The sequence below is a fragment of the Silurus meridionalis genome, chromosome 7, assembly GCF_014805685.1.
Source record: "Silurus meridionalis isolate SWU-2019-XX chromosome 7, ASM1480568v1, whole genome shotgun sequence".
Classification (NCBI taxonomy): Eukaryota; Metazoa; Chordata; class Actinopteri; order Siluriformes; family Siluridae; genus Silurus; species Silurus meridionalis.
In genome coordinates, this window is record NC_060890.1 from 2,105,672 (window position 1) to 2,177,760 (window position 72,089).

The window sequence follows — 72,089 nt, forward strand, 5'->3', positions numbered from 1 at the left end:
CGGATGTCGATTTGGATTTGAGTCCTGGTTTATACTGCACTTGCTAAACAGGCTCAATAGAAGAAATTCAATTGTAGTCTGTTTAATACTAATAACGATCAACTATACTGGTTTTAAAAGTAAATAATTGGTATCAAAGTTTCCCACTGAAGATGCTCATGATCATGTGTCTTTCCCATGAGTTCATATTCACCGTGACTAATATGTCTTCAAGTACTTCTTTCTTTTTTTTGCTCTTGGGTCCTGATAATGGATTTTACTTTGCAGGATGTGTGTTCAAAAACAGTTTTTTTGTTGTTGTACCTCACCAAAGACACCAAAGATGGTCAAATGTAAAGTCATTGATGTGATTTCCTGCTGGGAAACAGACAGTTGTGCGATGTTACAAGTATTTATTTTGTTTGCAGTTGACTAATGAGGTACTTGATGTAATCATTTGAGGTACATTATAGCATACCATGTTAAATATATTTTTTTTAATCTCCAGTGAGATTGGTTGGGCTGGGCTACTTACCTAATAGCCTGCATGTATGTGTTCCTGAATTCTTCAGAATAAGTATATTCACTTTGTCATGGCAAAAAAAAAATTAAGTAATTGTAAGATATCCTTGATCACTAGTCCTAGATGAGGTTGACCCAGAACACTCAGTTCTCGTCTATATCCGCTCTTTATACGCTTATGCTGTGAGAACACCTTTTGGTATGGCTAATCCTCGCTTTGTTGCTTCTGCTAAATGAATAACATGACCAGATGTGGAGTTATTATCGTTAACCATTTTTATGTTCTCACAGTATGGTAATATGTATCTTGTTGCCATTAGTAATTATAGTAATTCTGCTGTATGCTTCTAGAATAAACTTTTTGTGTATGTTTCTGTTGACCATACCCTGAACTATCCTTTTGTGGCATGATGTGTTACTTCGCTCCTACACACAAAGTGGTTCCTTTATTTCTGTTTTAGGCTTATCTTTTGCAGGCCCAACATGACCTTGTGGGATTGTCTCACACACACACACACACACACACACACACACACCTGGCAGCCCTCCCTTTTTCTCTCCATCTCTTTGGAAGTATATCTTCATGTGTGAAACAATAAACTTCGGAACTTCTCTCTGAAAGCTGACTCGTGTGTTTCATTGAGACTTCCCCGTGCACGTAGGAGAGCAAAGATCGAGAGGAAAGGCTGAATTCAGGGGTATCCTGTCCAGGGGACAGAAGGCAATCCTGCCCAAGCGGCAGAGGATAAAACATTCCTTACAGTTCTTGGGGGCTCGTCCGGGATATCAGTGTTCCAGTAAGTGCTGATTTGGTATCTTGTCATACTGTTCAATGTGTAGGCACTTACCTCGTATGCTGATATTCGTGTTGTGCTGATTTGGTATCTTGTCATACCGTTCAATGTGTAGGCACGCACCTTGTATTCGTAAGCGAACTTGTTGTCGACGTTGTACCGTCGTGTAGCGCGCGCTGAACCGTCTCTGCAGTCACAGTAACTTGAGACATCGAAAATTTTATTAAACCGCCTTATCTCTCTCAATCTCTGGCCTCCAACCTTTGTGTCCAACCTTTGTGTCTAACATTGTCAGACAGTTGTACCTATATTGGGTCATGGGTAATTCTGGAACTAAATATCCTAAACCAGATCCTGAGGAAGCCCCTGGGGACTGGATGAATCCCCAACCTCAATTTCTGACTTATCCTCGTGGTGGTACCTTTAAGTCTGAATACCTGAATCTGCACATTCCCAAATTTATAAAGGTTTGGCGATCCTAACTGAGGTTATTCTTACATGGGTGATAGTTATCAAAAATGGGTAGAAATGAAACCAATCTGGGATGACTATCACTCCATACCAAACTCAAAAAGAGAGCTTAAGTCTCTGCACAAAATCGAAGCCAAGACAAAACCATCTTTAGTGCCAAATGCTCCACCCCCACCCTATCGGGATGGTGGGTTAGTGTCTCCTTCGGTCCCAGAGATCGATCCTCCTCCCTGGCCCAAAACCCACACTAACGCGGTATGCGTATGGTCAAAATCGGCCCGTGGCCTCAAATTACATTCCGACACAAATATTTTTCTGCAACATCGTTTTGTTTTTATGCCTGATTGTCCATTTAATCTCTTGGGCCGAGATCTTATGAGCAGGCTGCACATTTCTCTCACCTTCTCCGGCTCTAAACTCAGTGTTTCAGTTCCTGATCCTGCTCCTCTGTCATATCTTTCTAACATGAACATTAACGACTGTTTTCTATCTACCACACAGAAATTACCACTCCCTTCTTCACTGGAAGGATTCCCATCTCTCCTCTGGGCGGAGCATAAGGACGATGTGGGCTTGGTTCATTGTCCTCCTTATGAAGCTAAACTAAAACATTTGCATCCTGTGTTTTTCAAACAGTATTCTCTCTCTGAGTCGAAGTTGCAGGGAATTGACAAAATCCTGACCTCTCTGTTACAACAGGGTGAGATCAAGCCGTGTGTGAGTTCATACAACACACCCGTTAATCCGGTTCCTAAGCCAGACGGCAGTTGGCACTTTACTCAGGATTTGAGAAAAATAAATGATGTTGTGGTTCCTGTTGCACCTGTTGTGCCCGATGTGGCCTCTATTATCGCTTCAATTCCATGCAATCATACACACTTCTTGGTGATTGACTTGTGTTCCGCTTTTTTCAGCGTTCCTGTAGAAGTGCAGAAGCAGCCTCTTTTCGGCTTTATGCACAGGGGGCGCCAATATACTTGGACACGTCTGCCACAAGGATTCAGTGACTCCCCGGCAGTCTTTTCCGCTGTGGTAAGGGATGCACTCTGTGATCTTGCCCTCCCCTCTGACTCTGTTGTCTTACAGTATGCAGATGATCTCCTGATCTCCGCAGTCTCTGAGGACCTCTGTGAACAAACCTCCCTGTGCCTCCTGCATCATCTGGCAAGAAAAGAATTCAAGGTATTCAAAACCAAACTACAGTTTTGTAGAACCACTGTGAAATACCTAGGGTTCGAACTCTCTCAAGGCAGCAAACGGCTCTCTAAAGATCGTATACAGGTCGTTCTTAACACAAGGCGTCCCTCCACAAAGCATGCCCTCATGGCTTTCCTGGGCCTGATTAATTACTGCCGTCCATGGATACCTGACTGCTCTATCCACGACAAACATCTCCGCTCTGCGATCTCACACAACGATCCTTTGCAGCACCTGCTAACGTGGACACCTGAGATGTATGAGGCGTATGAGGCTTTGAGGCATGAGACCATGTGTGTTCCTGTCCAAAACACTTGACACCGTGGCTCAGGGTTTATCTGCATGTCTCCGTACGGTGGCCGCCTGTGCTGTGATGGTTCAAGATGCTGAAAAATTAGTGTTGTCTCATCCTATGATCTTGCATTCTCCACATCAGGTGAAACAGGTCCTTCAGGACCTACACATACAACACATGACAGCACAGAGAAGATCCGGCTATGAAACTATCCTTTGCTCGACCAGTAATCTGGAAATCAAGGCCACCTCCTCTTTCGACACTTTAGGTCATGCCCTTGCTCATTTGATTAATGCACAACATGACACTCTGTCCAAAACCACACATGATTGCTGCTCCGCGGTCATTCACTCTACTAGTATACGCCCTGATTTGTCTTCCACTCCTTTACACAGGGGTGAATCACGCTCATGTTCAAAGCCGTATGACGGTAAATTTCTGTGTGGTTACTCTGTCTGTTCCTTACCTGATGTCACTGTTGAAGCTTACTCTTTGCCTTTTTCTGCACAGGCCACTGAACTCTTTGCCTTGACTCGTGCATGTGTCCTCTGAGAAGGAAAAGATGTCACCATCTACACTGATTCCCGATACGCCTTTGGTATTGCGCATGATTTTGGCCGCATCTGCCAATCCCGTGGTTACCGCTCGGCTGAAGGGAAATTCATTTCTCATTCGTCCTTAGTTTAGGACCTTATCACTGCTTGCTGTCTTCCTCGCACACTGGCCATCATCAAAACAAAAGCCCATTCTTATGACAACAATGTGGAGGCCAAAGGCAATTCCTTGGCTGACAGAGTGGCAAAAAGTGCAGCTCAAGCTCAGGTATTCTTCCCCTATCTTAGCACTCCTATTAATACCTGTCTTCTTTCCTCCACTCTCATTTCTGATTTACATTTGCCATCTGTCCAATCCTCAGCCACCCCGAATGATTCTGCCTTTTGGCAATCACACAATGCCTACGTGGCCTCCGATGGCCTTTGGTACAGTGCAGATGGTTGCCTATGTTTTCCATCTCACTGTGTTCCTTTCCTCGTGCATGAGTTTCACGGAGTTACACATCGCACACGAAGGGGGGGTGAGGGAGGATATGAACCGATTTTTTTGTATAGCTAACTTAAACTGCATGATAGACTCGATTTTATCCAGATGTCTGATCTGTGCCCAGAATAACATCACTAAGAGCGCAGCGAAATAAAATGCCTCCCACTACCCACTGCTCCATTTTCTGAATGGCAGATTGACTTCAATCACATGCCTCCCTGTGGTCCATTCAAGTATCTCCTGGTGATGGTAGACAAATTCTCAAAGTGGGTTGAGGCTTTCCCTTGTCAACGAGAAAATGCTACAGTCGTTACACGTATATTAGCCAAAGAGATTTTACCACGATATGGTGTTCCTCACGCGGTTGATTCAGACAAAGGAACACCATTCACGGCGAAGGTAACGCAGGACTTATGTAAATACCTATCCCTGTCATGGCGTTTCCATATTCCCTATCACCCTCAGTCCTCCGGTATCGTAGAGAGAACTAACCGGACGCTTAAGGACAAACTGACTAAGGCCATGCAAGCTACAGGTAACAAAAAATGGGTAGACTTACTACCTGCAGTCGAAATGAGAATGACTCCGCGAAAAGACGTCCACCTATCACCACACAAAATTATTTTTGGGCGACCATTTCCAACACCCTGGAAAAAAGGTAAACCAGCGATAGGTACAGCTGATCTGGATGTGCACATCGCCGAGTATTCTGCTGCCCTGATTGATACACTGTCAAAACATTATGAACTGGTCTCTAAATCTATACCTGTCATCCCTCTGACACCAACCAATCCCTTTCAGGTGGGGGATGCTGTTCTGGTTAAATCTCTAAAACCCAGGCGATTGGGTGAATGCAAATATGAGGGGCCAGCAGAAATAGTCGTGATCACAGGCACAGGTGTATTAATTTACTTTTTTCCACAGTGGATCCTTGCTACCAGAATCAAGAAATGTCCCACTGGAGGTGATCCCTCTTAAATATTGTGTGTACATGCTCCCTGTGTATTACTATTTTCCTTTATGTTACAGAAGCATAGCCTCTTGACCTCCCTATGAGTTCTCTAGGAGACGTGTATCGGTTCCTGTCATCATCTATCGAGGTTCGGTGACAACTCCTCAGACCCTTCTGTGCCAACTCTTCGGGCAGCCTCACAACTGCAGGACGTGTCAAGGAAAGCGGAACGAAAATCTCTCATCAATCCAGGGAGGTAACACAACCAGTGACCAGTATGGTTGTCCTTTTTCTCCTAATCGTCAGTCTTGGGGCTGGGATTCCCGCACAGTGAACAAAGATTTTACAATATAATACAAAAGAAATATACAGGGAGTGCAGAATTATTAGGCAAATGAGTATTTTGACCACATCATCCTCGTTATGCATGTTGTCTTACTCCAAGCTGTATAGGCTGGAAAGCCTACTACCAATTAAGCATATTAGGTGATGTGCATCTCTGTAATGAGAAGGGGTGTGGTCTAATGACATCAACACCCTATATCAGGTGTGCATAATTATTAGGCAACTTCCTTTCCTTTGGCAAAATGGGTCAAAAGAAGGACTTGACAGGCTCAGAAAAGTCAAAAATAGTGAGATATATTGCAGAGGATGCAGCAGTCTTAAAATAGCCAAGCTTCTGAAGCGTGATCATCGAACAATCAAGCGTTTCATTCAAAATAGTCGACAGGGTCGCAAGAAGCGTGTGGAAAAACCAAGGCGCAAAATAACTGCCCGTGAACTGAGAAAAGTCAAGCGTGCAGCTGCCAAGATGCCACTTGCCACCAGTTTGGCCATATTTCAGAGCTGCAACATCACTGGGTGCCCAAAAGCACAAGGTGTGCAATACTCAGAGACATGGCCAAGGTAAGAAAGGCAGAAAGTCGACCACCACTGAACAAGACACACAAGCTGAAACGTCAAGACTGGGCCAAGAAATATCTCAAGACTGATTTTCTAAGGTTTTATGGACTGATGAAATGAGAGTGAGTCTTGATGGGCCAGATGGATGGGCCCGTGGCTGGATTGGTAAAGGGCAGAGAGCTCCAGTCCGACTCAGGCGCCAGCAAGGTGGAGGTGGAGTACTGGTTTGGGCTGGTATCATCAAAGATGAGCTTGTGGGGCCTTTTCGGGTTGAGGATGGAGTCAAGCTGAACTCCCAGTCCTACTGCCAGTTTCTGGAAGACACCTTCTTCAAGCAGTGGTACAGGAAGAAGTCTGCATCCTTCAAGAAAAACATGATTTTCATGCAGGACAATGCTCCATCACACACGTCCAAGTACTCCACAGCGTGGCTGGCAAGAAAGGGTATAAAGAAGAAAATCTAATGATATGGCCTCCTTGTTCACCTGATCTGAACCCCATTGAGAACCTGTGGTCCATCATCAAATGTGCGATTTACAAGGAGGAAAACAGTACACCTCTCTGAACAGTGTCTGGGAGGCTGTGGTTGCTGCTGCACGCAATGTTGATGGTGAACAGATCAAAACACTGACAGAATCCATGGATGGCAGGCTTTTGAGTGTCCTTGCAAAGAAAGGTGGCTATATTGGTCACTGATTTGTTTTGTTTGGTTTTGAATGTCAGAAATGTATATTTGTGAATGTTGAGATGTTATATTGGTTTCACTGGTAAAAATAAATAATTAAAATGGGTATGAATTTGTTTTTTGTTAAGTTGCCTAATAATTATGCACAGTAATAGTCACCTGCACACACAGATATCCCCTAAAATAGCTAAAACTAAAACTACTTCCAAAAATATTCAGCTTTGATATTAATGAGTTTTTGTGTTCATTGAGAACATGGTTGTTGTTCAAATTAAATCCTCAAATAAAATTAATCCTCAAAAATACAACTTGCCTAATAATTCTGCACTCCCTGTATACAACCAACAGTAGTAAGGGAGGTGGTAGCTCAGTGGTTAAGGCATTGGGCTTTGGATCAGAAGATCACAGGTTCAAATCCCACCACCACCAAGCTGCCACTGCTGGGCCCTTGAGCAAAGCCCTAAAAAAAAAACCCTCCCCTGCTCAGTTGTAAGTCGCTCTGGATAAGGGCGTCTGCCAAATGCCGCAAATGTAAATGTAAATGTAGTCCAAGGGCTAAACAGGCTCAAGGTCAGTAAACAGACAGAGGTCAAAATCACGATCAACAACAACCAAGCTATATCCCGAACACCAAAACAAACAGTCAAAACGCCACTACAACAACTCTCCTCGATTGCTTCCTCCTCAGTCAGTCCTGTGACAAGGATGTCATCTGCGTATTGAAGAATGCAGGTTGTTTCTGGAAGGTGTATATCAGCCAAAGTTCTGTGCACTACAGTGGAGAATACGGCTGGCGAGTCAACAAAACCCTGAGGAAGACGGGTCCAGGTGAATTGACGTCCCCTATAGGTAAATGCGAAAAGTGGCTGCGTCTCTGAGGCCAAAGGGACACTGAAAAAAGCAGAACAAAGATCAATCACAGTAAAAAAATCTGTGAGTCGCTGGGATAGAGTTAACAACGGTAGCTATATCGGGCACCAAAGGAGCTAACGGAATAACTAATTTATTAATCTCACGTAAAAACTTGTGTAAGCCTCCAGCATTTTTTATCTGCCTTCAAGACGGGATTAATCGGTGTGTTATACGGTGAATGTGTCTCGATCAAAACACCTTGTGACAATAAATTGTCAATAACTGGAGCAATGCCAACATTCTTCTCTTTCGACAATGGATATTGTTTAACAAAAATCGGATGGTGTGTTTTCATGAGTGCATGATACGGTTTTACCTGGATTAAACCTGCCTCATCTTTGTGAGAGGCCCATAATTTAGGGTTAACTTCACCTAAATTTGGTTCATCAGGCAGGACCTCTGTACTACCTTGGAAAAAATCTTCCGGATGTGGCTGTGGCTCGGTTGAGAGCATGAGGACAGAAGGAAAAGACAGTGAGACATTGCTTTCGAAAAACAGAATCTCCATTCCCATTTTATGCATCATATCTCTTCCTAAAAGGTTTAAAGGCGAGTTTGGAATTATCGTAAAGCTATGATAAAAATTAGTACCAGTCGGTGTCACTACAGGCAAAAGGTGAGTTACAGGACATGAAATTGGAACCCCATCTATTCCCACGGAGCGGATACTTTTTCCTGAAATGGGACCAGAATATTCACCCCCAGCAATTGAAGAACAGGTAGCGCCAGTATCAACAAGAAAACAATAGTCTTTATTGTCTATGCAACGTGACAATAGGCAAGGTCGAAGGGTGATTACTGTAGGATAAAGTTATCATCGAAAATCATGGGGTTCATCGCTCCGTAGGCTGCCCTATGCAGAAGTCCACTGGGTAGGATATTGCTGCTGTGTGGGCCTCTGCACGACTGCATGCTGGTCTGTATTCTCTACTCGCTGAGTGGGTACGCCTTCTCTCATCTTCCATTCTCTGTCTACAAGTTTTAACCCAATGACCAGACTTCCCACAATAATTGCACCTCCCCTTTTTCCTAAAACCTCCTCCTTGAGTTTTGTACTGTGGCTGGGATGCACCACTTCCTGTTGCAGCAAAGAACATAGTGGGTTCAGACTTAACTAAACCAGAAGCAGACTGAAAACCTCCAGCGGCATCTAAATCTCTAATTCGAGCACAGAACTGATCTACCGACTTCTCGAGCAATCTGTCTGTCGTGATGCGAATCAGTTGAGCCTGAGAAGCTTTCATGTTATTCAAACAAGTATTTATAAACAACACATTGTGTGTATCATCAGTTGGCAGTTTAGAATCATTCTCCCATGCTGCTTTAAAACGCACCACAAAGGCAGACGGCGTTTCCTTAAAACCTTGCTTAGTGTTAGCTGCATGTGAAATGTCACGCTTGGATGCTATTCTGTTATCCAGAAAATCCTTTAGCTCATTATACATTTGCATTACATTGGCATCGTTTTCCCAAAAAATCTGGTGACGGTTCGCGGCCGTGCCCTCGCCTGTAATGGCATCATTAACTTGCGCGAGGGTCGGACATTTTTTAATGATCAACTCCTCTGTAACATCGTCTCCCAAAGTACGCAAAAGAATAGTTCTAAAATCAGGGCCCGTTAACTGTGCATACCGAGTGTGGCTTTTCAAGATCTGTACATATTTTGTGGGGTTAGTTGGAATAGGAAGACTCCTACATATAGCATCAATATCACTAGCTTTCGCTGGTTTAACATGAATTTCATTTCGCTCTCGTACAAATGCAAAAGCGGGTTGTAAAGACGCAGCAACAGGCAGCGCAGGATCAAGACCAGGGCTAGTAGACGGTGTCGAATTGTATGGCGGAGGCGATTGTTTCTTATTCAAAGAGCATTTAGAAGCATTGACTCTTTCTGGACCTTTGTCCCAGTACTTCTTCATATTTACCCATTTATCATAGGACTCACGCATATAAGTGTAGTCCCAATTCGGATCGCCCATCCACCATTCACCATGGAATACGCTTTTCCATATCGCGGGTCTTAAATGACCCATGTCTAGGAAAATCATCTACCTGCGACATACATTCACTCCATCCTGCCAAATTATCTAAATAAGGATTAGTCCAGTAACCGGCACTATTCCTATACATCCAATCTTTGGGATTTTCTTCCGGCAATGGGCGAGAAACGTTATGACCCATCTTCTTAACACAGAACAAAGAACAGACACACAACACTTAATACACAGACAATACACACAACACTAGGCACCAGGGGGATCGCAGTCATCAAACAAAAAAAATAATCCAATCTCTCCAATTGAATCACAAATTTTGTTAGGTAGGAGAAAAAAATAGACTATAAAGCCAAAACAAGATTGAAGTCTTTTGAAAAATTTTAAAGTCTTTTCAAAATGTCCGTTTTTCTTTAGTTCCTTTTCTATTTTCTCTCACTTTTTTTTATTTATTTATTTATTTATTTATTTTCTTCTTAAAAACAATTCATTTTCATTCATCTATTTTTTTCGGGCATATAAATTATCGTGGATTCTTTTGGATACTTCAGACAATATCGCCTATATTAGACAGACCGTAAAAAACGTCTTCTAATCTTGCATCTTACATCTAAGGTGAGGAAACCAATGTCGCGACGAAATCATCCCACCAAAGGAAATTATCATTAAACAATTAATGCATAACCAAGACACGAAAACATATGCAGCCCTATTGGCTGGCATACGGGACAATCCCCGCCAACAAGGAAGTACATTAAACTCACCTTGATGCGTGATTTCCCTTTTTGGATATTGCTGAAAGTATCTCGCTTCTGACACCAAAACTGTTAGATTTTTATCATGCCCAAACGAAACTTAATTCGTGGAGAGGTTTTCCATACGATCTGCGATACCCGTAGGCCTTTCTGATCAGGGAAGAATCACACCGCACACAGCAAATGCTTCCTCTTCAGTTTATTGCAGGCGGCAGAACGTTTATATACACATACAAAGAAAAGAAACCTGACCTAGTTGTTTCCTGTTTAGACAAGAGGATATACTAGCTGGCGATGTGTGAGTCCAGATAAGGACTCCCTGTTTACCTTAAAGACTAACATCGTAAATATTCTATAGACACTGAGCAGACAAAGGAATGTGTGTGAAACAGTGTGAAAACCATCCTAACACTAACACTTAAGTAATTAAATGAGTGTGCGTGTGTGTGCATCTGGGTGTGGATATGGGTGTAAGTCGCTCCAATTAAGTTTGAGGAAGCTTTCCATGAAAAACAAAATTTTGGATTTCTATTATGCTTTATTAATGAGCTACAGCTCCAATGAATGAGTTTAAGTTTACTAATGGGTGAACGTGGAATACATGTCAGTGTCTCTCATTAGGATTCGGGTGCAGATAGGGGTGGTCAAACTTGTTTTAAATGCTCAGCTGCAGAATATGAACAGCTTCATTACATAGATCTTTTTTGTCCAAAAATAATGTCAGGATCAGGGTCAAGGTGACCCGTAATCATATCGGTAAGCATGGCGATTATTTCTTCGGTATTACATTAATAAAGGTTGTTTCGAAGCAAGAATTAATTAATTTCATAAAGAGGTGTGTCTGGTATTGAGACACCACCATTACAGAGGCCTTCACACATACACTTTGTGTTCTTTTTGTCCACGAAGCCAAAGGGGGATATTTCAGCATAGTTTTACTTAGATTTTCTAATAGCCTCATTATAAGACCAGGTTTCTCCACAGGTGCACTTCAGCATTCCTCATTGTTTTTTGCTCAGGATGCTAATGATGATTTTAAAGATATTCACCTCGTGCATTTGCTTATTTAGCCAGCCAACAATGGTATTCAATGCCTAGCTGTAGTTAGCAAATTAACTTCTCTAGGTTACGGATGTAAACCTAGTTCCCTGCGGAAACCCTAGTTCTGCCTCGAAATGCTTTGAAAATCAAATGTAAAATCTGGCCAATATGCAAGTGGGGACATTATCAGCAGGTGATGATGCTCGAACCAGAAAGCTACAAAACAGCGGAGCGATGGAAGCAGCATTAGCTTCTAAGAAAGGTGAAGGTTAGCGCTTACAGGGATGCAGGGAGTATGGCCTGAGATGCAGCATCTTGTTCCCTCAGGAACTAGGGTTACATCCTTGACCTAGACATGTTCCCTTTCAGGAACTCAAGCTGCATCAAAATGCTTTGGGAACGAGTATACCATTGCACCATACTGACCATTCCCTAGAGTAAGCCTAGAGTGTCTAGGCAACACCAGCGTGCAGGACAGAGGAGCCAGGAGTGGCTCTGATGTCAAGGTCGTAAAACCTGTCAAAGGTCAATGGGGTGGACCAACCCGCAGCGTCTCATATGTCCTGCATGGGCACCCCTGCGAACAAGGCTGTAGAAGCCGCCATACTCCAGGTCAAATGAGCCTTGACCAGAGGATTCGTAACAAACCAAAATCGCACCCACAATCCATCTACGGAGAGTCTGCTAATTGGCAGGAAGATTTTCCTATGAGGGCCATAGCAAACAGTTGCTCCAACCTCCTTTAAGGAGGACTGTAGGTCCCCAATCCTTTCAAGGGAGGATATTGCCAAAAGGAAGGCAGTCTTATATGTTACGAGAGGGTGTTGCTCTAGGGTACAATAAGTCGTGATAGCGGACACATAAAAATTCAAGGTGGACGTGGCCAAACCTTTTGCAAACTCTTCGTGTAAGAACTCCAGAACTGACCGAACCGCAGAGTTGACTGGGTCCAAATCATGGTGCTTACACCACGTGGAAAACAGCTGCCATCTAGCGGAATACGACCTCCTTGTGGAAGAAGCATCGCCTAGGCTCCTTGGGCCCTCTCATCAGGTGGCTACGCTCCATTTTTGTGCTTTGAGCTGCCTGGCCATGCCAGGTTGGGGCTGCACCACCAAGGAGCCCCAAAAGCGAGGGAGGAACCGCTTAAAAGCTGTCGACTGTTTTGCCGACTTCTGAAACCTGTCCACGGCCGCGTCCACTGGGTCGACAATAAGGCCAGAAGTAGCTCTCGGGGCATGCAGCAGAAAAGCCCTGTCCCAGTTGGGGATATCCAGGAAGGTGAGCTACAGATGCCTTTTTGTTGCCACTAAAGCTGCCATTGGCCAACCCATAGCTCATGCCCACACTAAGGTTTAAGTACGCCGCGTAACGTAACTCCTTGACATCGTCAGCCCCAGAGCTAAAACCCTCCAACTCTTGCAGCAGGTCGGCCTGGTAATCCTGTAACACACTTATCGTGTGGAGGCAGCCTGGCCTGCTGCCACGTAAGCCTTACCTACTAAGGCCAAAGTGGCATTCAATGGCCTAGTAGGCAATACCGGATCCTTCAGTGACGCAACACCTGGGGAGAGATAGCTAGCTAGAGTATCTGGGCATCTCTCCATAGCCACAAACCTCAAACCCAATTATATCCCTGTACAGCGAACCCTGCAGGGAGAAAGAACTCCTGCATTTTGGGGTCTCCCAAGACATATTTTAGGTCTGAACACCTCGGTGTGGAGGTTGGGGAAAAACGGTAGGCCCCGGCACGGAGGGTGTGATTGGGAATGCGCTGCTTCTGCTTCTCACCTGGCCAAGCTATCTCCAGCTTGGACACCGCTCACGTCACTACCTCCAGCAGCTCCTCAAACAGCATCGTGGGCCCGCTAGCATCCGATAAACTCCCCCTCCTTGGAGGAAGAGAATCGGAGCTCCTCGCCATTTGCACCGGGAAAAAGACCCGCCTCAGCGAAAGCTCTCCCCAGGGTGCGAGAGCTCCACACTGTGATCCCAGCTGCGAGGAAAAGCACTCTCGAATCAAGTCAAGTCAAGAAGTTTAGGTAACACAGTACACAGTATGTGTTAAATGAAACAACATTCCTCCAGAACCCTGATGCTCCATACAATAATCACAGAAACAGAAAACACAGGGCTAAGGACTAGTAAGTGTCCATGCCACATAAAGTGCATGTGTGCAACATGGTGAAAATAGTGCAAAGACAACACAGGACAGTGCAGGACAAAACACAAAATAGCTCTGCCAGTAAACCTGTTGTGACAAAACAAAGTGAACAAAATCTAACAGTAGCCAAAATGTAAACAGAAAATGTTGTACAAAAAAGCAATATAGCAGCAGTTCAGAAAAGATGTGCAAAAAAAGCATTTAAAAAGTTTATGGTAATGAAGTGATGTAATGTGAGTGTTTCTGAAGTCATGGGTGTGCAAAGTGAGTACGGGTGTATGTTGAATCCAGGTTGTACAGATCAGTCACACAGTTGTGTGTGTGTGTGTGTGTGTATATATATATATATATATATATATATATATATATATATATATATATATATATATATATATATATATATTGTGTGTTTATTTCGGTTCTTCGTTACCAGCAACAACTATAACTGTTGTCTCTTTTTTTTGTTTGTTTTTAAGTTAATAATATCAAAAATACTCCTTTTCATTTCACTCAGAACCTGCTTAAGGCACACACTACTTAAGATGACGCCTAGTACCCGTTAAATTCTGGTTCAGAACCCTGATACTAAAAACTCATACTGATACTGTAAAAATAACAATCAAACAAATCAACTATTGTTTATTTATTAAAGTAATTACCTTCACAGGCTTGCAGCAATTACAGCCTTTAGTTGTTGAACAGGAAAACCACACCTGACAACTGCATATTTTTGGTTTGCTTCCTGTTGGGTTGCATATATATATATATATATATATATATATATATATATATATATATGGGCACGTTGATTCTCTCCCTATGTAGACAGTAGCATTAACATTCTGCAAACATTATTAACATACAGGGAGTGCAGAATTATTAGGCAAGTTGTATTTTTGAGGATTAATTTTATTTGAGGATTTAATTTGAACAACAACCATGTTCTCAATGAACACAAAAAACTCATTAATATCAAAGCTGAATATTTTTGGAAGTAGTTTTTAGTTTTAGCTATTTTAGGGGGATATCTGTGTGTGCAGGTGACTATTACTGTGCATAATTATTAGGCAACAACAAAAACAAATTCATACCCATTTCAATTATTTATTTTTACCAGTGAAACCAATATAACATCTCAACATTCACAAATATACATTTCTGACATTCAAAACCAAACAAAAACAAATCAGTGACCAATATAGCCACCTTTCTTTGCAAGGACACTCAAAAGCCTGCCATCCATGGATTCTGTCAGTGTTTTGATCTGTTCACCATCAACATTGCGTGCAGCAGCAACCACAGCCTCCCAGACACTGTTCAGAGAGGTGTACTGTTTTCCCTCCTTGTAAATCGCACATTTGATGATGGACCACAGGTTCTCAATGGGGTTCAGATCAGGTGAACAAGGAGGCCATATCATTAGATTTTCTTCTTTTATACCCTTTCTTGCCAGCCACGCTGTGAGTACTTGGGCGTGTGTGATGGAGCATTGTCCTGCATGAAAATCATGTTTTCTTGAAGGATGCAGACTTCTTCCTGTACCACTGCTTGAAGAAGGTGTCTTCCAGAAACTGGCAGTAGGACTGGGAGTTCAGCTTGACTCCATCCTCAACCCGAAAAGGCCCCACAAGCTCATCTTTGATGATACCAGCCCAAACCAGTACTCCACCTCCACCTTGCTGGCGTCTGAGTCGGACTGGAGCTCTCTGCCCTTTACCAATCCAGCCACGGGCCCATCCATCTGGCCCATCAAGACTCACTCTCATTTCATCAGTCCATAAAACCTTAGAAAAATCAGTCTTGAGATATTTCTTGGCCCAGTCTTGACGTTTCAGCTTGTGTGTCTTGTTCAGTGGTGGTCGACTTTCTGCCTTTCTTACCTTGGCCATGTCTCTGAGTATTGCACACCTTGTGCTTTTGGGCACTCAGTGATGTTGCAGCTCTGAAATATGGCCAAACTGGTGGCAAGTGGCATCTTGGCAGCTGCACGCTTGACTTTTCTCAGTTCACGGGCAGTTATTTTGCGCCTTGGTTTTCCACACGCTTCTTGCGACCCTGTCGACTATTTTGAATGAAACGCTTGATTGTTCGATGATCACGCTTCAGAAGCTTGGCTATTTTAAGACTGCTGCATCCCTCTGCAATATATCTCACTATTTTTGACTTTTCTGAGCCTGTCAAGTCCTTCTTTTGACCCATTTGCCAAAGGAAAGGAAGTTGCCTAATAATTATGCACACCTGATATAGGGTGTTGATGTCATTAGACCACACCCTTCTCATTACAGAGATGCACATCACCTAATATGCTTAATTGGTAGTAGGCTTTCCAGCCTATACAGCTTGAGTAAGACAACATGCATAACGAGGATGATGTGGTCAAAATACTCATTTGCCTAATAATTCTGCACTCCCTGTAGTCTACAGCCAGGTAAGATTTATTATGTATTAATTCAGTGTTGAATGATTGTATTTTATGAAATGATGCATTTTTATAAAGTATACATTCAATTCATTCATTTGTAACTCTCATAAAATCATGGTTTTGGGAAGAAGTCTGTATTTATTAAGTAGATATACATATTGTGTATATATATATATATATATATATATATATATATATATATATATATATATATATATATATATATATATATATATACTGTGTATAACCGAGTCAGCACCTAGGCCTAAACTTTAATGCTTTTTTTTTTTCTACAAATAAATAACTTGCCTGTTCTGCTTGCACATCATCCACATATATAGAACTATAAGATATTTTGGAGTGATACACTAGTCTCATAGAATTGGCGGAAGTGCAGCTTTCAGGAAAAACATTTCTCTCATAAATTAGTGTTGATTAACAAGTTAAATGATTAATAACTTGTTTATTTTTTCAGATTAAGCATTGTTAATGGAGCACCCACTTTTGCTATGCCTGGCATCCCTGCTCTTGATGCGTAAGTCTTTGTTTGTTGTTAAGGATTATGTGTTGTGAATTTAAAAAAACAGATAATATGATACATAAGTATTAACCTCAGTTGATGTCAAATATGTAAATTGTTCTAGTTTGACTAGTTAGAATGCTGGACACCGACTGCAAATATCAACTAATTATTGGTTATTACCTGGATTAGTGTTTTACCCTGTGCCTAGTGATTCCAGGTATTATTGTGCAACTGTTGTTCATGTGAAAAACTTCACAGTGGAGACCTTCACATCCTCTGTGGAACTAATGTTGATGTTCTTTGCAGTACCTCCACAAGCAACACTGTACACATTCCATACCATGCATTGCAAATGCAATAAATCCTGTCCAGTATGTTCAAAAGATAGGTGGATGGCTGAGATGAGGATTAGCTGACACCTCTTCTTTAATTAATAATGACTGGCACTATCACGCTCACAGCACCTCAATTGCGTACACATATAGTGTCATGAATTATATGTCACAATTTTTTTTTATTCCGCTTTTTTAAAATATCACAATTTCATCGTTACTTCTGACATGAAGTAGTTCATACTGTTAGTGCTCCATGGGTCAGAACTGTTTTGGCAGCAAAAGAAAGACCAACACAATATTAGGCATGTTATGCCTGACCCCCCTATTGTGCAACCTGGTACTGATTTTCTGCGAAACATTGAGGCGTACATTTGTGTGTGCCACGGAGATGGCAGTACCTGTTGTTGCATTGTGATTGCTATTGTATATATGTCCTCATTTTTTGTTCCCTTTCTCTTCTTCAAATTGATGAAGTTCCAGCAACGACAGCAAGTAAGGATTATTGAGTTGTATATAAAGTGTATGTAAATTATTTTATATCCATTTTTTGCATATAAATTAACAAAAAATTTTAATAAACCAGAAATTCAGTCAATGTGTCGTTCTGTCTTACTTTTTATTCTGCACTGTTTCTTCCTTAATATAACATTAACTGCCAATCAACCATAATTTTTGTTCACCCCTGTTTGTTTTTCTCTTCCCCCTACTTTAAAATGACATGAAGATTCAATTACGACAGGTAAGAGTTATAATTTCTAAAGTGTATTTAAAAGTTTTTATCAGTTTTTATTGCATACCAGTTAAAAATAATAATATTTCTAAGAAACCGGAGGTGATTCAATCAGTGTGTCATTCCGTCTGACTTTTTTATTCATCACTGTCTTTTCATCAATATGATTTTAAGTGCCAACTACAACAACAGCGCCATCATTGACTAACAGGGTGCATGGCGTTAATAAATGTCGAAGATGATTTCTGTCTTTAACTTATTTTAACTCATCCACATGTTTATTTAGGAAGTGTAAAAATTATTAGTTTTTTCTTATTAAACCTATGAACATAAGATTTTAGAAACTTTTCTGGTAGAACAATGCGATCGCATACGAATCCTTGCTTTCTTTAAAAACCACATAAAGCCATAAATACAATGTAATAGTAAAATAGTAAAGATTAGAAAGCATCTATTCAGTCACGGTCGAACCACTCTAGCGTGCGACAAAGCAACATCATATAAGTGATTTTCTGTATTGTTTTACTGTTGTGTTTCAGACGGACCTTTGTTTCCAGTGGGAAGTGACGCGATACATCTTACACTCAAAGATGGATACTATGCAACAATTAACCTGCAGCAACCATTCAATTATGGTGGGAACACCTACTCTCAACTCAATGTAAGTACAAATACAAGAAGTTGACTTTTATATTGAATTTATTTGCAAATATGATTATATTGTTTAAGTTTATTATACTTTTAATCTTTTCAGAATGATTCCTATTCCTATTTGATAATTTCACATTTTGTGGTGTTTTTTTTTTGTCTCATGTTTACTTTCATTCAAATTTAAACATAATTATATATTTAATGTATATGATAATTATAATTTATTCATTCATTCATTCATTCATTGGAGGACATTTTTAGGTCTCGTTTTGAAGGTGGTAGATGAATGATTTGTATTGTTTTTGTCTCCTTCAGCTGAGTATGGATGGTTACGTGGCTTTCTTCGTTCCATACATCGATAGAAATGCCATCAAAAACATTCGCAAAAACATTATTGCTCCACTGTGGACTGATCTGGATGCTAACGACGGAGGAAAATGGACCTACCAGCAGGCCACAAACGGGTCTCTTATAGCTCAAGCCAACAATGAAATAAAGAAAATGTTTTCTAATGATTACTTTTCTGCTTCTTGGGTCTTTGTTTCCACTTGGACCAATGTACCAGCTGAATCTATTTATAATAAGGTGAGTGTTAAAACTAATGATTTAATCTACATATTTTCAAGCACACAATATTAATAAAATCATTTTCTTTTTCAGAAAACAACATTTCAAGTCGTTTTGGCCTCAGATCATGTAGGGTAGACTTACATTTTGATGTACATTTTGAGAAACAGAGTGAGGCAAGAATACAGTTTGCTTGACAGTCTGAATATTGCACTTAACGTAGATGGTTATAAAATTGTCTTGTGATTATTTCTTTCTGCTTAAATCTTTTTGTAGCATGTATGTCTCTGAACTGCACTAAGGATGAAGTCTGTAAGAAAATACATGGAGCGTATGGCTGTGCCTGTAGGAGCAATAAGACACGCAACCCGAAAAATTGTGGTATATATGTTTTTAATGTCACTATTGTTGACTTCCATATTGGTGGAACATGCTAATGCCAAGGCCCTATGTATGAATTTTCGTCAGTTTTCCAAGTCGTTATACACTAGTTTGTGTAAAGATGAAACTTTAAAAGGAATCGAGAATATTTAAATTACTAACAATACATTTCGTTTAAGTAGATGACCGTAGATTTTTTTTTTTTGTTCAATAGTCAATCATCTAAATTACTCAACATTTCACTTATTAATATATATTTTTTTACATGAACCATTTCATGCGTTTCTCTGAGGAATTAAATTTTTTTTTCTTTGGGCTCCGTTTTTCCTCAGACCCCATTGAAACATGTTTAGGAAGTACTGGATCAGTGTCTGTCGATTGCTATTCTTTACCTTAATGACCCAACCTGCAAAGGAACGCTCAAAAATGGCAGGCTGGTGTTTAACTATGGCAGTGCTTCCAAAACGTGCGGCACAACTTTGCAGGTACGAAACAAGCACAATTTAAAATAAATTTTTACTTTAACCTGGTCATTTAACTTTATATACAGTCAGACCCCGACTTACGACCACTCAACTTATGACATTTCAGACGGTCACTTCCGACGAAAAAAAAAAAAAAAAAAGAAAAAGAATAATAATCAAAGAAAATCACAATTTTTTAATAAAACTTTCAAAATCTGTGCGCGGTAAGTAGATTTGGCAACGGCGCAAATAGTGTGGCGAAGAAGTATGCCTGGCAGGCATGCATTGTGGATATCAGAGACGTTGGCATGACCTCATGACGTGACCGTGCAAATGAATAACATTATATTTAAAATGAATTAAAAGAATGTTTTAAAAATATATTTTACTCTCAGTATGTTGTATTGAAGATTTCAAATGCTAGACTCTTTAAGCACATTTAGGTTTTATTTAAAAAACATTTGGTTTTATTATCAAAACTTTACAATCCAGTACCTCAATTTTGAGTCCTTCAATACTGTAATTTGTTTTGTATTTCTTCAGAACAACGACACACATTTCATCTTTAAGAACAGCGTTGGGACGATGGATGGGATCGGCATGATCAGTCGTGCTAAGGGGCTAAATCTCACATTTTTCTGTACGTATCCAGTCATCCACTTCATCTCTATGCCCATACGCATTCAAGCCACAAAAAGGTATTTTTCTTAAGCAGCCATACTTTAATGCAAATTTTTAGCAATTTTGAACAGAAGAATATCAAAAACTAAAATATTATAAGTTTTAACTACAGTGGAACCCGGTTATGTCGATGTCCTAGGGGGTCGCCAGAAAGCATCGAGGTAACCGGTGATCGAGATAAACGAAAATCAAAATGGCGGCAATATATTAACAGGCTTGAAATTTCTTTATGTACATGATGTGCGTTAATAAATAAGAAAGTGCATGCACGTGTTTTTAAAGGGTTTTTTACACAACAGCATTGCCGCGATTTGTTTGATGAAGGCATGCTATAAAAATACATACAGTACATGTTTATCTGTCAGGAATCCACCTGCCACGCCCCCTTCGGCCCCTTTAGCGTGTCAGGTGTTTTCTCGGCCGCTTTCTCTGAGGCTCCGGGCTTCAATCGCGCACATATGGTGCTCGTTTATCATCATCACCAGCTCCTATTTAAACTTCCACACTCTCACTGTCCGTTATTGTTGGTATAGGTTGGTTCACGGCGGTCGTTGTTATCGCGCATGCGTATCCCGGTACGTGCCTTCCCACCGGCACTCTCTCAACGGCTGCTCTTTTCTTCCCAAAGCGCACCACGGATTCCCTGCACTAACTAACAGCAGAGATTCACCAGTATACAATACAACACCTGTAGCAGCTGTAAGCCTTGATTTTTTCCCCACTTCCACAAGTTCCTCTGCGGCTGCACCGAGATAACCAACGTTAAATGGCAATTTTTTCCCCCCTTGTGCTCGAGATATTAGGGTTCGGCGACATAAAAAAAGATAAAAAATGCTTAGAAAAAGCGAGAATTTGGCGGTTCCACTTCAAAAACGTTGACTTAATAGGGTTGTCGAGGTAACCGAGGTTGAGATAACCGGGTTCCACTGTATTACAATTGATAGACAGTTCAAATAATAAATGTCACAAAAAAAAACATTCAGCCATTTAACTGCATTTTATATCCTAAATAATTGTATTAATCTTTTTATTTATTTTATTTTATTTATATATTTTTTCAAATCTAAAATTTAAATGCAATTATTTGTGTTCTTAGTGTCATCACCAAAGATCTGTCCACTGAGGGCTCATACCAGATCAGCATGACCCCTTTTACTGATGCTACATTCCTGAATACATTCTCTGGAAATGTGACCCTAGAAGATCAGATGTACATAGCTGTGGAAGTGACTCCGTTTGACAGCAGTCAGGTCGCTCTCGTGCTGAACAACTGCTGGGCCACTCCCGTCAACCAGAGTGACTCTTCCACCTGCTGGGATCTGATCATTAACGAGTAGGTGATAAACACACAACCTAAAAATTTGACTAATATTTTTATAGCATTTACAGAAATATGATTTCATCCTCTTTCCAGGTGTCCAAGCCCCTATGATGGCACAGTGAAGGTGTTTCAGAACGGCAACTCCACAGTCAGCCAATTCTCATTCAGGATGTTCACATTCACCGGCTTCTCCAACAAGATCTACCTGCACTTCAAGGTCTATCTCTGTCTGAAGTAGTCAGAAAACTGTGCATTGGTATGTTTTCCAAAAGTAAAAAAAAGATACTTTAGTATATTAGAAATTTTATTCGAATTTGAAATGAATTCATCCATTTTTCTCTCATTTCCTCTCTTAGCCATGCCCTCATGACAGAAGACGCAGATCTGTGGATTTCTATGAAACGGCTGACATTTCCATGGAAGTCTGATTTGTTTTCTTGACACTTTAATTTTTTTTCGTTTCTTTCTGCTCTATGAATAATAATTATTAAGCAGAGTATTTACAATAAATGATGACAAACTGTTCCTATACATAAGATTTTGTAGGTGATTTTACTATACTGTACTGACTTCATTACAAAATAAATCTGCCAAGCATTTTATTCGTGTTACTTTTTTCTTAACCTACCATACTTACATATTTAAAGTTGTCTTAACTTATCGTATTTACTAATAAAAAAAAGGTTCTATTGTAAATAAAAGGCCAGAACAAACACACAAAAGAAATATTAAAAAATAAAATAAAAAAATTAATGAATGGCTCACGTTAGTAAAATGTGATAGGACTGTCTTCAGGTCAGCCTGATTAAAGTCAGCGGCAATGATATACAGTAGACACAATCCGGGTTAGCATTAAGCATTGTATTAGCAGTGGGGGAAATCTAATTAATAGTTAATCAAGGGCAATTAATTAGCAGCATGTGGATACTCCTAAGCTCTTAAAGCCTCACACAATTCTTCCATTGTAGCTTTATTTTTGTCAAATAAATAATGATATAGCGTAATGCCATGTGCTGTTGTTTATCTCAGGTCGTAGAAGTAGTTTATTTTTATTTCATTCTTGTCACAATTTGGTGGGTTACTGTTTAGATTTCTGGCTTTTAGTTTTTCTTTTCTTGTGTTTCCTGTTTTTCCCCACAAGGGGCCATCAGAGTGTTTCAGAGTACCTCATTATCTTCTACAGTAAAACCCTGTTGTACGAACAACCTATAGTACGAGCAAACAGAGATACGAGCAAACTCGTTTGCAAAATTTTACACTGTTTCACGAGCAAATTTCGAAGGCACGAGCAAACCCACGCTGCTGGTTCCCCGTTTTCGGTGGGGGGTCACATCAGTCACTTAGTTGATGACGTATCACTTGGTCCCTCTCGTTGTTCAGTGCAGCAAAAACGTAACTTTTTTTAGTTTTATATAGTTTTATATTTCACTAGAAATCTTGAAAAATGTCTTCCAAGAAAATTAGTGATGGTGCTGTGAAAATGAAAGTAAATAGAATTACCATGGAAACCAAGGAGGTTATGAGCGTGGTGCGTGTCTCACACTCGCAATCAACCACTACCACATGAGTAAGCGTTAAATTATGTTTACATTACGGTAATTTGCGGTGTATATGTTTGTTAAAATAGGATACAAATACGTTTTAAGTGCAGAAATAAGCGATAGAATGAGGTCTCGGAACGGATCAAATCACTTTTACATTTATTCCTATGAGGAAAATCAGTTCAAACGTACGAGCGAATGGACCTATGAGCAATTTTCAAGAACGAATTATGCTCGTAGAACGGGGTTTTATTGTATTCCACCTGAGTCTTGTTATCTTTGTGTATTTTTAAGGTACCAGTTTTGTTCATATTGTAATGTTGTGTGGTCTGTTTCCAAGGTTTGTTTTTCCGAAGTCATCTGCTTTTTTTCTCAAGACAAGAGATATCTGTCTCCTCTCTTTATTCTGACCTCGCCGTCATGGTCACTTATCCTCTGGTCTTGTAACCTTTGTCACTACCTTGGCCCGACAGGGTCATGAGGAGCATTCTCAGATTGCCCTGGCCCAGCTTGCCAGAAGGGGAGTTTTGTGCCTCAGGAGCCAAATTTTAATAGGAGGCTCTGTCAGGATCTGAGGGTTTCCGACTGGATTTCTGGCTTTTTGTGGGTTTTTTTTAACCACTGTGTCACCAGTGTTTTAAAATCTTTAATTAAATCGTTGTTTCCACTTGAGTTTGGTTAACAGTGTATATTTAAGTTCAGATTTTTGGTAGACTTTCAAAATATGAGGCTAATGAATAACTTTGCCATTACTAAACATCTTTGCATTTTAATTTGCATATTTCCTTGACTGTTACAGCTCCTGCCTCTTATGCAGTTGACCGACCCCAGTTTGAGCGCTGACAGACTTGATGCATAAAACTATAAAACTCAGAGCGTGTACTTTCACTCAAAACAAAATTCTAGAAATCTCAAAAAAGAAAATAAATAAATAAACCCAAACTATCACATGTACTTATGTGTCTGTCAGAGAGCACCCTGCTTCTCCTCCTCGCTATCCTACTAATTATCCACACCTGGCACTCATTCACATACACATATAAACCCCTTACTCACCTTCTCCCATTGTCCGTTATTGTTTTTCCGTATGCTCTGCCTACGGTTGGACTCACTCGCTAAATCCTGCGCTACGCTTCTGCCGAAGCTTCTGCGTGGATTACCTCACAAACTTCTCTTCGTTTGCTCGGGATATTGTGGACCGCGCTCCCAAACTGCACCACGGATATCTCCCACACAATCCCCTCACTACCGTTGGTATTTGCTTTTTCTCACTGCATCCTCTCTATTAAAACTTTCTTTCGGCTTCTCCCGTTAGGGGTCGCCACAGCGGATCCTCCGCACGTTTGATTTGGCACATGTTTTTACGCTGGATGCCCTTCCTAACGCAACCCTCCCCAATTTATCCGGGCTTGGGACCGGCACTGAGAGTGGCTGGGGATGGTTCCCTGACCGGGAATCGAACCCGGGTCGCATCCTCTCTATTAAATTACACCTATTTGTACTTCGGCTTCCGCCACCGTTTTTGCCGCATGACATTACTTTGCGATGGATCCACAACCCAGTACATTGTCCGACACGGTTCGAGATCTCACAGCAGCTCTCCGAGCCGTCTGCCTGTCCGCCGTTGCTCGCCAGAACCCGCTCTCACAGCCAGCCCGATGGCGCTCCCAACCGCCTTTCTGGGAGAAGCAGAATGGTGCGGCTTTCTTCTACAGGTGAACCTATATATCTAGATGCAGCCACAGCGATTCCCCTCCGAACGCTCCAAGGTGGCATTTCTCATCTTCATTCTTTCCAGGAGAGCACTGGCACCCATGCAGCTCGGTTCACAGAGGCTCTCCCGGAGGGAAAGTAATAGCCGCCTAGCCACTGGGAAATGTCTGTACTGCGGGACACCGGGTCACTCCATCACCAGATGCCACACACGCCCGTCTCGTCTTGCAGTGAGTACCGTTGAGTTCGCCACAGATATTTCGCCCTTGTCCAAGCTCACCGTAACTCTCCTAACCCCCCCGCTCTCTATCTCCATGTTTGCTCTAGTCGACTCCGGCTCAGCAGGGAACTTCATCTCCCAAGCCTGCCTCAACCGTTTACGACTTCCCCCGGGAGAGGGGCTCCCAGGACCTAGCTGTCCAAACCATCTGGGCCGGGGATGGGTGAAGTATTGTCCACCGGCTGTCACACAGCAGGTGGGGTTGTTTCACAAAGGAAGATCCGGTTTATGGTGTTGGAGAACTCAACGGTCAGCGTGATCCTGGGGAGACCCTGGTTGCAACAACATGCTCCCAAGTGTTCCTGGGACCCCTGTGACATCCTGGAATGAAGTCCCCATTGCAAAGAGCACTGCCTCTCTCAGCTCCCCTCACGTCTTCATAACAGAGTCACAGTGGGTGCCACTCAGGTGGAGGAAGCCACGACCACGACACAGGTGGACATCCTCGAGGAATATCGGCCTTTGCGGACGTGTTATGTGCGCGGGCGGCCACTTGTCTCCCCCCACATCGACCCTGGGACTGCTGTATCGATCTAGTTCCCGGAGCTAAGCTGCCTAAAGGTCAAGTGTATCCCCTGTCCGCCCAGAACATCGGGCGATGAAGGAGTACGTCCAGCAGGCACTCCGTCAGGGTTTCATCACTCACTCTTCCTCCCCTGCAGCGTCAAGCTTCTTCTTCGCTGGGAAGAAGGACGGGGGTCTTCGTCCCTGCATCGACTACAGGCAACTGAACCCCCAAATTGCTCCACTCTCTTATCCCCTCCTGCTAGTACCAGCCGCTCCGGAGGATCTAAGGGAAGTGAAAGAGTGGAAGACCGCATTCATCACGCCCTCAGGACATTACAAATACCGGGTCATGCCATAGGGCCTCTTCATTTTTCCCGCAGTCTTCCAGGGTTTTATGAATGAGGTGTTTCGGCCGTACCTCCAAAAGTTCGTCATGGTTTATATCGATGACATCCTGATTTACTCCCGGGACCTACTGGAGCACTAGGCACATGTGTGCAAAGTCCTGAAAGTGCTCCGCTCCCACCAACTATACCTGACCCTCTCCAAATGTGAGTTCCACCGCCCAAAGATCCACTTCTTGGGCTTTATCATCAGCACGGATGGCATCCAGATGGATGAGGGGAAGGTAAAGGCTGTACAGAACTGGTCTGTCCCAGAGACAGTAAAGGAGCTCCAACGTTTCTTAGGGTTCGTCAATTTCTATCGTCGGTTCATCCAGGGGTATAGCAAGATCACCGCTCCCCTTACCTCTCTCCTCCGAGGCAAAGCTAAAACTCTAAGGTGGACCCACGAGGCCCAGGAGGCCTTCCAAGGGCTCTGGAAACGCTTCTGCCACGGGCCTGTGCTTCGCCATCCGGACCCCCAGAGGCCTTTCATGGTCAAGGTGGATGCTTCCTCAACAGGCGTGGGGGCCGCTTTCTCCCAGCGGTGTGGGTCCCCTCCACAACTCCACCCATGCGTTCTTCTCCCACAAGTTGTCGGCCGCCGAACAAAACTATGATATAGGCAACCGCGAGCTCTTGGCCATCAAGCTGGCCCTGGAGGAATAGAGACACTGGCTGGAGGAAGCCAAACACCCATTCACAGTAATCACTGACCACAAAAACCTCTGGTATTTACGGGAGGCCCGGAGACTCAACCCCAGACAAGCTCATTGGGCCTTCTTCTTTACCTGGTTCCATTTCCACATCATGTACCAAGCCAGCATAGAGAATGAAAAGGCTGACGCTCTATCCTGGGTGTTCAGGCCAGAGGAACCCGGTGAGCCAGAACCCATCCTTACTCCCGCACTCATCCATGGCCCTATTGTCTGGAACATCGACGAGGATATTCGCATGGTCACTCTCCAGGAGCCCGCCCCGGAGGGGTGTCCAGAGGGATGTGTTTACGTCCCCACCACCTGCCAACGCGGTCTTATCCAGTCAATCCCAAGGGACCCTGCTCAGGCCACCCGGGCGAGAAACGGACTGTACAGCTCGTCCAGACCCAACACTGGTGGCCGAGAATTTCACAGGAGGTCACACGCTATGTCCAGGGATGTCCCACCTGTGCCGTATCAAAGTCCCACGCCACCTTCCCGTAGGCAAGTTGATGCCACTGCCTATCCCTCAACGCCCCTGGTCCCACCTAGGTATTGACTTCGTGACAGACCTACCACGGTCGGAGGGCAACACCTGCGTCTTGGTGGCGGTTGATCGCTTCTCAAAGGCCTGTTGATTCATCTCCCTGAAAGGTCTGCCTACCGCCCTCAAAACGGCTGAGGCCCACTTCCAGCATGTTTTTCAGAACTTCGGCCTCCCGGAAGAGATATTCTCCAACCGCGGCCCCCAGTTTACATCCCGTGTCTAAAGGCCATTCTTTCGATTAATGGGGGTGTCTGTCAACCTGACGTCTGGCTACCATCCGCAATCAGGAGGAGGGAGATATAGCATGAAGGTTAGGATGGATAAGAGAGACGTGTAAATTATTTTTAGGTTGAATATGAAGAATGATTAAAACCATCCGGTTTCGGGCGAACAATTGGGTCAGGGAGTCAGAGCACACACAGCTACAATGGGCCCTCCATAGCACCCGCAGGCACGCCGACGCGAGACGGCTGGAGTCCCCGCGCTTCCATCTGAAGGGCCTTGTGTGGCTGTCCACGAAATACCTAAGGTTGGGGCTGCCCTGTCGCAAGCTGAGCCCTTCAAGGTCGCCAACCGGGTCAGCGAGGTGTCATACAGGCTGGACCTGCCCTCGAGGTACCGCATTCATGCCACTTTTCACGTGTCCCTGCTAAAAACCTGTGTCTCGCCTGTGTCTCGTCCCCAAGGTGACCCCGAGGCGCTCACCCAGCCGGAGATCGTGGATCAGCCCGAGGTCTATTCTGTGTGTGAGATCCTGGACTCCCGTCGGCGTGGGGGTCGCCTCGAGTACCTGGTGGACTGAGAGGGGTACGGACCGAAGGAGCGGTCTTGGGTGGCCCGTCAGGACGTGCTGGACCTGGCGCTGCTAGCGGAGTTCCATGCCATGCACCCACGCTGCCCGGCGCCCCGGGTGAGGGGCAGGCCTTGTCTTAGGGTCAGGTGACTTTAACCTCCCATCCGACAAACTTCAGTCATCTTGCCTTTTGCCTTTTCTGAATACCTTCTCCTTGACATTTAACAGCTGCCCTCCAACACACAAGGGAGGAAATGCACTGGACCTGGATTTCACCCGCCCTACTCCAGCTACAGACATGACTGCCACTCCACTTCCAATCTCTGATCGACACCTGGTTTCCTTTTTATTCACTCTTCCTATTCAACCTAAAAATAATTTACATGTCTCTCTTATCCGTCCTAACATTCATGCTATATCTCCCTCCTCTGTAGCTTCCTGTACTCTTTTTTATCTCTACCCTTGGACGTTGCTACTGACTCCTTCCTCTCATCTCTTTCCTCAACCATGGACCTCCTTTGCCCCTTGACAACAAAACCCAAGAAGACTTCTTGTCTTCCTGTCCAATCAAAGAGAACTCAGATTTGCAGAGAGGAAGTAGAAAAAATCACAACTCGCATTTTACCGCGCACTCCTGACCAAATTTTCTTTGGAGGTGACTTCTGCCCAAACCGCCTTTTACAAGGAAAAGCTTGAGGCCTCTGCACAAGATCCTCGTAAGCTTCACAACATCTTCTCTTCACTACTCAACCCCCCTGCAGCACCTGCTCCATCCCCCCTGACTGCTAATGACTTTGCCTCCTTCTATGATGAGAAGATTAAAAAAATCTGCCAGACCTTCAATTCACTTCACTCCCCAACAATGACTAGACAACACAGCCAACAATCCACTATGTCTCTGTTAAGCTTCTCAACCTTAACAGAAGATGAGATCCTGCAAGTCATCCAAACTTGCAATCCCACCACCTGTCCTCTGGATCCAATCCCTTCAACTATGCTTCAGACCAACACACAAGATCTCCTGCCCTTCATCTCCACAATCATCAATGGGTCATTAACATCTGGCTATGTACCATCTACCTTCAAGCAAGCAAGGGTCATTCCCATCTTGAAGAAACCTGCTCTGGATCCATCAGACATCAACAACTACAGACCGGTATCACTTCTCTCCTTTCTTTCTTAATATCTTGAACGCACTGTTCTTACAGAACAACCTCACAGAACAACCTCCATGATCCTAACCAGTCTGGATTTAAAGCGGCAAATTCCACAGCGACGGCCCTTTTGGCTGTTTCTGAGAAACTGCATGCTGCTCGGTCAGCCAAGCTGTCATCTGTTCTTATCTTTCTGGACCTTTCAGCAGCATTTGACACAGTCAACCACAAGACACTTTTGTCAACCCTCATGAGCCTCGGTGTCTGCGGAACAGCATGGGAATGGTTTGCTTCCTACCTGGAAGGTCACCCATACCAGGTAACATGGAGGGGATCCACATCTGCCCAGTGCAGACTCACCACTGGTGTCCCACAAGGCTCGCTACTTGGTCCCATTCTTTTCTCCCTCTATACCCACTCCATTGGTGAAGTCATATCCTCACATTGGTTTTCTTATCACTGCTATGCAGATGACACTCAACTAATCTTTTCTTTCCCTCCATCAGATACCACAGCTTCCGCTCGGATCTCAGCATGCTTGACAGACATATCTTCATGGATGAGTGCTCACCAACTAAAACTCAACCCCAGCAAAACAGAACTGCTGGTCATCCCAGGTGATTCATCTCCAGGTCAAGATCTCCAAATAACACTTCAACAGCCACTGCTCGTAACCTTGGGGTAACTATGGACAATGAACTGTCCTTCTTTCCACATGTCACTAATGTTGCTTGTTCTTGTCGATTTCTTCTCTATAACATCTGAAGATTTCTGTCCACACAGGCTGCCCATGTGCTTGTTCAGTCTCTAATCATTTCAAGACTTGACTACTGCAAGTCTCTGCTGGCAGGTCTTCCCCTGAACGCTATTCGTCTAGTGCAAATGATCCAAAATGCAGCTGCATGACTTGTGTTCAATCAGCCCAAGTTCTCCCACACCACCCCACTGCTGCGCTCCCTTCACTGGTATCCAGTAGCTGCATGTATCAGATTCAAAACACTGATGCTTGCGGACCAGCACCATCTTACCTCAGTGACTTCATCACATTTTGCAATGCACCACGCTGTCTGAGATCCTCCAGCACTGCTCGACTGGTACCACCTTCTCTCAGAATGAGAGGTAAGTACACTTCAAGGTACACCTTCTCTGTTCTGGCACCGAGGTGATGGAATGAACTTCCCTTAGATGTCCGTTCAGCAGAGTCCCTGACTATCCTCATGTGAGGACTGAGGACCTACCTCTTTCTGAAATATTTAAATAGAACTTTTCAAGTTTGTAGAATTCAAGGGTTATATTTATATTAAGTTTGTAATCTTCCATACCAGTGTAGATTTATACATTACTAGAGACTCAAAGCACTTTTGTACGTCGCTCTGGATAAGGGCATCTGCTAAATGCCGCAAATGTAAATGTAAATAGCACAGTGCAAAGTCTCCTGGGTCACAAACAGATCTACCTGTGCTCTGTAGAACCTCTGCCATACCTGCTCCACTCCCTTGAGGTGGAGCCCCCATTCCTTGGCCTTGGCAATTGTCTTGACAGGGCGTCTGCTCTGACATTCAACCGTCCCTGGATGTAAACAGCTCTCAGTGAGAAGAGTTTGTCCTGGGACCACAGGAGGACCTTTTGTGACAGCTTGTACATGGGGCGAGACCAGAGAACCCCCTGTTGGTTGATGTACGAGACCACTGCTGTATTGTCCATGCGGGAGGAGGTGTTTTAACCCCAAAAACACCGGCATCATCTCCAGGCAATTTTTTTGCTACAAGAGACATTGACCCACTCCACAGACCTTGGGCGGAGTGGCCACTCATGACCGCTTCCCACCCCGTGAGGGAAGCGCTCGTCGTAAGCATTACACGATGACAAGGAGTCCCTAAGATGGTACCTATTTGTACCAACAAATAGCCTGCACCTTTTCATCTAAGTAGGCGTGTAGGATCATATTGGTACAAAAGTTTACTCAGATACTGCGGCGCGAGACCTTTAAATGCTTTGTACATTAGAAGTAGTATTTTATAATCAATGTGAAATTTAATTGGCAGTCAGTGTAGACTGATTAAAACATGGGTGATGTGCTCATATTCTAGATCTAGTGAGGACACTTGCTGCTGAATTCTGAACTAACTTAAAGCTAATTTATGCACTTTTTGGAAACCCCAGACAGTAAGCATTACAGTAACATGTATGTAACAAAAGCATAAACTAGTTTTTTTGCATTCTGTAACAACATCATATTTCTAATTTTAGCAATATTTCTATGTTGAAAGAAGGTGATCCTGGTAATATTATTCACATGAGCCTCAAAGGAAAGACTCGGGTCAATAATCACACCAAGGTTTTTGACTGCTGTACACACTGAGACAGAAACACCATCCAGAGATGCTACATAATCAGAAAGTTTACTTCTAGCTGCATGTGGTCCTAGTAAAAGTATTTCAGTGGTCCTGGCTGGAAGTGTGGTTCTGGAAGTTGGTGGGATCTGGTGGTTCAGTTTGTGAGGACACATCGTGGTTGTTTAGGTCAGGTCTCCGGCTTAGTCATAATTGATCTGACTTGTCCTCCTTGTCCCTTTTGTGGCGTTTTTTCTGTATGATTTCCTTTAAAACTCTCAAGATCTCTGCCATTTCCAATGTCTTTTCTCAGTCCTGTGTTATTAGTAGTTCATATTTGGGCTTGTCTAGAGCATGTTAAGGGTTTCTTTGCTGCTTCCAGCCTAAACCTGATGCTTGTGCTGTCGAGTGCCAGTTTCCTTTGGGCCGTTTCCGTCCTTTCCATGTGGCTCTATCCTTTAGGTTGAGTGGTGGTCATGGTCTGTCCCAGAATCTTCCAGGGCTTTCAGTTTGGTACTTGGGATGCCGTGACCATGTTGTTCTCTGCTGGCTGGAAAGCATTGTGACACTTGTTGAAAAGGTTTGTAACCGTGGAGTTGCTGGGCGTCCTCTAGTGCCAGTTCTGACCATTGTTCGGAGACAGGATAGATTGTGGGGGCTTTTACAGTCTTTTTAGAAACACCCCTTTGTTTGATATAGGCTTTACAGGCCAAGTCTCGCAGCTGTTGGATGGACATCTAGTGACTCACAGCAGGGTGTAGATTTCTAAGGAACAAAGTTTTGAAGTTTATGTCCTCCTCCATTCCTGGCTCATTTCAGGCTCCAAAGAAGGCCTGTCAGAGCCTGATATAGTAGGCTTGTGTGGTTTCTTGCCTGCTCTGTTTTAGATCCAGAGCAGTAAACAGTCCTTGATCTGAATCTGGGTCAGAGAACTCCTTAATCAGAGCCTTTTAAAGCTGCTGGTTCTCTGCTTTGATCTTCTCTGACTTCCAGAAAGCTCTGCGCCTCGCGGCTGGAGGTGATCCTGAGGAGGTAAAGTTGGTCTTGTGTGGTAACATTGGCTACAGTCAGTAAATGAAAGTCAATGTCTTGTAGGTAGACTTGTATGTTCTACCCTCCTCCAGGGCCTGGGGTGAATGTAGGAATGTTTCTAGACAGTTTGTCTAAATCCTTAAGGGCCACACTGTGACTGAGAATCTCCTACCCTGGTGAGGTCTTGAGTAGAGGTTTCTCACCCCCCCTTTGGCCTGGGCATAACTGTTTGGGGGGTATTAGTCTGCTGGTTAAGTGAAATCCGGTGTTGTGTATTTCCTTTTTAGATTCACTTTGCAATCTATATGCATGTTTGAGCAGCAGGAGGAATGAAATTCAGTTCTTCTTTGACCTAAGCGCAAAACTCAACACAGTAAGTGGAGAATTTGCAACAGACTAAATAATAGCAGTCCTGGCTGTATATTAAGGGCATGCAGCTGCATGAATTTGCACAGGAGAAAAAACCCTCATATTACTACCCACACTGAGCTCCAAATTACTTGGAAAGTGGCAAGGACTCTTTGAGGTTAGACAGTGAATTGGAAAATATGATTATGTGGTTGGGTGCATGAATAGGGGTGATGCAATCCAAATGTCCCCACCGCCTGAAACCTTGGAGAGAGGCTTTACCTTTCTCTCTAGCAATGGCGGGTTTCTGAAAGGGGATAGGCTGGGACTGGAGGCATTCAATAATTCTTGGATGCGTTTTATCCTCTACCCATGCATACAAACCTCTTCGAACACCATATTAACTCCCCCACCCCCCGCAAATGTTACCCATACTACGAACATAAAGAAATTGTCCAGAAAGGAACTCTGAGTCAGTGTTTGACATTGGAGAATTTAAGGAACTCCACAGTTATTTGAGCAGCTCAGTGGTCCAAGTTCCCAAGTCTGATAGGTCTGTCCATTTCTGTGTGGGATTTAGAAAGGTCAGTGTGGTGTCTATGATGTGTATCCAAAGCCTTGCGTAGATGCATTGGTTGACCAGCTAGGCACAGCACACATCTATATAAAGCTGGATTTATCCAAGGAATATTGGCAGATCCCCCACTTTTAAATTTCCCTGACTTTTCAATTTTGTTCTTGCACCCCATGCTGTACATCAGCTGTAAGCTATTGGTGCGAGAGAATCGGTACAGCACCATCCAGAAGGAGAAGTTGGTCATCAAGTACAGTAGGTGGCCGGGACTATCTGCTGGGATGGATGGGCCTTCACCATGCCCCAATTCAGTGGCCCCATTGCTTAAAGAAACCAATGTTAAAGTTTTGGGCAGTACCAGCCTGAATGATATGCCTGCTTGCTTGTTTCCTCATTTTTTAAGGTGAACCAGGGCTAGGGTTCATGACAAGTGCAAGCATAAGGTCATTGAGGCAACCACTATTACCTCTGAAACTGAAAAGGCAGCTATCCACAAAGAGCTCCACCATGACTCAAGCTTGACTGGTACTCATGACCTGCTTCACCAAAGACAGGCAGCATGGTCTCCTTCCAAATCCTGCTCATGCTAGGGGCTGTCAGTGCTGCCAACTCCCACAAACTCCTCAAGCTTGTGTTTAAATACCCTTGTGTTTCTGTTGTCGGATCATGAAGTATCACTATGTCTGTTCAGACTAAGCCTTTTTCACTCCTTTTGCACCTTTTCACGATCTTTGATCTTTTGCTTCATGTTTACGTTATAATTCTTGTTTTAGGCCGACCATTGCCTGTTTATGATTTTGTGTTTACCTACAGATAGATTATTTTGCTTGTTTTATTATAATAAAGCATTCTCACCCAGCACTTGTATTCACCTCTGGATTCAGGACATTACCTTATAGTAAGCAAGATTTGAGAACAACATACTTATGGCTAGCATATGGCTATTTTTTGTGCAATATTAAAGCAATAAGCGCTCACTCCCACTCCAATGTCTCTTGCAGCCTTTTTATAGATTGCTTATCTGTACTTATTTGTGAATAAATGTAATTTTCCTAATGATAGAATTAATAAAGAAATACATGCAAATCCTTCCTATTTAGTCATAAATTCATTATTGCTGATGTATTTTTATTTTGTTTATGACCATGTATCCTCAGTTCTGAAGTGTGTTCTGAAGCAATTGGTTTCTGCCCTTTGGTGACATTCAAGGATGTGAAAAAAATATCCATAAGTACTAAAAAGAGTTTTTATTTTAAAGGATTAACAAGGTGGATTAGAGTGTTGTCACATTATAAATGGCCAGTAGATGGCAAAGCAATGCAGTGACACGATGTGCATTTCACTGCATTGCTCTGCCATCTCCTGGCCATTTTTAATGTTACAACATTGTCAACATGTCAGTTTTGTCATGTTGCAGCCTGATACAACATTCAAATTAATTTTTCTTAATCTAGTACCATATAATGACAAAGTACGATAAAATTAGAAAAATGCCTGCAATTAAAATATATATATAATAATGATTATATATGTAATATTTAATTTTTTAATTGCAGGCATTTTTCTAAATATATATATATATATATATATATATATATATATATATATATATATATATATATATATATATATATATATATATATATATATATATATATATATATATATATATATATATATATTTATATATATATTTATATATATATATATATATATATATATATATATATATATATATATATATATATATATATATATATATATTTATATATGTAACCCTCTTCGCCGGTGTGCTCCCCCAATTGTCTCTGCGTTGTGTTTGAATGAAGGATGAACGAGGAGGACACCACGATTGTTGAGTCAAACAGAGCAGCTTTCTTTAATTAGGCTTCTTTATCCAACTCAGTCACTTTCACAGCAGAACCAACACTGACACCGCCTTTTCACAAAGGAAATAGAACTGGCTCATTACAATGTCCAACATAGATACATATACATACATACACACATTTATAACACATTTGATTTGCACTAAATATGGATGTGGCTACAGCTAAATAGTAAGTCATGGTTCACAAATTCACTGAAAACCAAAATTAAACTACTGCATGTAACAGACAAATGTTGGCTGTAGCCAAAATAAAAGAATAACACATCACGACATTACATAAAATATGCTGCACCACATGGAACACAGAAAACATGCAAGAAATAAAATATATAAAACAATCCATCCAATATAATTTCACAAACATTTTATTAAACCCTTTGTAAAACAATATATTTCTTTGAATAACATGGATGGCTAACCTAATTGGATATATTATTGAGAACAGTGAAAATCCTTCTTACCTTTTCACAAAGGAAATAGAACTGGGGGAAACAGCTCCACCCTTGCGAATAAAGGTTTAATCCACTAATAACAAAGAACACACAGCTCCCTCCAAAGGCAGGGAGAGCAAATTACACTATCCCTACATCCACCCCCACCTTAAATGATGTCGTCCCAGTCATCTGTAAACTCAGGTTAAACCTAAATAATTGAAATCAAGCAAATTTAGAACTTAAGACACTATCAAGTATGCGCATGATTAACAGTGTTGCTAAAGCAGGTCTTCCTGGCCTTGGCAGCTTCCCACAATTTTCTTCCTCTCTCTAACTTCTCCTGGTCACTTTCACCATTTATGGCATGAATGTCTAAAGAGAGTCTACTTGGTGGGCACCTTTTCCGGTCAGGAAATCTCCTCTCTGGACAGCCAAGATCCGAGACTTCCAGTGGTGTCTGCTCATTTTGCGCTGTCCTTTCTCCCACAATCTCTTCCAACAGACTCTCATTCTGTTTGCACTCTTCGTCCGCAATATCTGGCAAACCCACACTTGTGCACTGTGTAATTCTGCCACTTTCTCCACTCTCGCCAGTTTCCACCACTTCCACTTCTCCCTCAGCATCACTTGAGTCTATCCCAGACACTTCTGCAATGTCCGACTCATCTCCAGCTAGGTGCTTTGAGCCCACCGGGAAAAACATACACTGGGCCAGAAGATTTCGGTGGATAACTCTTTCCCTGTCACCATCTTCTAAACGAACCACATACACCGGAATGTCTGGCTGTTTCTTTACTACAATATATGGATGTGGTTCCCACCTGTCAGCCAGCTTCTATTTTCCCTCAACATAACACAATTTCACCATCACTCTGTCACCAGGTTGAAACACATTACTCCTGGCTTTCCTATCATAGTGCTTCTTCTGAAGTTCCTTAGCATGCCTCGACATTCTGTCTGCCTCACCATAAGCGTATGTCAAGCATTCACGCAGCGACTGGACATATTCACTGTACTTACATGGCGGTTTTTCAGTTGTCAGCCCGAAAATAAGATCAACAGGCAGTTGTGGATGTCTTCCATACATCAGAAAGTATGGCGAGAAACCAGTTGAATCATGTTGAGTACAATTGTATGCATGTGTCAGTGCATCAACATATTCATGCCACCTGGGTTTTTGATCAGGATCGAGTGCCCAGCATATTCATCAGAGTTCTGTTGAATCTCTCTGTGGTTCCATTGCCCTGTGGGTGGTAAGGGCTGGTATGAGTCCTTGTGATTCCAGTCAACTTGCACAACTCTTTGACCACTGTACTTTCAAAATTTCTGCCCTGATCAGCATGGAGTCTTGTTGGGAACCCAAATCGGCAGAAGAAATTCTTCCAGAGCACCTTTGCCACCGTGACAGCCTTCTGGTCTTTTGTGGGGTAAGCCTGAGCAAATCTCGAGAAATGATCGGTTACCACCAGAATATTCTCTATTCCTCCCTTAGACTTTTCCAAGACAAGAAAATCCATGCAAATCAGTTCCATAGGGGCTTTAGTGTGAATGCTCACCAACGGAGCCCTATTTCCAGCTGTTGGAGTTTTTCTCAGACAACATCTTTCACACTGCTCACACCAGGACTTTACCTCTTGATGCATTCTTGGCCAAAAGAACCGTTCTTGGACCAGATTCACAGTACGTTCAAATCCCAAATGGCCAGAATCATCATGAAGACTTGTTTTAGCTATAAGTCTCATTTTCTCTGGTAACACCAGCTGGGCACCCTGGGAATGTTTAACTTGTCTGTAAAGAATTCCATCTTTGACCATCAGTCTCCTCCATTCTTTTAAGAGAACCAGTGTATTTCTTCCTTTCTCCAACCTTTCTCCGTCTTGGCTTTCTGTTCAATGTTTTGTAGTAGAGAACAGGCCCAATGACAGGGTCCTCTTTTTGATACCCTCTGATCTCTAACTTTGTCATTACAGGCAGTGCATCAGTTCCTGCCCCATCAAACAGGTTAGCTGGCTTATCAATAACTTGCACAAACTCGCCCCCTGTGCATTCATCAGTTCTCTCTGCTTGCTCACTATCATCTGCCTGCTTTCCACCTGAGTCAGCTCCCCAGGACTGGTTTCTCTGAGTTGAAGAAATTAACTGTGGACATGACTGAAGAGTTTCTGTAACCTCTTGCCTCGACATTCTTGAGAGTGCGTCAGCATTTGAGTTAAACTTCCCTCGCCTATACTCAATGTCAAAGTCAAACATGGCAAGTTGCGACACCCAGCGCTGGCCCTTGGCATCCAACTTTGCAGTGCTCATCACATATTTAAGAGGGTTGTTATCAGTCAGCACAGAAAACTTATGTCCATAGAGGTGGTCATAGAACTTTTCTGTAACTGGCCACTTTAGAGCTAAAAACTCCAATTTGTGTGCGGGGTAGCGGGTTTCTGGCGGCCTCAATCCTCTGCTGGCATAAGCAATCACCTTTTCCTCACCGTCTTGAACTTGTGCCAGTACAGCCCCCAGACCCTCGCCAGAAGCATCCGTTTGCAGCACAAATGGCAAGCTGTAGTCAGGGTAGCCCAGAATTGGTGCAGTAGTCAATCTCCCCTTCAATGCTTCAAAAGCTTTTTCACATTCGTCGGACCATTGAAATGGCTTCTCAGGTCCATAAGCTCTTTTTGAACCTCTTTTCTTTTTCTTTGGGTCACCAGAAGTAAGTCTATACAGGGGTGCCACTAATGTTGCATATCCCTCAATTAACCGTCTATAGTACCCAGCGAAACCAACAAACGCCAGCACCTCCTTCACATTTGATGGCCGCTTCCAGTCCTTGACTCTGCTTATCTTCTCAGGATCTGTATGAATACCCTCTGCTGACACCACATGGCCCAGGTACTGAACTTCCTTTCTCAACAGGCTGCACTTTTGAGGCTTTAGCTTCAAACCATGTTCGTGAGCCGGCTGAACACTACTTCCAACCGCTCAAGGTGCTCTTCAAAGGTCCTAGAGAAGATAATTATGTCATCAAAATAGATCAAGAGACTTTCAAAATTCAAGTCACCAAAACAACAGGTCATCAATCTTTGGAATGTTGATGGGCCATTCTGAAAGCAGTTTTGTGCTTGTCCTGCTCAGCCACCTCAACTTGCCAGTAACCAGATGTGAGATCAAGAGTCGAAAAGAACCTTGCCTGCCCCAATGCCTCCAATGCGTCCTCTATTCGTGGTAGAGGAAAAGCATCTCTGGTGCTACAGGAATTCAATTTCCTGTAGTCCACACAGATCCTTAAAGAGCCATCTTTTTTAGACACAACAACAATGGGAGATGCATATGGGCTTTTGCTTGGACGAATGACTCCAGCTTCTTCCATCTGTGATATGGCCTTCCGTACCTCCTGGTACTGAGATGGAGGTATTTTCCGATAAGCGAGGCGGAAAGGTTTTGGGTCTACTAGTGGAATCTCATGTTGCACAGTGGTGGTATGTCCATAGTCCGTGGAGTGTTTGAAGAAGACATCAGCATTCCTCCGCAACAAATCCTTCAGCAATATCAACTGCTCCTCACCTTCCAGTGCTGCAGGTCTGAGATCAACTCCACATGTCACACTATGGTCAGACTCAGCACTAGTTATCTGCTGTTGACTTTGAAAAGACACTGAGCTCTCACAGTGACTCTGACACATGAATTGATTTTGATATGGCAGTCGGCACTTGTCTCCACTTTCAAAAACATTTTGGACTAGGAAAGCATCTGCCAACAGGGTCCTTGGATTGACTATGACATCCTTCCCAGACAGGTTCAAAACACGGACAGGAACACAACCTTTTTTCACATCAGCAATCAGCCTGGCAACTATAAGGCCTTCTGGTATTTTTTTTCGAGCTTATCCTCCACCAGAATTGTGTAATTTGTTTTCTTTGGCCCACCCATAACTCTGCCAATAACATCATGCTCCATACCAGCCGGTATTTTTATTCTGTGGCCAGCATACTGAACTTGACCTATCCTGCCCATAGCCCCACCAGGCTCACTCTTATTTAGATCCATGAATGCAGAGTGCCACTCAGGATAAGACAATTTCACTTCAGCCAGATATTTTTTGCCATATGATGCTTTGAGATCATTTCTGGAAACCCTTATCAAATTAGTCCCAATTAGCAATGGAACACTGGACCGGTATTCTGTTACAGGGACAACAAAAACAGGAACATTTGAATACACCCTCCCCAAAAACTTTAGGTTGATACAAAGCACACCAACATAAGATACGGGCTGGCCAGCGGCACCTTCAATGGGGATGTCTGATGGCTTCAACTCCTGAGTACGCAGAACAGGATGCTGTTGCCAAAACTCATCAGTAATTGTCGTGACTTGAGAGCCAGAATCAATGAGAGCCTTACATCTCTCCATCCACTTCAACCACCCCTTCATTACAGGGACCTACTAGCGGGGTATCAGCTAGTTTAGACTTGCCTGTCTCACGTTGCTGGGGACTTTGTTGCCTGCCTGTGGTTGCCCCGGTAACCACAGACTTTACATGTTTAAATCCTGCCTGGTCTCTGCTTCATTTTCAGCCTGGACTGTCACATCAGTCATCACTGTCCGACACAAACGTGCAATGTGTCCCGTTTTCCATAGCGATAGCACACTACGCCTTGCATCAGTGTCATTACCCCTTGAGATCTCCGGGCCTGAGTAACCACAGTCCATGGCGATGCTCCAACTCTAGCCTCCAGCTGCATCAACCTATTCTTTTGATCCTCTTGGCTGCATACCAGTTTCTTTACCAAGGCAGTTAGTTCAGACAGATCTGAGTTCCGTCGGTTCACTTTCTCAGCGATCTGATTTTCTCCATTCTGGTTACTGCAGCCAGTTGTAAACTGAGCCTGGGCAAATGTCTGTTTGGCTTTTGGCTGCGTTTGTAACTTTTTTGTCTCTCGAGCAAGGTTCTGAAGCTCTGTTTGAAGTTCACGAAAACTTAGGAGTCTAGGCATCATTGGAGCCAGCCTGTTATAAACTTCCTCATCATTTAATCCTCTCATAAACTGATGAGTCAGTTTGCTATCTCGATCTGGGAAAGGACGGCCTTCATACTGTGCCCCTTCCACTGAACGTAAGGTTGCCTCCAAAGCAATGGCGTATGAACATGCAGATTCACCAGTGCACTGGTATCTCTCATAAAAATCAGCTAATGGGTCAAGAGATGTCTGCATATCACTATACTCGGCTCGTAGTTCTTCAAAAGCTCTGCTGGTATTCTGCTTCTGGCTTCGCCACTCAGATGTCGCACCACTGTGGCAAAACCCAGATTTTCAGGCATCCCTCCTGCATCAATAAGATACTGCATGTCCCGTATCCAGTCTTCAATAAGAATCCTGCAATCTGGACCACCACTGAATATTTGCACATTACGTACCTGGTGTGTCTGAGTAAAACCGGGTTTTATCAAGGGATTTGGTTGTTGGGCATACATTTGTGAACCACGATACACTGGCACAGTCATAGGAACATGCACGGGAGTTAAGGAAGTTGACACAATGCCACAGTTCGAATGTAATGTGTGCTGTTGATCATTGTAATTTTTGTTCACATTAATTTGGTCTATTTTCCGAGAAAAGCTGGTATCTGTCAAGACAGTCGTTACTGCTGGGAGAAATGGGTCAGGTGGTGTTGAGTACATGGTATTTGGTACACCATGGCATGAGGACTGAGGAGCCGGAATCCCTATTGGATGGCCAGTCAAATTAGCTTGTGGTGTAACAACCTTTGATTCAGAAAAATTCAGACAATCTGGGGAAATGTACATATTGGGATAATAAGGAATGTTGGCTTTAGGTGGCATAGATGATGCTTGGGGTGGGTGTGGGTCATTTGGGAAAGGGGCCTGGTCAGGTGTCATTCCGCTAGCCAAATTTGGTGACGCATGACTGTTGGTGACCCGGTCATTCATGTTAGCTTGGAATTGGCCATTCGTCAAATTAGGCTGGTGCAGACTAACTGCAGACATATGCATGGTGGTTGGAAGTTTACTAGGGGCATTATCTGGGGCTTGTGGGTGAGCTGAGGCCTGATGTTCATAGGCTTTGGGACAGTTGCCAGACTGTTGCCAGTGAGGCACATTCTTTCGTTGTACTGCTAACTGCGATGACTTAGGCCTGACGGACTGTTCAATGTTAACATCTGGCTGGGACCCAATCCCTATAGTCAAACTGACAGGCATACCTATTTGATTTTCTTGGATTTTGTCTTGCTTTGCTGGTAACCATGGGGTGGCCTGAAAGGGCTGTCTTAATGGTACTTGGAGACAGTGAGGTGGTCGATGAGGGGTGGTTTCAGGGAGCCCTTGCATTTCTCTTTTACTTCTTTGACTATTTAATACCCGTGCAGATCAGTGTGGACGTAGTGTACAATCCTAAATATATATTGTTTGCAAAATTATAATTAAATGAATTGCAATTTAGTAAGTGGATGTGTTTGTGTTTATCATGTGTTTTCTACTCAAAAAGAACTTTATCAACCTTTAAATCACACAGGATGAGAAAAGAAAAAAATAAATAAATAAAATAAACAATGAAATACAATTACCCACTTCAAGAGATTTAACTATATACTAAATACTATTTAAATACAGGACATTTTTTTTTTTTTACTAGTTATCCGAAAGCTTACTTCCATTGACATAGAAAACCAACAATCCGGGTCACGGCACCAAAGATGTAACCCTCTTTGCCGGTGTGCTCCCCCAATTGTCTCTGCGTTGTGTTTGAATGAAGGATGAACGAGGAGGACACCACGATTGTTGAGTCAAACAGAGCAGCTTTCTTTAATTAGGCTTCTTTATCCAACTCAGTCACTTTCACAGCAGAACCAACACTGACACCGCCTTTTCACAAAGGAAATAGAACTGGCTCATTACAATGTCCAACATAGATACATATACATACATACACACATTTATAACACATTTGATTTACACTAAATATGGATGTGGCTACAGCTAAATAGTAAGTCATGGTTCACAAATTCACTGAAAACCAAAATTAAACTACTGCATGTAACAGACAAATGTTGGCTGTAGCCAAAATAAAAAGAATAACACATCACGACATTACATAAAATATGCTGCACCACATGGAACACAGAAAACATGCAAGAAATAAAATATATAAAACAATCCATCCAATATAATTTCACAAACATTTTATTAAACCCTTTGTAAAACAATATATTTCTTTGAATAACATGGATGGCTAACCTAATTGGATAAATTTAACATATATTATTGAGAACAGTGAAAATCCTTCTTACCTTTTCACAAAGGAAATAGAACTGGGGGAAACAGCTCCACCCTTGCGAATAAAGGTTTAATCCACTAATAACAAAGAACACACAGCTCCCTCCAAAGGCAGGGAGAGCAAATTACACTATCCCTACACATATATATATATATATATATATATATATATATATATATATATATATATATATATATATATATATATATGTAACCCTCTTCGCCGGTGTGCTCCCCCAATTGTCTCTGCGTTGTGTTTGAATGAAGGATGAACGAGGAGGACACCACGATTGTTGAGTCAAACAGAGCAGCTTTCTTTAATTAGGCTTCTTTATCCAACTCAGTCACTTTCACAGCAGAACCAACACTGACACCGCCTTTTCACAAAGGAAATAAAACTGGCTCATTACAATGTATATATATATATATATATATATATATATATATATATATATATATATATATATATATATATCACATGTACACAAGTAGTCAAACCTTTTACTCAGAACTTAATTGCTGATAAAGTTGCTTAAACGTCTTTTTAGCTATGATACTTGGATTGGGAGATTTTCCATTCTTCAAGTCAAATCCTCTCAAGTTATTTAGATTAGATTAGATTGGGAAAGTCGGTGAACAGCCACTTTTAGGTCTCTCCAGAGATGTTCAATAGGGTTCTGGCTAGGTCAGGGTTCTGGCTTGACCACTATAGAACTTTCAAGCAGTTATCCCTAAGCCACTATTATGTTGTCTTGGCTTTGTGCTACATGTCATCATGTGGGAAGCTGAACCTTCGGCTGTGAAACAGGTTTTTATTGATGATTTTGCTTTGCTTCATTCAGGTTTCCCTCAACCTTGACCAGTTGGCAAGTCCCTGCAGCAAAAACACCCCCCACAGCATAATGCTGCCACCACCATGTTTCACTTTTGGGATAGTTTTATTGAGATTAACAGTGCTTTATTATTGCCAGACAATGTTTAGAATTGAGGCCAAACAGTTCATTTCATCCAACCAAAGAATGTTGTACTACACAGTCCAAAAAAAGTCCTTTAGGTGCCTGTTGGCAAACTATAAGTTGGCATCTATAGGATTCGCACTGAGGGGAGACTAGTCCCATCTAGCCATGCTAGGCTATAAGGCTAATCAAATATGCTTATGCAACATTTGTATGTTACTTCTATTCAAATTTTCTTCTGATGTGTATGCGTACAGGAATTTGACGTGTGGTATCTATGCATGAAATAGTATAGATTGTTATGTGTGCGTGTCCATACCTAGACATTTGGGTGCCACCATTCTATGTATAAGGGGGGGGCCCAAATGAGGCACAGCTGTTAGGTGGACAATGTATGGACGGAGAAGTGGGATGAATAGAAATGCATTTGTGTTTAAGGGTATATAATGTGGAAGTGAGGCTGCTCGGCAGACCAACTCCGGCTTTTGTTAAATGATAATAAAGGCCTTCATCTTATGGAAGCAATGCTCCACTGTGCTCCTGGGAATCTTCAGTGCAGCAATTTTTTAGCCTTCCTCTTGAACAATGCCTTTGACCTCATTGCTTGGTTTTTGCTCTGATATGCATTGTTAACTGTGAGGCCTTCTATAAAGATGTGCACACCTTTCCAAATAATGCCCAACCAATAAACCTTTACACAACAGGACTCTTATCAAGATGTACAAACATCTCATTAACAATCAAAAGAATTGAGAAGCAACTAAGCTTATTTAAGTGTTATTGCAAAGGGTCTGAATGCATAAGATTTGGGAATGCATTTTGAACCCAGGTTGCCTGAGTGAGTAGCAGACATTCTAGCAGTCTGCCACTAGGAGGTGTTGCAACCCAAATGCAGAGATATACTTAATACACAAGTCCATAGTTTTAATAAGTACACAAGGAAGCAAAAACAAACTTAAAAATTATGGTTTTCCCCCTAAAAAAATTAAAGCCAGGTAATCATTAATTACTAAATATGACAAAGAAATACACTCAAACAGGAAAACTTAGGAAGACATGAGGCTCAGGCACACCAATCAAAAATGATGACTACAGCTAGGGGAAAAACTGAAGGATACAACTAGGAAGATCTCAGGAACAGGGAACGAGCCACAAGGAACAAAACTTGTAACAAAGAACACAGGGAAGGCACAAATCTCAAAGCAAGGAAACAAAACTAAATAAAAAAAAAGTGCTAAACAGTTAAAAAATGGTTAGGGTTAGGTTAGAAACTTGAATACAGGGTACACAGGGAATCTGAGCTAAACATCATCTTTCAGCTTCTCCCATTCGAGGTTGCCAAAGCAGATCATCTGTCTTCATACCCCCCTGCACTCCACATCTGCCTCTTTCAACCCAACTACCTGCATGTTTTCCCTCACCACATCTATAAACCTCCTCCTTGGTCTTCCACTTTTTTTCCTTCCTGGTGGCTCCATCCTCAGCATTCTCCTACCAATATACCCCATGTCCCTCCTCTGCAAATGTCCAAACCATCTCAATCTTAACGGCTTTTGTCTCACTAATAAACTCATTTTAATCCTGTCCATCCTTGTCACTGCTACCTCCAGCTCCACCTCCTGTCTTTTACTCAATGCCACTGTCTCTAAACGATACCACATTGCAGGTCTTACCACAGTCCTATAAACCTTCCCTTTCACTCTTCCAGATACGCTTTTATCACAAATCCCTCCTGCCACTCTTCTTCACCCACTCCACCCTACCTGCACTCTTCACTTTTACCACACTCTCCATTACTTGGAATCAGAGCAAAACATAAATGACTTAAATCATTAAACATAAAAAATAAGAGAATCAAAATAATAAAAGAATAGAAGGGAAGCACAATCAGCAAAACAGGACTCGGGAATCAAACAACCAACCACACACAGCAAGCAACAAAGGACAGACAATAAACCATCAAGAACCAAAGCAAGAAGGTTAGCCTAAATACACACAACAAACAAGGATCAGGTCAAACAAATTTAACAGTTGGGGGATAGGAATTAGGGAATAGCGGTGGCCCATTGGTTGCATCTGGTGGACAAATCATTAACAGTCACAAAATGTCCAGACTGACACATAAGTATATGTGATAGTTTGAGTTTAGTTATTTATTTTCTTTTTTACCATTTCTAGAATTTTGTTTTGAGTTAAAGTACACCCTCCGAATTTTATAGTTTTATGCATCAAATCTGTCAGCGCTCAAACTGGCGTCGGTCAACTGCATAAGAGGCAGGAGCAGTAACAGTCAAGGAAATGTGCAACTGAAATGCAAAGATGTTTAGAAATGGCAATGTTATTTATTAGCCTCGTATTTTAAAGTCTACCAAAAATCAGAACTTAAATATACACTGTTAACCAAACTCAATTGAAAACAATGATTTTCCCAAAACGAAAAGACGGTAAGAAAACTGTTTCTCTTTTGTTTCGAGAAAAAAGGCATTCCGTAAAACAAACCTTGGAAACAGAACACACAACATTATAGTATGAATAAAACTGGTACCTTAAAAATACACAAAGATAAACAAGACTCAGGTGGAATAGGAGCTAATGAGGTACTTTGGAACACTCTGATGACACCTTGTGGGGAAAAACAGGAAACACAAGTAAAGAAAAACTAAAAGCCAGAAATCTAAACAGAAACCCACCAGATCGTGACAAAAATAAAATAAAAATCAACTACTTCTATGACCAGAGATAAACAACAGCACATAGCATTACACTATATCATTATTTATTTTACAAAAAAAAAGCCACAATAGAAGAACTGTGTGAAGCTTTAAGAGCTTAGGAGTATCCACATGCTGCTAATGAATTGCCCTTCATTAACTATTAATTATATTTCCCTCAGTGCTAATACAATGCTTAATGCCAACCCGGATTGTGTCTACTGTATATTATTGCCGGTGACTTTAATCAGGCTGACCTAAAGACAATCCTATCACATTTTACAAACATGTGAGCTCGCAACCAGGGAAGAAAACACACTAGATCAGGTCTACATAAACATCAAGCAGGCATTTAAAGCACCCCCCCACCTAGGAAATTTGGAATGCTTACTCTGGCATACAGGCAACTGCTAGTGAGAAGCAAACTTTCTTTAAAGCAGATAAGAACCTGGCCAAAAGTAGCTGTTTCTAAGAAAGTGTGAAAGAATGAAAGAACAGGAATGGGTTCAGAGAGGCTGTCACTTTAAAACAACATATCGGTCAAACAGAGCCCGCTAAGTCTGTGATTCATAGCGAGGTGTGTAAATGAGGTAGCAGTCAAACAAAATATCACTACACATGCAATTCAGATACCCTGGTACACCGACGAGGTAAATACTTCTGATAGTACTCAAGGTTGTCTTCAAAACAGGAGACATTGACGCTCTTACAGTAAATCTGCTAGAGCTAAGTTGACCACTGGTGTGAAAGCAGAAAAACGTGTCTATTGTCCGAAAATTGAGAATCAGTTTACTGATCAAAAAGGACACCCCCCCATACCCACAATCACATCAACTTCCTCAACACATTCAACACCTACTTTAGCAGGTTTGAGAAAAACAATAAAACAACAGTTATGAAAGCCCTCTCCAGTCTGGATGACGAAGTGATCTGGCTTAATGCAGCTAATGCTAGTGCAGCGCTACTAAAAGTCAACCCATGTAAAGCTGCCAGACCTGACAACGTACCAGGTCATGTGCTGAGCAACCGAAGAATATTCTCACAGCCATCTATAACACCTCCCTGAGCCAAGCCATCGTACCACCTTTTTTCAAAACCATCACCATCATTCCACTTCGTAAGAAATCTTCAGTATCAACACAATGACTACCTTCTCATAACACTAACTTCTATTCTGATAAAGTGCTTTGAAAGGTTGGGCAAAGACCATATAACCTCCAGACTCCTAGCAACACTCAATCCATACAAACACCAACTTTCTTGTCAAGAAAGCACAACACTTGCACTTGCTTTAGTATTTGGTGTAAGGATATGAGGGAAGGATGGGTTCCCTCTTGAGTCTAGTTTCTCTGAAGGTTTCTTCTTTATGCCATCTTGGGGAGGTTGATCTTGGACAAGCCCTTGCTAATGCCTGTCAATCTGGGAAGGAATATAAGTCAATTTCCAAACAATTTACACCTACTGTATCATAATTTTAGAGAGAGGACATGGAAAACATTCAAGATGGTTGCCCAGAAGTGGACGTCCCAGCAAATTCACCTCAAGGAAAGAACATGTAATGCTAAAAGAAATAATGTAAAAAAAATAAATAAAAAAAAGATTTGCAGTTCTCAGCTAGAATGTAAATATTAAAGTCATGAACTTGAACATGAACATATATAATTTGTTTTAAAGTGTTTTCTTTGGACAACCAATACCAAAGTGAGAAATCTGGACATAAGGCACATAGCTACTGTATGTTTAGCAAAAAACAAAAAATGGCATATCAGAAGAGGCACCTCATACCAAGTGTCAAGTGTGGTGGTGGTGGTGGTGGGGTGATGATTTGGGCTTGTTTTGCACCCACAGGACCTGTGCCCCCTGCAGACCTACAGATGAACATGAACTCTGCTCCATGCCATAGTTTTCTTAAGCCAAATTGAATCTCTTAAAGCTAAAACTTGGCCGAAATGGAATTATGCAACAGGACAATGATCCCAAGCACATGTGCAGTCAAATTCTTAACCCGGACTGAAACACTGCAGCAAGACGTTTAGAGAGCTGTGCATAAATGCCCACAAACCTTAATAAACTAAAGTGATATATTAAAAGGTGTACAGGAATTCCTTCACAATGGTTTAAGAATTATGAAGAACACATTAGCACATTTATTGCTACTCTTGCATTCTACATGCTACCGAATCATAAGGTGTACTTAGATTTTCCCGTGGGGTTTCCCAATTTAAGCATGATTTTTGTAAAAATAATTAATGGCATGGTGTAGTATATGTTTTCATTCGAGAATTTATTTACCTGATTCTAAGACCCGAAGACAGGACTATATGATGTTTATAATGTCCTGATATTTAAAACCATCTTTCCACTATAAGTATTATTATTATTAACATATTATACATCCTATATTAAATGTATATAGTACAACTATATTTATTTACAATTTATTACAATCTAATTCTACTGTCTCCTCCAGAGAACGTAATGCCTGCACCAATACTTCCGAGTGAAGTGTTGTTTATTTTATATTAAATACATTTACGACACTTCCCTATTGATTGAATGTTATCACACTTTAATTTTGTTTTTGTATGTGCTATTTTTATTTTTATTTTTATTTTTTTATTTTTTGTGTGTGTTTGTTCTGGCCTTTTATTCACAATAGAAACTTTTTTTCATTAGTTAATACGACATTTATTAGTTAAGACAACTTTAAATATGTAAGTATGGTAGGTTAAGAAAAAAGTAACACGAATAAAATGCTTGGCAGATTTATTTTGTAATGAAGTCAGTACAGTATAGTAAAATCACCTACAAAATCTTATGAATAGGAACAGTTTGTCATCATTTATTGTAAATACTCTGCTTAATGATTATTATTCATAGAGCAAAAAGAAAGGGAAAAAAATCAAAGAAATTGACAAGATAACAAATCAGACTTCCATGGAAATGGCAGCCGTGTCATAGAAATCCACAGATCTGCGTCTTCTGTCATGAGGGCATGGCTAAGAGAGGAAATGAAAGAAAAATGAATTAATTAATTTCAAATTAGTATAAAATTTCATATATTTAAAACATTTTTTTTTTTTGCTTTTTGAAAACGTACCAATGCACAGTTTTCTGACTTCTTCAGACAGAGATGGACCTTGCAGTGCAGGTAGATCTTGTTGGAGAAGCCGGTGAATGTGAACATCCTGAATGAGAAATGGCTGGATGTGGAGACGCCGTTCTGCAACACCGCCACTGTGCCATCATAGGGGCTTGGACACCTGGAAAGAGGATGAAATAATTTTTCTGTAAATGCTATGAAAATAATAGTCACATTTTTAGTGTGTTTAACACTTACTCGTTAATGATCAGATCCCAGCGGTTGGAAGAGTCACTCTGGTTGACGGGAGTGGCCCAGCAGTTGTCCAGCACGAGAGCGACCTGATTGCTGTCAAATGGAGTCACTTCCACAGCTATGTACATCTGATCATTTACTTCTAGGGTCACATTTCCAGAGAATGGTTTCAGGAATGTAGCATCAGTAAAAGGGGTCATGATGATCTGGTATGAGCCCTCAGTGGACAGATCTTTGGTGATGACACTAAGAACACAAATAATTGGATTTAAATTTTTTATTAAAAAAAATAAATGTGGTACCGTGTAAACATGTTATATAGTGCAATAAAGCTAATGATCTAATTTATTTCAGATTTTAGAATGTCTCTCTAAAAAATATGAATCCAAACAAAATATTTGTTTAAATAGTGTATCTAAATAAAAAGATTAATACGATTATTTGAGATATAAAATGCAGTTAAATGGCTAAATTATTTTTTATGACATTTATGACATTTATTATTTGAACTGCCCATTAATTGTTAAAGAATATATAAAAAAATATATGTTGTGTTAAACTTTTTTGGAAAAAATGCTAAAAATTTGCATTGACGTATGTCTGTTTAAGAAAAATACCTTCTATTGGCTTGAATGGGTATGGGCATAGAGATGCAGTGGATGACTGGATACGTACAGGAAAATGTGAGATTAAGCCCGTTAGCACGACTGATCACGCCGATCCCATCCATTGTCCCAACGCTGTTCTTAAAGATAATATGTGTGCCGTTGTTCTGAAGAAACACAGAACAAATTAAAGTATTGAAGGACTCAACAATGAGGTTCTGGATTTTAAACTTTCAATAATAAAACCTCAATTTTTTTTTATTAAAGCCTAAAAAGTGTTTAAAGAGTCTAGCATTTGAAATCAGCAATACAACATACTGGGGGGTAAAATACCTTCTACTTCATTTAAAATATAAAGTTAATTAATTGCACTATGAGCTTAACCAATTGTGCTGCTATGAATAAAAATACCAAATTTTTTTTTTCATAACACAAATTATTGTTTCATATTTACATTTTAAGTTATGAAACATCGGTGAGCTCTTGTTCTTAGTTACGATATATCAGCCATACCGCTAAATATATATAATGTGTATAAAGGTAGACCCCAACTTACGACGTTGATAGCCTGTATATTTGTCAGGAATCCAGCAGCCTCGACTCTCCTCAACACCTGGCCCGCACAAAGTAAGTCTCCGTCGTTATAATTAACGTTATCAGCCCAGGGCCTACTTAAGGCCCCTCTTCTTTTAACCCGTGTCCTCACAAATAATGCTGGCAGAACACCCAAGGACTCTTTCCAGGACTTTACGTTCTCGCCTGTGGATCTAGCCTTTTCCCTGGCACTCTACGGATCCACTAACCAGACCTTCCAAAAGGATTTCCCGGATCCTAGTCGCTTTCCTGGTACGACACCTATAGCCCGTATCCTCGATTACCACATGGATTACTTTCTCCGAGTATTACCTCCATCTGCTCTTTGCTGTTCTACTTAGAATAGAATAGCCTTTATTTGTCACATATACATTAAAGCACAGTGAAATTTGTTCTTCGCATATCCCAACTTGCTCAGAAGCTGGGGTCTGAACGCAGGGTCGGCCATGATACAGCGCCCCTGGAACACAGAGGGTTAAGGGCCTTGCTCAAGGGCCCAAGAGTGGCCCTTGGTGATAATGGGGCTTGAACCCCTGACCTTCCAAACAGCAACTCAGCACCTTAACCACTTCATTAAAACTCGGTTTCCGCCTGTGTTTGTCGGCCTGACAATATTAAAGTTAAATGACCAGGTTAAATAAATGTATTTTAAATTGCGCTTGTTTCGTACCTGCAAAGTTGTGCCGCACGTTTTGGAAGCACTGCCATAGTTAAACACCAGCCTGCCATTTTGGAGCGTTCCTTTGCAGGTTGGGTCATTAAGGTAAAGAATATCAATAGAATATCCGGCCTCAAAGAGCTGACAGCGGGACAAAGACAGTGATCCAGTACTTCCTGAACATGTTTCAACGGGGTCTGAAAAAAAAAAAACAGAACAAAAACTGGAAAACTGACAAAAATTCAGACATAGGGCCTTGGCATTAGCATGTTCCACCAATATGGAAGTCAACAATAGTGACATGAAAAACAAATATACCACAATTGTTCGGGTTGCGTGTCTTATTGCTCCCACAGGCACAGCCGTAGGCTCCATTTATTTTCTTACAGACTTCATCCTTAGTGCAGTTCAGAGACTGACATGCTACAAAGAGATTTAGGCAGAAAGAAATAATCACAAGACAATTTTATAACTATCTGCGTTAAGTACAATATTCAGATTGCCAAGCAAGCTGAATTCTTGCTTCACTCTCTCTCTCGACTGGTTCCCATTGGAAAAGTAAGCTCGAATGATGTGCTACAAGTGAATTGATAACTGGCTACACTGATGTTTATGACTGTCTGTGTAATAACATTTTTGTGAATAAATATGTGCAAAATACATTTCCAACTTATTAGGTACACATATTGCTATAGTGGTGTTCATGCTTGAATTGGAATTACTGTTAGATCAGTACAAAAATGTAAATCAATACTATAAGACAAATATAATCCCTATAAAAAGTATATTTGATCTTGCTAACACAAAGAAAACACAAACAAAAAAATACTGACCATTGAAGTGAAAAGCCCAGCGACCAGCAATTTTGACATTACTATTTGAAGACAGCGTAGAAGAATCTTTCAATGGAATGGAGACAAAATCGCTGTTCACAAAGCCATAGCCAGCCTGGAAATGGAAATTTTAGTTTTTAAATGAAAATGATTTCACACCTTTGGGCAAAATACATACAAAAAAAAAGTCCAGTTTCTTTTAACACCAATATATGTAACCGTGAAGCATTTACCATCCACAATTTGAAGTTAATAGAAGGAATGGTCTTATAGTTCATCAGGATGTAAGTCTGGCCTTCGTTATCCGAGGCCAAGACGACTTGAAATGTTGCTTTCTGAAAAAGAATAATGATTTCATTGATATTGTGTGCTTGGAAATGTAAAGATTGAGTCATTCATTTCGACTCTCACCTGATTAGAACAAGATTCAACTGGTACTTTATCCCAAGTGGAAACAAAGACCCAAGAAGCAGAAAAGTAATCATTAGGGAACATTTTCTTTATTTCATTGTTGGCTTGAGCTATAAGAGACCCGTTTGTGGCCTGCTGGTAGGTCCATTTTCCTCCCTCGTTAGCATCCAGATCAGTCCACAGTGGAGCAATAATGTTTTTGCAAATGTTTTTGATGGCATTTCTATCGATATATGGAACGAAGAAAGCCACGTAACCATCCATACTTAGCTGAAGGAGACAAAAACAATACAAATCACTCATTTACCACCTTCAAAACGAGACCTAAAAATGTACTCAAATGAATGAATGAATAAATGATCATTATCACATACATTAAATATGTAATTATGTACAAGATTATGCTTTTTTTGTGAATGCAAGTAAACATGTGACGTGATAAAAAAAAAACAAAAAAAAAACACAAAATCTGAAATTATCAAATAGGGATAATTCTGGAAAAATGTAAAGTATAACAAACTTATACAATATAATTTGTGAATAAATTTTATATCAAAGTCAACTTGCTGTATTTGTACTTACATTGAGTTGAGAGTAGGTGTTTCCGCCATAATCGAATGGTTGCTGCAGGTTAATTGTTACATAGTGTCCATCTTTGAGTGAGAGTTGTATCGCGTCACTTCCCACTGGAAACAAAGGTCCATCTGAAACACAACAGTAAACAAAAGAAGAAAATCACTTATATAATGTTGCTTTGTCGCAAGCTAGAGTAGTTTGACCATGACTGGATAGACGCTTTCTAATCTTTACTATTTATATGGCTTCATGTGGTTTATGAAGAAAGCGAGGGTTAGTATGTGATCGCATTGTTCTACCTGTAAAGTTTCTAAAATCCTATGTTCATAGGTTTAATTTAAAAAAAAAAAATAATATTTAGACTTTCCTAAATCAACATGTGGATGATTTAAAATATGTTAAAGACGGAAATCATCTTCGACATTTATATACGCCATGCACACTGTTAGTCAACGATGGCGCTGTTGTTTTGGTTGGCACTTAAAATCATATTGATGGAAAGACAGTGATGATAAAAAAAAAAAGGTGAGACAGAATGACACATTGACTGAATCACCTCCAGTTTATCAGAAAAAATAATATAAACATTTTTATTTATACTTTAGAAATGATAAATCTTACTTGTCGTTGTTGGACCTTCATGTCATTTTAAAGTAGGGAAAAGAGAAAAACAAAAAGAGGTGAACAAAAATGATGGTTGATTGGCACTTACTGTCATATTAAGGCAGAAACAGTGAAGAATAAAAATAATTTCTGGTTTATTAAAATTGTTTTAATTTATATGCAAAAAATGGATATAAAATCATTTCTATACACTTTATAAACAACTCAATAATCCTTACCACCTGCTGTCGCTGCTGGCACTTCTTTAATTTGAAGAAGAGAAAGGGAACAAAAAAATAGGAGGAAATATAAAATGAATTGGATTGTAATTAAAAACATATCGGGTAGCATACGTTGAAGCATTAGGATAACGGAAAGATATACAATAGCAATCACAATGCAACCGTACAGGTACTGCCATCTCCAGGTTGCACAAAAGGGTGGTCAGGCGTAACATGCCTAATATTGTGTTGGTCTTCCATTTGCTGGCAAAACAGTTCTGACCCATGGAGCACTAATAGCACAAACTTCTTCAGCTTGTCTGTTGGATCGGACCACACGGACCATCGCGCAACACGTGCAGCAATGAGCCTCGGCTGCTCATCACCCTGTCGCTGGTTTGCCACTGTTCATTTCTTGGACCACTTTTGAAAGATACTGACCACTGCAGACCCAAGAGCTTCAGTTTTCGAGATGCTCTGACCCAGTCGTCTAGACGTCCCACTTTGTCAAGCTCACTCAAATCCTTACACTTGCCCATTTTTTCTGCTTCTACCATCAACTTTGGGCACAACATGCTCACTTGCTGCCTAATAAATATATCCGCCCACTAACAGGTGCCATGGTGAAGAGATCATGAGTGTTATTAACTGTCATAAATATATACCTGATGGGTATAAGTCAGAAGTAACGATGAAATTGTGATAGTATAAAAAAACCGCGTAAAAAACCCATTGTAACATATAATTCATGACACTATAAATGTACGCAATTCAGGTGCAGTGAGCGTGATAGTGCCAGTCATTATTCAATTAAAGAAAATATGTCAGCTAATCCTCATCTCAGCCTTCCACCTATCTTTTGAACATACTGGACAGGATTTATTGCATTTGCAATGCATGGTATGGAATGTGTTGCTTGTGGAGGTACTGCAAAGAACATCAACATTAGTTCCACAGAGGATGTGAAGGTCTCCACTGTGAAGTTTTTTACATGGACAACAGTTGCACAATGATACCTGGAATCACTAGGCACAGGGTAAAACACTAATCCAGGTATTAAACAATTATAAGTTAATATTTGCAGTCGGTGTCCAGCATTCTAACTAGTTAAACTAGAACTAGAACAATTAACATATGACATCAACAGACGTGAATCCTTATGTATCATATTTATTGGGTATTTTGAAAAGATTCACAATACATAATCCTCAACAACAAACGAGGACTTACGTATAAAAAGCAGGGATGCCAGGCATAGCAGAAGTGGGCGCTCCATTAACAATAGTGAATCTAAAAAAAAAAGAAACAATTTATTATCATTTTACTTGTTAATTAACACTAATTCATGAGAGAATTTTTTTTTCTGAGAGCTAGACATAAGAATTCAGAAAATCTGTTTGGATTAGAGAATTTTTTAAAATAGTTAAAGATTTTGTGATTAGCATGCGATGAAACATCCTCCAATTCTTTTTTTTTTTTTTTTTTTTTTTTTTTTAAAATCAACTTAATAAATACAAACTTCTTCCCAAAACCATGATTTTATCAGAGTTACAAATAAATGAATTCAATGTATACTTTATTAAATGCATCGTTTCATAAAATACAATCATTCAACAATAAATTAATACATGTAATGAAATCTTACCAGGCTGTAGACTATGATAATAATGTTTGCAGAGTGTTAATGCTACTGTCTACACGAGGAGAGAATCACCGTGCCCATATATATATATATATATATATATGCAACCCAGCAGGAAGAAAACCTAAAATATGCAGTTGTCAGGTGTGGTTTTCTTGTTTAACAACTAAAGGCTGTAATTGCTGCAAGCCTGCAAGGTAAATAAAATAAATAATAGTTGATTCGTTTGATTGTTATGTTTACAGTATCAGTTTTCAGTATCAGGGTTCTGAACCAGAATTTAACCGGTACTAGGCGTCATCTTAAGACAGGTTCTGAGTAAAATGAAAAGGTGTATTTTTGATATTAAAAACTTAAAAAAACCAAAGACACCAGTTATAGTTATTGCTGGTATAATGTAAGTAAGGACAACAACACTAAATGTATAAAAAGTATGAAAATGAATGACGAAAAATAGAGAAACATCTAAATAAACAAACGAAATGTTTTCAATGGACAAATTCGTGGTGCCATTCAAGGAATAATAAACTTGAGAATTCGTAGTTATTTACGAACTACAGCTCGGCATTGAATACCATTGGTGACCGGCTAAATCAGCAAATGCATGAGGTGAATATCTTCAAAATCAACATTAGCATTGAGGAATTCTGAAGTGCACTTGTGGAGAAACCTGGTCTGATAATCAAAGTGAAACTCTGCAGAAATATCCCCCTTTTGCTTCCTGAACAACAAGAACACAGGCGTATGTGGGAATAACCGCTGTAATGGTGGTGTCTCAATACCAGACACACCTATGAATTTGATTAATGAATTCTTGTTTGAAACGACCTTCATTAAAGTCATACCAAAGAAATCTTCGCCTTGACTCTGACCCTGATCGCCTTGACTCTGATCTTTGAACAAAAATGGTCTATGAAATGAAACTGTTCATATTCTGCAGCTGAGCATTTAAAGCAATCTTCGCACAAAAAGACCACAACAACCCTGAACCTGCTTGACCACCTCCATCTGTACCTGAATCCGAATGAGAGACACTGACACATATTCCACGTTCACCCATTAGTAAACTTAAGCTCATTCATTGGAGCTGTATTTATAAAGCATAATAGAAATCCAAAATTTTGTTTTTCATGGAAACTTTTCTCACACTTCATTGGAGTGACACCCAGATGCACACACACCTACACACAATTATTTAATTATTGGTGGTAGCTACCTAAAGTAACTAAAGGCAGAAAAATGAACACACAAGTCATTTTATTATGATTTTATTATAAAAAAAAAACATTCACCACACAGTTTGAAGAGCACACAATTGTATATAATGTTTATGGATCTTATAGCATAGATTTTTTTTGCTTTAGCTATTTAGCTTTAGCATTTACATCTTTATTTTCCTAGGACCAAGAGGTATGACGTGTCACATGCACCTACCTGCCCACCAAGACTTAATCGTACCACCCTCAGTTATTATTGCACCAATTTATTGAGATATCATGAGGAAGGTCCAAATTCTATTCTAATTCCTTTGGACAAAAACACAGCAACTTGCATCATTTGACAAATCCATATCCATTCTTTATAATGTTGGCTCAACAGAGTAAACATACTTATTATTTTTGTTTTTTTTTATCCTTTTTGTTTTTACATTGGCTTCACCAAGCGAACATACTAGTTCCACAAGAACGGGGAACCCACATGCACGCGTTGAAGTCACATTGTGTACTTGTTATGTCTGTGATTTAGACGTCATAGAATGCTTTTGATGGAGCGTAATTAATAAAATGGAATTTCACATGCAGTATCGCATGACTGTTCCGGCATTACGACTACTAGATTCTAGAGGTGACACAGACATGCACATGTGAATGGTCATGCAAATAGATGCAAATATAATTATGCATTCTCATTACTGGGAGTTTTAAAATAGTTATTAAAAACTATAAATGAACAAATTCTGCAACAGTAAAGGGAATATCTGCAAATAAAGGGATATCTTATTACATTAAGTCAAGTCAAGTTTATTTTTATTGCACTTTTCACAACAGACATTGTCTCAAAGCAGCTTTACAGAAATCAACAGTTAAGGTGAATGGTGTGTGTTTATCCCTGATGAGCAGCTGTGGCGACTGTGGCAAGAAAAAACTCCCTTAGATGTTATGAGAAAGAAACCTTGAGAGGAACCAGACTCAAATGGGGAACCCATCCTCATTTGGGAGTTTGATCATAAATCTTTCAACAAAACAGAACACTGGAGAGTGAGAACAAACATGATTACTGGAGTGTAAGATTATGAGTAATCTTCTTTCTACAGTCTTATACAGTCTTTATGGTTATAAAACTAGGAGCTACTGAGCTCATAAAATAGCTCAACATTTGTGATCATCACAGATCCAGCATCAGCTTCTCCATGCCAGAGCCTTTAAACACTCCAGAAGGTCCAATGTCAAAACCACACATGTAGTGGGATCCAATTGGCACTGGTACGTCCCTAGATGGTTCGGGGTGTTTGCGAGTTCGGCATCTACTTCATTAAAGGTCCATAATCTTCACGAGGTGGGACATGACTGGAGCTGGATGGGGAGAGAAAGAGAAGCAGTGGAGAGAAATTAGCGTAGCTGCTGTTCATGATATTAACAGCACAAGTTGATAATGTGATGTGATCAGATGTTCTGGAGCACAAGGTTATGATGTGAGTATGTTATGTGTAGGCTTTGCTAAAAAGATACATTTTTAATCTACACATAAATAATAATAATAATAATAATAAATATCAAATTTTTCTCTTCACTGCACACGATTTCAGCTGAACAACCGATTTCCTGTTACTGCACTTCCGCTGGTGTATAAAGTCCTGACTCTCACTCTTTACAAAGATAAGAATGAGCAGGCAGAAGGCAGTAAGGAGTTAATGTGGATGAGACAGAGGGAGTCAGTGATTAAACATTACTGAGAACAGACACATTCCTGATCATCATCATCTTTTCTCTGCTTGTGTTCTATTTGTGGATCTTCAGCCTGGATACATTCATTAGATAACAACATTTTTAATTCGTTTTGTATTAATAAATATATTTGGCTGTCAAAATTCTAATTCTTTTAAATGTTATTAACGCTATCAATTCAGCGTGCATTTCTGTTTTTACCATTTTTATATATAAATAAATAACTAAATATAAAATCTAATATTAATATGATGTGAGGTCCAGTTAACAGCTAAAACAGGTAGAAGTAATAACTACTTTTTACTTAAGTACATGTCAGAGCCAAAACTTCTTTACTTTCACTTGAGTAAAAAGGTATAATCAGTACTTCAACTTTTACCCGAATATTTTAAAACCTGAGTATCTGTACTTCTACTTAAGTAATGGAATGGCTGCTGCATTCTGAACTAACTAAAGCTTGTTTATTAATGATGCAGGACATCCACCTAGTAATGCATTACAATAGTCTATTCTGGAGGTCATGAACGCATGGACGAGCTTCTCTGCATCAGATATAGATAACATGTTTCTAAGCTTAGAAATATTTCTAAAATGAAAGAAACTGTTTTTGTAACTTGGTTAATATGATTTTTGAAAGACAAGTTGCTGTCTAAAATAACTCTTTTACCTCTTTTACCTCTTTTAACTCTTTTACCTTGGTCTTTTACCATTGAACTAGTAGCTACAGAACATCCGTCTAAATGCAGTTTGGGATGCTGGAGCTTCTGTGTACTGGTTTTTGGTCCGATGAGCAAAATCTCAGTCTTATCAGAATTTAATAGTAGAAAGTTATAAGTCATTCAATCTTTTATTTCTTTAACACACTCAGTTATCAGTTAGCTAACTGAATGTGTATCGCCTGGTTTGATAAAATATATAGCTGGGTATCATCAGCATATGCCTTCTACTAATATTTCCTAATGGAAGCATATATATTGTGAAAAGCAGGGGTCCTAGAACTGAATTTTGTGGCATGCCATAATTTACTAGCATTAACCTGGATTTAGGGTCCCTGGTGGTCTAGTGTTTAGAATGCGGTGCTCTCACCGCTGCGGCCCGGGTTTAATCCCCGGTCAGGGAACCAACCCCAGCCATTAGGGGTTGCACAAGCCTTAGTGCCGGTCCCAAGCCCGAATAAATGGGGAGGGTTGCATTAGGAAGGGCATCCAGCATAAAAACATTTGCCAAATCAAACATGCGGATGATCTGCTGTGGCGCCCCCTAATGGGAGAAGCAGAAAGAACCTGGATTTAACCAGGTTTTAACCATTAACCTTCATTTAAGTCTACGAAATGGTAACGATCGGACAGGTAGGATTTAAACCAGCTTAATGCCTGTCCCTAAATGCTAATATAATTTTGTAAGCGATCTAGGAGGAGATCATGATCTGCAGCACTAAGATCTAGTAAAACTAACAGCGAGATGAAGCCTTGGTCTGAAGCTAAAATAAGGTCATTAGGGATTTTAACTAGATCAGTTTTTGTGCTATGATGGGGCCTAAAACTATTCAAAGATATTGTTTTCTTGTAAGTGGGAACATAACTGGGCAGCGACAATCTTTTCTAAAATCTTAGACATAAATGGGAGATTTTAAATTGGTCTGTAATTCGATAGCGTTTTTGGATCTAAATTAGGTTTCTTAATGAGGGGCTTAATAACTGCTAACTTGAGGGATTTAGGGACGTGACCTAAAGATAGTGAGGAGTTAATAATATTGAGAAGAGGCTCACCAGCTGTATGTAACACTTCCATCAATAGATTAGTTGAAATTGGATGAACTGACATGTTGTTGATTTAGCTTTGGTAATAACATCATACAGCTCTTCCTGTCCTATACATGTTAAGCAGTGTAGTTGTGGAGTTTTAAGTGAGGTGTCAGGAGATGCTGTCAGAGGTTGGCCCGCCGTAATTGTTTTTGTAATACTTTAAATTTTTTCAGTGAAGAAATTCATAAAGTCCTCACTACTAAACTGTCATGGAACATATTTTTTAGATACCTGATTTGTAGTCAATTTAGCTACTGTACTGAAAAGGAACCTGGGATTGTTTTTGTTGTTTTCTATGAGTCTGGAGGCGACTCTGTGCAGCTTGTGACGGTTTGCATCAACGCCTTTATTTATTTATTTATTTATTTGACAGGGACAGTGTACATTAATTAACATTACTGTAAATGCACCAGAATTAGCCAAAAGGCTATTTTTCATCCGTTGTCCCTGGACAGATCTTAAAATTGTCAACCTAAAAACAAAGAATGTTCTTGGGTGGTTCCATGAAATGCCGGTGTAAGAACGGACGCTTTGAGGATCGATTGGATTGTAGTTAATGTCAACAGTCTGCTACATTGACTCAGGACTTCTTTTCGCTTCTGATCATCATCACTGTACCCCACAACATTGTATATCTGCTATAAATGGACCCAGATGAGGACTCGAGTCTGGTTCCTCTCAAGGTTTCTACCTTGTGCCATCTCGGGGAGTTTTTTTCTTGCCACGTTCACCACCGGCTTGCTCATCAGGGACAAACTTACTTATAAAGAACATATTTACTTTTAATCACCACATTATCTGTGTAAGAAATTGGATGACATAACTTTCTACTATTAAATTCCAATAAGACGTAGATTTTGCTCATCGGCCCAAAAACCAGTACACAGAAGCTCCAGCATCCCAACCTGCATTTAGACAGATGTTCTGTAACTACTAGTTCAACTAATTCAAGACCTGGGAGTTATTTTAGAGCAACTTGTCTTTCAAAAATCATATCAACCAAGTTACAAAAACAGCTTATTTCACCTTAGAAATATTTCTACGCTAAGAAACCTGTTATCTATATCTGATGCAGAGAAGCTCGTCCATGCGTTCATGACCTCCAGAATAGACTATTGTAAAGCATTACTAGGTGGATGTCAAGAAAATCAGGTCAAGAAAATATGATCATATAACCCCAATCTTATCGTCCCTGCACTGGCTTCCTGTTAAATTTCGAATAGACTACAAACTGAGGTTGCTCCAGCTCCAGTCACCTCCCACCTCATGAAGATTATAGACCTTTGAAGAAGTGGAGTTTTGACATTGGACCTCCTGGAGTGTTTAAAGGCTCTGGCATGGAGAAGCTGGTGCTGGATCTGTGATGATCCCAATGTTGAGCTCAGTAGCTCCTAGTTTTACAACCATAAACACTGTAGAAAACTTTAGAAAGATCATTACTTATAATCTTATACTCCAGTGCTCATGTTAGTTCTCACTCTCCAGTCTTTTGTATTGTTGAAAGATTTATGATCAAACTCTTGATGTCACCCAGATGAGGATGGGTTCCCCTTTGAGTCTGGTTTCTCTCAAGGTTTCTTCCTCATAACATCTAAGGGAGTTTTTCTTGCCACAGTCGCCACGGCTGCTCATCAGGGATAAACACACACGTTCACCTTCACTGTTGATTTCTGTAAAGCTGCTTTGAGACAATGTCTGTTGTGAAAAGCAAAATGAATTGAATTGAATTGCTCAGGTGTTGAGCTCTAGCAGCTTTTAGCATCTGTCTGTAGCTGAGCATACTGTCTTTATACGCAATTCTAAATACCTCCAATTTAGTTTTCTTCCATTTTCTCTCCAGATTACGAGCTGTTCTCTTGAGGGCATGCGTATGACAATTATACCATGGTGCAGGTGCTTGTTCTATAACCTTTTTTAACTGAATGGGGGCAACAGTGTCTAATGTGCTAGTGAGGATAAGGTCTATGTTGTTAGCCATTTTATCAAAATTATTACCAGTCATGGGTTTAGTGAGAAATTGAGATAAATCAGGCAGGTTATTTATGAATTTTTTCTTATTGGTCGGAACAATAGTCCTACCAGGTCGATAGCGTGGTGCAACACGGCTAATCTGCTCTACCGGTAGTGTGTACAGTATGAGATAATGGTCTATGATGTCATCCCTCTAAGGTAAAATATCTATATCAGTGACGTCTGCTCCGTGGGATATTATTAAGTCTAGTGTGTGGTTAAAGCGATGAGTTGGTCTGGTGACGTTTTGTTTAACCCCAAAAGAGTTTAATAAGTCAACAAATGATAATCCTAGAGCATCGTTTACATCATCTACATGAATATTAAAATCTCCTACAAGCAGCACTTTATAAAAATTTATCAATAGGTCTGAAAGAAAACGAGCAAACTCTTGTAGAAAATCAGCGTAGGGCCCTTGGGGTCTGTACACGGTGACCAGAGCGGGAGATAGGGGTTTTCTATGTATGTCTGAAAGTACAATTTTAAGAACGAGCACTTCACATGATTTAAAACTGAATCCTAATCTCTGACTAACATTAAGAGAGGCACTATTAATGGTTGCTACACCTCCCCCACGACCAGTCTCACGGGGTTCATATGCTTATAAACATATCGTGACGGTGTAGTTTTAACTGCAATAAGATTATTTCTGGATCTTGTGTATTTAATTCTTGGTTTTACTACACGAGGAATAGATACGGTTTCTATAAGCTGTGTGTGTACTTGTAACGACTTGGTTTGTTGTATAACTGTTCTCATAGACGTAAATTGCCTGATGTCTTAATAGTCAGATGGTGTGAAGTATCCTTCATTACTCTGATAAATATAATAAATGTAACCTTAACAATGGGGAACATACAGTATCATATGTGCCTCTTATTCTTTTACTTTCAGTAAAAGGGAAATCACATCAATGACTTTACATTATATCAACTTTGGTGGCCTTGGCTTTATTCATGTGAGGTACAACAACAAAAAAAACGTTTTTTGAAGACACATCCGGCAAAGTAAAATCCATTATCAGGACCCAAGAGCAAAAAAATAAAAAATACTTGAAGACATATGTGTCAAGGTAAATATGAACTGCGATAGACACATGATCATGAGAATCTGCAGTAGGAAACTGTGATACTAATATTTACTTTCAAAACCAGTATAGTTGATCGTTATTAGTATTAAATAGACTACAATTGAATGTCTTCTATTGAGCTTGTTTAGCAAGTGCAGTATAAACCGGCACTCAAATCCTAATTGACATCCAAAATCATATACAGTAATCCCTCGCCGCGTCGCGGTTCAGCTTTTGCTGTCTCACTGTAACGCGGGTTTTTACATGAAACATGTCTAATATTGTTTTGCGGGTTTTCTGCTGTATCGCGGGATTTTGCAGTATATAGGTAGTATTTTTAAAAGTGATTTTCACTATTTTGATGCAATTCATCACCTTCATCATCATTAGCACTGCACACTTAATTCATCATCATCGTCATTATTCAAGTTGTATTTCCACTGATGAATACCCATATAGAGTTTTGTATGTTGATATGACGTAGATTTAAGAATATTGTAAGTGTTTAAAAGCAGAGGAAAGGTTTATTAGAGTGTCAGGTCCGTTTATAAACCCTTAAGATCATGCTTTAGCTAAAACAGGGGTCTTCAAAATATTTCAGGTCAAGGACCCCGTATGCGATAGAGACATGGGGCAGGGACTCCTGATACAAAATGTGTCAAATGTAGTCACTAATATGATAGAAAACAAATATATTACGCCAGTTACATTATGTTAAAACATTAGGAACCATGTTTTTGTTGATCACGTATCATTGTCTGTACATTTAGTCTATGTTTGCTTTTCTTATTTATGAGACTGTGAGTATTATTTTTTAAAGTGTTATTGACATTTATGAAAGGCGTTGTCTTAGAAATTAAGGAAATCAAAAAGCAAAAACAGCAGCCATTGCCAATTCTGGGCGTTATCTTTTGTGTCGGAATGTCTAATGGATTTTGCCCAGGTGCCATTGTTATCATGAAATGTTTTAAGAATTAAATTTATCTCTCATGGTTGAGCTAGTGGGAAGGAATAACTTTATGGCTCTTTAAGATGTTCATGTGCAACCATCCCAAATTGCACAGAGTGGTATCCACTTGAAGAGGTACTGTAGGGCATCGGGATAACCAACCAATGATTATCTTATAAATAACTTGTAATGCAACCAGCAACCAGCATGCTGCCACAGCAGAGGTGCCAAAAGTACACACATCCATTACTTAAGTAGAAGTACAGATACTCAGGTTTTAAAATACTCGGGTAAAAGTTAAAGTACTGATTATACCTTTTTTACTCAAGTGAAAGGAAAGAAGTCTTGGCTCTGACATGTACTTAAGTAAAAAGTAGTTATTACTTCTACCTGTTTTAGCTGTTTACTGGACCTCACATCATATTCATATTAGATAGATAGATAGATAGATAGATAGATAGATAGATAGATAGATAGATAGATAGATAGATAGATAGATAGATAGATAGATAGATAGATAGATAGATAGATAGATAGATAGAAATAACTTTATTGTCATTGCATAGTACAGGTACACAGCAACGAAATGCAGTTTGGTATCTACCAGAAGTGCAAAAAGTAGCACTCGTGCAAAAAGTGCAGATAAATATGTATCATATGTACAGCATGTGATATTTATGTAAGCATATGTACAGTGATTAAATATAAAGGCTATAGCAGTGCAGAGATGTGTTAAGAGCCTTTGCTATGTTTCCACACGGACAGTTAATGAGGTGATACCGGAGAAAGTGCGAAAACCCACAAAATGCCACCCAGAGGGTTAATTGTGTAAAACATGGCGGATTTGGTGTTTTATTTAACGCTTGGCGCAGAAATAAAACAAAAGTTTACTAATTAAAATGATTTTTATCTGGAGTTAATTTAATTTTTTTATATCTATGTAAGGAAAGGACGTCGTGGATAAATGTATGTTTTGCTGGGTTTTAATTTCGCCTTGTTTTATATTTAGATATACAGTGGAACCTCGGGTTACGAACGCCCCGGCATACGTATAATTCAGGTTACAAATCGCAGTTCATCAAAATTTTTGCCCCTGGTTACGAACAATATTTTGGGATACGAACGTCGCTCACCAAAAAATCGCAGGCAAGTTGGTTGTTTTTGCTCTATCCACGCAGCTCGTCACATCAGTTAGCGTCCTGTGTCCCTAGCGAGAGCATCGTGTTACTTATCCGCTTGAACTTTTCCCGGCGGCAGCGTAACAACCTGTTAGTTGATGCTCGTGGAATGATGAGATGGACCACTTTACTTGTTTTTATGAAGATAGATTAGCAAGGTTACAGTCTTTTCCGAAGTACAATACCCATAATGAATTTCACTCTGGACTTCAATACCAACTGATAGTAGCCTTAAAGAAACAGCTCTCATTTTCCCTCTAATGCAACAATTGTCTCAGCGTTCGTGTTAATAACACTGTCTTTAATATTCTATAATATAATATATAATAATATATAATAATATAATATAATAAGATTCTCCTTCAAACAATAACTCTCCCTCCTCCCCTTCTCTGACGTCGTCTCCTGCAGCGAGTCTTCTCAAAGGAAAGTACCGGTAAAGATCTTTTCCTCTTTTGTATGTTTTATGTGGTATGATTTTAATATAACATGTTAAAAGTAAATAATATTAGTGAATATTGGCTTTATTTTTATTTAAGTAATATTTTGGTTGTCCAGAACGAATTACCAAGTTTCTGTTCATTATTATGGGGAAATTTGTATCGGGATACGAACTTTTCAGGTTACGAATAAAGTACCGGAACGAATTAAATTCGTAACCCGAGGTTCCACTGTATATTTATGTATTTAAATTTTTTTATAAAAATGGTAAAAACAGAAATGTGCGCTGAATTGATAGCGTGATAATAACATTTAGTGCCGTTTACAATAATTTGAATTTTGACAGCTAAATATATATATATATATATATATATATATATATATATATATATATATATATATATATATATATATTAATACAAAACTAATTAAAAATGTTGTTACCTAATGAATGTATCCAGGCTGAAGATCCACATATAGAACACAAGCAGAGAAAAGATGATGATGATCATGAATGTGTCTGTTCTCAGTCATGTTTATTCACTGACTCCCTCTGTCTCATACACATCAACCCCAAACTTCTTACTGCTTCTGCCTGCTGATTCTTATCTTCGTAAAGAGTGAGAGTCAGGACTTTATACACCAGCGGATTGAAAAAGGCGTGCAGTAACAGGAAATCGGTTGTTCGGCTGAAATCAGCGCTCAGTAAAAAGAAAAATTTGATATTTCACCAAATCACTGGAATAAAACTAAAGTAACGAGCCGGTTTTGAAAATGTAAGAAGTAAAAAGTACAGATATTTGTGTAAAAATGTAATGAGTAAAAGTAAAAAGTTGAGTAAAGTACTGATACCAGAAAAATCTACTTAAGTACAGTAACAAAGTATTTGTACTCCGTTACTTCCCACCTCTGTGCCACAGACCGAACTGCCAACTTTCTGGCTTATAACCTAAGAAACGTAAAACTCTCTTGATGACTCATCTTTCCTACACTTAATTATACCCTATTATAAAATCTTTGCTCACTTCTCTGACCTCTAATTATTCCCAATTTGTGGCTCATAAATGTCAAATGGAGTTATGCTCATGTACTCTCACCATTTGATGGACACCACAGTGCCCAGGCCATCTGCGAAATGCTAAGACAAGTTCCATACTAACACATAATCTAACAAAACATCATTTTTGGTGTGTTGTTATTTCCAAATCACAGAACTCAAAAAAGAAACTTGGACCATACCAAAATCAATGAGGGGTAACAAGTGCATTCTCTCTGTCCTTTAATAATCTATCAAATTGGTTGAGAAAGCCATCCAGAAACAGTGCCTGGAGAAGCAGCATCATCGATGAATATTCATCCACCATGCAAGGCCACTGACGAAAGAAAAGCAGTCATTTAGCATCCTCCTTCCTTTTAACGGTGTGATAAAAAACTTGCATCAGTTTGATGCTGAAGAACGTGTAGGAGCCAAAGTTTTTCCTCTGACCAGCCCCATAAGGAAGAAAACCTTGGCTCATTAGTGGTATAGGACAGTGGCTGTTTGAGGACCACAGGAGCATAAATGACAATTTGCCAGGTTTCATCTCCTGAGTGACAGGTCTACAGTAGGTAAAATCAAAGGTGTAGCTTCCAGCTGAAGGCTCTGCAGACCACTGGACAGAGATGCCATTTAGATACTGTCTAATAATACCACTGTGTAACAACTTAGTATAGCCTTGAGCCACACAGTGTGACTAAAGGCATGGGGTGGTCAATGTACGATGTATATATAATGTTTATGTATCATAACAAACCACAATATTATCCACATAAGCAGCACAATTTAAACCCAAGCTGAAACATAGTGGGGGTTTCAAAGAAGAAGTGTGCATTCCAGAGCCCAAAAACCATGACTGTGAACCCAAATGTTCCTCATGCACACTTCTGAAAATGTTCACGACTTGTTCAACCTGCCTATGTTTTCCCACGCCACCCCACTGCTCACATGCTTGCTCTCAAGGCCAAAAATGGACCATCACCCTCTTACCTTACAGACCTTATCACACCCTGCACTGTACCACGCTGTCTGAGATCCTCCAGCACTGCTCGTCTGTTACCACCTGCTCTCCGAATGAGAGGTAAGTACACATCAAATCCGTACAGCGGAGTCCCTGACTATCTTCAAGCAACGAGTGAAGACCTACCTCTTCCTGAAACAATTAGCACTTTCCAAGTTTGTAGAATTCAAGAGTTATATTTATATTAAGTTTGTAATCTTGTGTACCAGTGTAGATTTATTAATTACTAGAGATTTAAAGCACTTTTGTACGTCGCTCTGGATAAAGGCGTTTGCTAAATGATGTAAATGTAAATGTAGAGACAGCAATTCCATGTTTTAATCCAGGCTCTTCCCTGTTCTGGCACCGAGGTGGTGGAAGGAACTACCCCTAGATATCCTAACAGTCAATCTTTAAGCAAACCGTTGAAGACCTACCTCTTCCTGAAACACTTCAATTAGAACTTTCAAAGTTTGGTTTGTAAAAATCTAGAGATGTAGTCTGATTTATCTTAAATTTGTAATCTAGCATACCAGTGTAAAGCACTTTTGTACGTCGCTCTGGACACTGGCGTCTGCTTAATGCCGAAATTGAAATGTTTAAGCAAATGTAGAAGCTAAAAGCTGCATCAATACTCAGCAGCAATGCCGGTTGTCCACTTTATTATTATTTATACACTATCACAAACTTCCTTATTGTCTGAATGTCACTATAATTCTTTTGCTGTATGTATTATCTTTATGTTGCCTTTTTCACTTAATTATTTCTTTAAATGTGGTTGTATTTGTTCTGGCATTTCTGCTTTACAAAATTACGTTTTTTTAGTTAGTAAATATTTTTAAGACATATAAATACTATATATATATATATGTAAGATACCAATATTTAAGATCATTTTGGTGTTTGTGTTAGATCTTGTTTGATTTATAGATGTAAATATTACATATTGTATTAATTAATATGTAAATAATAATTATGATTATTGTATATGATTATTAGATATAACTGCAAATATAGCTTAAAGTACACAGGTAAAAAAAATAATTAAATTAAAAAAAGATGCATTATCACTAATTAAAGCAATGCAGATGAGTAATACTCAGTTATCACTAATACTCAGTAATCACTTATGATTCATAAAATGACATGGAACAAAAGAAAAATTGCATTGTAAGTTTCGATGAGAAAAATTAGAATTCCATGGTAATGGAAGCCGAGTCATCGAAATCTACAAATCTGTGTCTTCTTTGAGAAGGACAGGTCTAAGAGAGGAAATGAAATGAAGAGGAGAAAATGGATGAATGAATTGCAAATTCAAAGGGAATTCTTAATATTTAAAAATATCTTTCTTTAACTTTTACCTGTGCACACTGCTTCAGACAGAGATGGACCTTGCAAGTATTATTATTATTATTATTATTATTATTATTATTATTATTATATACAGACTATATTATATGTATATAGTACTACTATATTTATTTATAATTTATCACAAATAATCCTACTGTATCCTCCAGAGAACTTAATGCCTGCATTAGAATGGCATTAAGAATGTTATTATACTTAAATTTAGTTTTTGCATGTGCGAAATTTTTTATATTTTGCATTTTTTACTGCTTAATTTATTTGTTGTGTTCGTTCTAAAACGATTACTTTTTTAATTAGTAAATACGACATTTATTAGTCAAGACAACTTTGAATATGTACGTATGCAAAGTAATAAAAACACCTAACAAGTGTAAAATGCTTGACAGATTTATTATTAGTTATTAATTCAGTAGAGTAGAACAAAATCACCTACAAAATCTTACGGATAGGAACCGTTTGTTTTGATTACATATCAATGCTTAATGATTATAATTCTCAGGGCAACAAGAAAGTTTCAAGAAGACGAATCACACTTCCATGGAAATGAAAGCTGAGTCAAAGAAATCCACAGATCTGCGTCTTCTGTGATGAGGGCATTGCTAAAAGAGGAAATAAGATCAAGAGGAGAAAATGTATGAATTCATTGCAAATTCAAAAGCATTTTCGAATATTCTTAAGTATTTTTTTTTTACTTTTGGAAAACGTACCGCTGGACAGTTTCCTGACTTCTTCAGACAGAGATGGACCTTGCAGTGCAGGTAGATCTTGTTGGAGAAGCCGGTGAATGTGAACATCCTGAATGAGAATTGGCTGACTGTGGAGTTGCCGTTCTGAAACACCTTCACTGTGCTATCATACTTGTTTGGACACCTGGAAAGAGGATTGAATCACTTTTCTGTAAATGATATGTAAATCATAGTCACATTTTTAGGCAGTGTGTTTATCACTTACTCGTTAACGATCAGATCCCATTGGGGGAAAGAGTCACTATGGTTGAAAGGAGTGGCCCAGCAGTGGTCCAGCACAAGAGCGACCTGACTGCTGTCAAACGGAGTCACTTCCAAAGCTATGTACATCTGTTCGTTTACTTTTAGGGTCACATTTCCAGTGTATGGATGATCGAATGTAGCATTAGTATACGGGATCATGGTGATCTGGTAATAGCCCTCAGAAGACAGACCCTTGTAGATGACACTAGATGAGCACAGAAATAATTACATTAGCCCATAAAATGTCAATTGATACAACAAGTTATATGTTAATAAAATGTTTGAAGCTTTAAAAAAAATTAGCATAAAATATTAGCATAAAATGGTTTCTACGTTTTGTTGGCATAGATGGCTAGAGGCATGGAGATGCTCTCGATGACTGGATAGGAACAGGAAAAATTGATGTTGAGCCCTTCAGAGCGACTGATCACACCGGTCCCATTAGTTGTCCCAACACTGTTCATGAAGATGATGTGTGTGCCGTTATTCTAAAACAAAACAAAAAAAAACAAAAACAAAAAAATAAAAAATTATGAAACTAAAATTTGCTGTATGATATACTGAAGTGTTCCATTAAGTAGACAAAAAATGTGATTATATTGAGTTTAATAGCCACATTAATATAGAATTCTATAAATTATTTTGCCATTTAGTGCTTTAATTGTTTTTTTTTATTTTTTATTATTATCTTTAAAAAAATTGCACTATAAACTAAACGTACTGGTGTAAATAAACGGCCATCAACCTCTTTACACTGTTTAAAGTTTACGAGGTGATCTCAATATTTGTACGCATAAATTAACTAAATTAACAAAACAGGTGATAAATGTGACATTTATTTATCCCTGATATTAATTCT

General features: G+C 40.2%; 3 protein-coding genes and 2 long non-coding RNA genes across 5 annotated transcripts in view; 2 read left to right on the forward strand and 3 right to left on the reverse strand.

The window, feature by feature from the left end:
* The first annotated feature begins 18,318 nt into the window (after positions 1–18,318).
* LOC124389352 lies at positions 18,319–18,878 on the forward strand. Its single transcript, XR_006926573.1, has 2 exons — positions 18,319–18,376; positions 18,682–18,878. It is a non-coding gene; the product is annotated as an uncharacterized LOC124389352 (long non-coding RNA).
* Positions 18,879–19,047: 169 nt separating this feature from the next.
* On the forward strand, positions 19,048–22,313 carry LOC124389351 (pancreatic secretory granule membrane major glycoprotein GP2-like). The gene is made up of 7 exons (XM_046854719.1): positions 19,048–19,104; positions 19,210–19,314; positions 19,647–19,799; positions 20,322–20,476; positions 21,556–21,792; positions 21,874–22,036; positions 22,137–22,313. Exons 4-6 carry the CDS (start codon positions 20,364–20,366, stop codon positions 22,016–22,018), a joined length of 495 nt encoding a protein of 164 aa, XP_046710675.1. The 5' UTR covers positions 19,048–19,104; positions 19,210–19,314; positions 19,647–19,799; positions 20,322–20,363; the 3' UTR covers positions 22,019–22,036; positions 22,137–22,313.
* A 13,225-nt stretch (positions 22,314–35,538) lies between these two features.
* On the reverse strand, positions 35,539–37,182 carry LOC124389353. The gene is made up of 2 exons (XR_006926574.1): positions 36,036–37,182; positions 35,539–35,622 (listed from the first exon to the last, which is right to left on the reverse strand). It is a non-coding gene; the product is annotated as an uncharacterized LOC124389353 (long non-coding RNA).
* A 12,524-nt stretch (positions 37,183–49,706) lies between these two features.
* On the reverse strand, positions 49,707–56,488 carry LOC124389350 (alpha-tectorin-like). The gene is made up of 14 exons (XM_046854718.1): positions 56,441–56,488; positions 56,026–56,085; positions 54,814–54,837; positions 54,593–54,607; positions 53,978–54,099; positions 53,396–53,665; positions 53,218–53,319; positions 52,985–53,099; positions 52,470–52,574; positions 52,164–52,348; positions 50,912–51,066; positions 50,298–50,540; positions 50,058–50,220; positions 49,707–49,956 (listed from the first exon to the last, which is right to left on the reverse strand). Exons 2-14 carry the CDS (start codon positions 56,069–56,071, stop codon positions 49,885–49,887), a joined length of 1,617 nt encoding a protein of 538 aa, XP_046710674.1. The 5' UTR covers positions 56,072–56,085; positions 56,441–56,488; the 3' UTR covers positions 49,707–49,884.
* Positions 56,489–70,680: 14,192 nt separating this feature from the next.
* Positions 70,681–72,089, reverse strand: part of LOC124388790 (pancreatic secretory granule membrane major glycoprotein GP2-like) — a 7,149-nt gene continuing 5,740 nt past the window's right edge. Inside the window, exons 6-9 of the mRNA XM_046853812.1 lie at positions 71,564–71,718; positions 71,193–71,435; positions 70,949–71,111; positions 70,681–70,840 (exon numbers count right to left, since the gene is read on the reverse strand). Of these exons, the coding sequence (XP_046709768.1) occupies positions 70,769–70,840; positions 70,949–71,111; positions 71,193–71,435; positions 71,564–71,718 (633 nt within the window). The 3' untranslated portion in view covers positions 70,681–70,768. The remainder of the gene's footprint in view (positions 70,841–70,948; positions 71,112–71,192; positions 71,436–71,563; positions 71,719–72,089) is intronic.

Coding starts and splice junctions, on each gene's coding strand:
- LOC124389351 (XM_046854719.1), top strand. CDS start 20,364: ATGGATGGGATCGGCATGATCAGTCGTGCTAAGGGGCTAAATCTCACA. Junction 20,477..21,555: donor CGCATTCAAGCCACAAAAAG/GTATTTTTCTTA, acceptor TTGTGTTCTTAG/TGTCATCACCAAAGATCTGT. Junction 21,793..21,873: donor TGGGATCTGATCATTAACGA/GTAGGTGATAAA, acceptor TCCTCTTTCCAG/GTGTCCAAGCCCCTATGATG.
- LOC124389350 (XM_046854718.1), bottom strand. CDS start 56,071: ATGGAGCGCCCACTTCTGCTATGCCTGGCATCCCTGCTTTTTATAC. Junction 53,100..53,217: donor TTAACTTCAAATTGTGGATG/GTAAATGCTTCA, acceptor TTCCATTTCCAG/GCTGGCTATGGCTTTGTGAA. Junction 51,067..52,163: donor CGTGCGGCACAACTTTGCAG/GTACGAAACAAG, acceptor GTGTTTCTTCAG/AACAACGGCACACATATTAT.